The sequence below is a fragment of the Budorcas taxicolor genome, chromosome X, assembly GCF_023091745.1.
Source record: "Budorcas taxicolor isolate Tak-1 chromosome X, Takin1.1, whole genome shotgun sequence".
NCBI classification, from domain to species: domain Eukaryota; kingdom Metazoa; phylum Chordata; class Mammalia; order Artiodactyla; family Bovidae; genus Budorcas; species Budorcas taxicolor.
The window spans coordinates 90,799,163-90,868,361 of NC_068935.1; the positions used below are offsets into that span (position 1 = coordinate 90,799,163).

Below are 69,199 nucleotides of genomic sequence, written 5' to 3' on the forward strand. Positions count from 1 at the left end.
AATCTTCTGTTGTTGTGGTTTATTTTTGAATGTTGTGTAAAAAAAGGGGGTCCAGTTTTCCATAACCATTTATTGAAGAGACAGCATTTTCCCTGATGGATGTTCTTGGCTCCCTTGTCATAGACTAATAGGCCATATGAGCGCAGGCTTATTTCTGACAGAGCATCCCCAACTGTACCCTCCATAAAGGCTGGGGTGACGTAGGAGGACCCAGTGACTTCCGTGTCCATCCACAGCTGGTGGCACACCAAGTCTGGATAAGGTACATCACTGATGCTAGCCACAGTGCGCTGGGGCAGGGATGGTCATCCCCACCTGGTGCAAGTTCCCCAGGGTGGGATGCGATGGGCTCACTCCAGCAGCCAACCCAGGTCGATCCCGCCATCCACAGTCCCTCATTTAGCCAATCATGAAGGTTTTCACTGTTTATGTTACATCCCCTCCATGCCGTGCCAGGCTGGCTGTTGAGACAGGGAAGTGAGGAGGAATTGCATGGCCAGTCCCTGCCCTCGAGGTTGAGTCATTAAGCAGAGAGGAGATCTGACACCCTTAGATGTGGTGGCGAGTGCGTCACTGAGCCCCTGTGAGGCTGCGTTGCTAGGAGACGAGAAGAATGACAAGGATCAGGGTAGATGAAGTGGACATGGTGGGGGAGGGGACAGGGTCCTTGCTGTGCCAGTCTCAACTGCAGAATTACCCACAGCCTGCATGAGGGCCCCCGGAGGATGGATAGGCAGTTGTAAATGAGGATATCCGCTGTGCAACCCCCTCCCCAGCTCAAAGTCTGTATCCCCAACCTGCCCATTGGGTGTTGGTGATCTGGGGGTCACTTCTGAGCAGCATACTCTCCCCAGTTACAGAGTAGGAGCCAGAATCCGGTGATGGGCAGAGATGTCCAGCACGTCAAATTCTAGGCCAGAAACCGAGCCTTAGGAACCAACAGGCCAGAGAATCCTGGATGGGAGTTGGCTTAAATGCAGTGGCCAAATAACAAATCTGAATGTACCTGTAGCAAGCAACGATACTGAACCATTCATTTAAAGACCTTCCCACAAAGGGAAGTCCTGGGCCTCCTGGTTTCATCAGTGAAATCTGTCAAATGTTTAAAGAAGAAATAGCACCCATCCTTCACAGATTCTTCCTGAATAGACAGAACGGAGGAGGGAACGTTTCCTAATTCATCCTATAAGCCCAGTATTACCCCAGTGCCAAAGCCAGACTTGCCATCTCCAGAAAGCTACAGACCCATAACTGTCATGAATAGCGATGCATACACCCTCAACACCGTATCTGCAAACCAAATCGAGAAACATTTTGCAAAGGGCTGTGCGAGATCTTTCCCAGGATTGCAGTACTGGACCAACACTCAACTTCAGTTATGGGAAACAGCGTATTGATATAATGAAGGACGGAAACCACCTGTCATTTTGACAGACAAAGAAAAAGCATTTGACACCCTTCAAGACCCGTTCATGACAAATAGGTAAATAACTAAATCAATAAACACGGTCAACCAACTCAGGATAGAAGGGATCATCGTCGTGGTGCTGAAGAACATCCCCGAGAAACATCCAGCTCTCGTCACATCACATCTAGTAGAGTCTGAGTGCATGCTTGCCTCTTGAGATCCAGACCAAAGATAGGAGGTCTGCTTCAACCACCTATGTTCCACACTGACTGAAGGGTCTAGCCTGTGCACCGTGCAAAAGAAGAAATGAAATCATGGGGAAATGAGAAATGGAACCCATGTCCACACAAACACTTGTCCTTACATGTCTTTCACAGCAGCACTGTCTGTAATCTCCAAATAGTGGAGCAGCCTAAAAGTCTGTCAGCTGGAGAGGGGTAAACAGAGTATTCTGTAGCCATTCAGTGGGATAGCATAGATGGATGAAAAGTGATGAGCTTCTGCTTTCTGCTGCCACATGGGTGAGCCTCCAAAGCATTGTGCTAAGTGAACGAACCCAGACACAAAAGGCTACTTCCTGCAGGAGTCTGTTGATAGGAAATGCCCGCAAAGGGCAAATCTACAGAGACAGAAATTAGATGAGAGGGTGCCTGGGCGTGCAGATCCTCTTGGGGATCGACTGCTGATGGGTACACGGACCCTTTTCGTGGTGCTGGCAGGGTTCCGCAACTGCACTGTGGCGGTGGTTGCACCACTGTGTGAAGTTGCTAAAAGTCACTGCCCTGGAAGTGATGGGTGTGATCTGTGGTATGTGACTATACCTCAGTAAAGCAGTTTAGGACGGTAATGCAGATGTGCAGGTGAGACATGTGGGAAAAGATGTGCCATTGCTTCTGTAACAGTGGGGAGTGCCCCTGCTCCTTCCACGGCCTGGGTCCGGCCTCCTCCACATGTGCTAGAGGCTCCCTCCAGAGACAGTCGCCGTGCATGTCAGGACAGAACCCCCAGTGAGCACACACGTCTAGTGTGTCTCTGTGTTTACGCACAGGCGCCCGTTGTGTGACCACAAGTCAGTGGCTCTGGACAGGCTCCCAGAAGCCACCCTGCATCTGAAATTCTACTTCGTTGTTTTCCTATTCTTCTCAAATCACGTGGACCCAGCTTCCGTTTCCCAGATTCAGTAACGGATCTCAGCCCTTAGCTCCAACCTCTGGTCACAGGAATACCTGTTAACCTGGTGTGAGGCCCCCTGCCTGAGCTCAGCAACCCAGGAGGGATGCTCAGCAGAGCAGTAACCAAGACAACGGAACCCCATCCATCCTCCTTCTGCCGCCAGGACTGAGGTGCCTTCCCTCCCGTCCATCTGCCTGAGTGTCTGGTAAGGAAGGGGACTTGGGGGCATAACACACCACTGAGTCATTGAAATTGTTCTAAATATGGCTGTGAATAAATATGTCAAAATTCATCTCAGAAGGGAAGACACGTAATTAAAAATTTTTGTAACGTCTTTAGTAGCAAACATGGCTCTTCAGTTCAGGATTCTATTTAAAACCAGGATGGGTGAAGCATCATGTGATTGTGCTTCTCAACCTAAACTGTGCATCAAATCTCCCCCGGAGAGGCTTTAGGAGAGCCGATGCTGGCAGGACATCCCCAGAGAGTCTGAAGTAGTAGGTCTGGAATGTGGCCCTGGCGTGAGCTTTATCTGAAAGTGTTCTCTTCTGAAAGCCGAGCTTGCAGCTGTGGAAACGGAACCCATTCTTACAGGAGGAAATCGAAGATCGAAAATTTGCGACTCCTCTCTACACCCAAAGCAGGTTTTCATCGTGACCCGGTATGCCTGACAGCGATCTTAGGCTGAGGAAAGGGACGACTTGCCCAAGTTAATACTAGTTTGAAAACGGACCTTGTGCTTGCTCTGCTGCATGTTCCTGAATCCAAAGTTTTACAGTTAACACCCTGCTGTTGTTCGTGAAACTCAGTACGTTTTAGTTCTTGTCAGGATCCCTTGTGCCTAGTTAGTTGAATACATTCCTAAAATACTGTGGAGATACCGTCATGCAACAGATCGGAACAGTGCGTCAAAGATTAAAGATGGCTGAGAATTGTAGCTGTGGATGCTGATGCAGCAGGATCGGCTGCCAGCGTATCTGCTGCCTGTGCTCAGTTGCCCTTTTAAACTGTTTCCTGTGTTATCAAATTAACTCCCGCGCTCAGATGAAGACCAAATCGGAAGAGGATGCTCATTGGGAAAAATACAGTTAAGCAATCCCTTGTTTGGTGCACACCCGTGAAGACCCACCTCCCTAAGGGTTCTTTAGGGATCTCTTCCAGATATTCTTTGGCACATTCCCCAGTGATGGGCTTGCACTGCTGTGTCCTGACTCATCGTCTTGTTAAAGACAGGGCTTTCAACCTCTCAGGTGCATTACAGTGCCCGGGTTCTCTCGGAGATCCAAAAGAGGGTGATGGCCCGTGCTCCGGACACCTTCAGAGCGTGTCTGCAGGAACAGGGCCTCTGAGAGGAACGGATCCCCACCTGTGGCAACAGGAAGATCTCGGGTCAGCCTTTTGCAGAGCAGCTCCAGGGGAGTCATGGCACAGTGAAGATCACACCCAGCAGCGTGCCCGGGATTGTGGTTTAAGGAACTGGGTGGATGGTGGTGGCCATCCATGAGACAGGAAACGTTGGCCTGGGGCTACTAGCAGGCCTGCAGGGCTTCTGGGACATCTGAGTGCAGATGCCCCATACGTCTCGGCCTCTGGGGAATCTGGGGCCCAGTTGAGATGTCCTAGGTAGATTTAGTGATAGGAAAAGCCATCAGCATACAGGGGGATACTGATGAAAACAAGTCAGATGGGTAGAAGCTCTGCGGGGGTGACGTGGTCACCCAAGGATCATGTACGGAGTGGAAGAGCACAGGGCAGAGGTTGGAAACCAGAGGAAAACAAAGCCCAAGATTTAGGAGGGGATCAAAGTAAATGGACCGACAAGGAGACTTAGAAGTAATGGACTGAGAGGTAGGGGGAAAGCCAGGGTGGGCTGCTGTCACAGACTCTGACCAAGGAAAAGTGGTTTTGAAAACGGAATGTGTCCGTGGCCAATACAGCTCTGGGTACTATGGTTTGGCCCGCGGAGCTCTTGGGAGGCGTTAGCAAGGGGATGTTCTGTGGATGGGCACATGGCGGAGGAATCGAGAGGTAACCAGATAAGGATGGTCCTGGTGTCTGTCCTTTCAGGAAGCATGGCTTGAAAGGAACCAAAGAAGCCTGGTATTGGAAGTAGTGGGCTGTGTGCTCGCAGGGTGTGCTCTCCTCTCCTGGCTCCACCTGGTGATGCTGACCTGCACCGCCCCTGGGTGGGGGCGGTGAAACTTGCGTTTTTGTCTCTCTCCTCTTGCTGTGGGCCCGGTCCTCCCTGGCTGACTGAGCCTCAGCCACCCTGCTGGCATCTGCAGACCCGTCTGAATCTGGGTCTGATCGTCCAGCCCATCCCCGGGCAGGGACGTCCACTCCTCAGCCTCAGCCGCGAGGTCCCCTAGCCCATCGCCTGCTTAGGCTTTCTCTGGATTCAGTCCCTTTCCACGTTTCTCCCTCGGGTGACGCAGAGCCCTCCCCTGGATCTCACCTGCACCGCAGCAGGAACCAAGATCAGCTCCAGAAAACGAAATTCCTAAACTGCAGCCACCCTTCTGCCCAAAGACTCCGTTGGGTCATTGTACAGTGTGCCCCCTGTGAGTCCCAAGTGTGAATGGGGTGGAATCCTCCTTTCCCTGGTGTTCCTCTTCATTTTTTGTCACACCTCCCTTGTCCGAGCTCTCTCACCTCTGCCTGCCACTGCCTCTGTGGGCCGTTCCCCCGCTGTGACTGGGATGCTCTTTTCTTTGGCTTGTCTTTCATTTGACCCGTGACTTACCATACAATATCCAGGTCAAAGGGGGCAGAGTGTAGAATGTGTACCTTGTCGAGTACATCTAGGAGACGCTGTTGTCACATAAGCCCCACGCCCCTGAACTACAGGAAAACAGAGGGATAAAGAACACAAGAGTCAAATATGCCAAAGGTGCCTGAGATGTTGGCTAAGATGAGCACTGAAGAGTGTCTGTGGGATCAGGAAGTATGGATATTAATGATGGCCATGACGAGGCCAGTTACAGTGGAGTGACTGGGACAAAAGCTCCATGGAAGGGGGCTGAGCAGAGAATCTCTCAGCAGAATTTGAAGCAGTTTTGCCTTGAAGGGCAACCGGTAATGTGCCAGTAGCTGCAGACTAGGGTGGTGGAAGACGGTGGGTTTCCCCCTGTGCTGTGGAATGCTCCGATGTAGAGGGAGCAGGTGCTGGTTCAGGAGAGAGGAATGATAACTTCAGGGGCAACGTCCCTGAGAAGGTGCAAGGCATGGGATCCCGGGCAGAGGTGAGCGGCTCCGTGCAGTTAGGAGCAGGCGTGGAGAGGGGCAGCAGAGTGCCAGGGCAGAAACATGCAGATCGGGACTGGGAAACGAGAAATCCCACCGGATTGCTTCGGTATTCTCCACGAATTATTGGCGGGTGGGGCTGGTGGTCATTAGCATGGAGGAAGGTTAGGAGTGTGTAGTGTAGGGGTGTAGCTAGGTGACCCTGAAACTGAACAGCGGTCTACTCCGGCCATGGATTTAAGATAAAACACTTCTGTAAAGTTGTAAAGTTTTCTCCTCGATGCTCAGGTGCTCAGACACAGGCAGGGAGTGGGCAGGCAGGAGGTGCAAGGAGCACAAGAGGTGTGTTTGTCGGGGAGAGGTGTGTTTGCGGGGGACAGCTTCCAGCCCTGGCTCAGCCCATCCAGGAGGGGCCTGGCGCATGGTGTGAAAGGTCGCGCGGTCGGTGAGCTGGGTCTCCAGGAGGCTGTGGCATCAGTGCATGGCACTAGTGCGAGGGAGCTGGAGGACAGGACGTCATGTTGAGGGTGATGACAGGCAGGAATGCTGGAACCAGGACACCATGAGGGGCGCGGTCCTTCCTGATGCCCGGGGCGGGACCGTGGGCAGAGGGATGCTCGGGTGGGGAGGAAGGGAGCATCGCTAAGGACGGAGAGTCTCCGGGGTGACCGGGTGAGCCTCGTGGGCACTGAGGACGGATCAGAAGAGTGAGGCCTGAGAGAACAGTGAGTGTACCACGGGAGGGACGCGGTCACAGGCCGGGGGTGGGAGGGAGGTGAATGGACAGGGGACTTGTAACGTTCCCGCACGTGTGGGGCTTCGGCAGTGGGCGACAGGACCCGGACGTCACCGGTCAGGTTCTTCAGTGGAGAGTTCGAAACCGGTCCCAGAGAAATCCCCAGCCGACCAGGGCCAGGAGACGGGCACGGGCCTCACTGGGTTGCGGCGCGCAGGCCCAGAGCCAGCCAATCGGAGTGCAGCCCCGCCCACCAAGCGCCGGATCTTCCCGGACACCCTGACTTCCTGCCCGCGTTGCTATGGTTCCGCGGACGGCTGGCTGCCCGGGGGTGGTTTGGCCGGACCCCTTCCAGAGATTCCCTTCCTTTCTCTGGTCCTTACGGGCATCCCCCTTAACTTTCGCATCCAGGCTGTCCAGTCGTCTGCGCGAAAACCCAGCGGAAACGATGAATCTTCTTCCGGGCTTGCGGCGTTTTGGTTTCTGTGGCCTGCAGGTGGCAGTGTTGCTCCACAGTGTCGCCGGGCCGGTTTTCCCTCCGCCCTTCGCGCTTTAATAAAATGACAGGAAGCCTTTTGCCACAAGAAGCGGCTGGTTTGGTTTGGTTTTCCTTAGCTTGTGCCGGTTGGCTGATTCAATGTGCATCTGAGCCCTTCAGAGAGCCCGTTGTGAGAACTTTCGCCGGACCCACTGACACTTAAAATTACAATAAAATAATATAAGCGGACATAGTGAATGATAGTGGACGGAGTGGTTACCCTTGTCTTACTTCCGATCGTTGAGGAATTCCTGTATGTTTAAAGAGAACTTTTTTATGACACTAAGTTTTGACTTGAAAATCATTACGTGAAGTGGAAGTGAAAGTGGCTCAGACGTGTCTGTTTCTTTAAGAAACAGCCTTGGACTGTAGCCAGCCAGGCTCCTCTGCCCATGGGATTCTCCAGGCAAGAATAATGGAGTGGGTTGCCATTTCCTTCTCCAGAGGATCTTGCCAACCCAGCGATTGAATCTGGCTGTCCTGCACTGCAGGCTGACTCCTTACCATCTGAGCCACCTACAATAATAACATGACAGGGAAAGTGCCAAGCCAAGATCCTGCTGGGTAATTGATGCTGGACACCACCCAAGAAGCAGATGCTATTACTGCCCTCATTTTATGCCTTTGGGACCTGTGGCACACAGAGGAAGAGTCAGCTCTCCAGGTTCTCAGGGTTCCTCAGAGAGTGTCCCTATGTTCAGGTCTCAAGTCTGTCAGGTTGAAGTTTGCACACTGGTTTGTAGGATACTTTCCCCTCCCCAGTGGAAGAGTGAAATAAAATGCTCACTGGGATTGAGGGTAAGACAGCCTGCAATGCTGCGAAAGACTGAGGGCAGGAGGAGAAGGCGATGACAGAGGACAAGATGGTTGGATGGCATCACTGACTCAGTGGACATGAGTTAAGGAGTACGAGTTGCTCAGCTCACTGCAAGGTGGGTCAGGAAGGGACTTTAATCCAGAGTCGACTGACAGAGAAGAGGGCAGGGTAGTGACCCAAAATAACCGTCTTGTTGGGGCCAGGTTGGACAGGACCCGGACATCACGGATCAGGTCCCTCTGTGGAGAGTTCCAAACAGTTTCGGGGAGAAATCTCCCAGCAGACGCAGGCTGGGAGACTGGCACTGACCTCACTGCTCCCCGGGGAAGGCCCAGAACCAGCCCTCAGCAACTCCGGATCTTCCTGGACGTCCTGACTTCTTGCCCGTCTCGCTGTGGTTCTGTGGGCGAGTCGAGCGGAACTCGCGCGGTCCAGGGGTGGTTTGCCCGGGTCCCTTCGAGAGGTTCCCTTTCTTTCTCTGGTCCTCAGGGGCATGCCCCATAAGTCCTCTGCCCGAAAACCGAGCAGGAAGGATCGATTTTCTTCCGGGCTTCCTGGCATTTTGGTTTCTGTGGTCTGCAGGGGGCAGTGTTGCTCGGTGGAGACGCTTGCCCGTTTCTCCCCCGCCCGGCCAGGTTGAAAAAAGTTCTCGAAGCTTTTTGTGGTAATCAGGGACGGATTTTTTTTGTGTGTGCTTGCCCAGTTGGATGGTTCAAAATACTGAGACACACATTAAGCAAACTGAAAATTTAACAACAAAGAGAAAATATTAAGCAGGTCAAGGGAAAAGAAGCAAATAACATAAGAGGGAATCCGCATAAAATTATCGGCTGATTTCTCAGCAGAAACTCTGCAGGCCAGAAGGGAGTGGCATGATACATTTAAAGTGGTGAAAGGGAAAAACCTACAACCAAAAATACTCTACCAAGCAAGGCTCTTCTTTCAGATTCAACAGAGAAATCAAAAGACAAGCGAAGGCTCAGGGAATTCAACAGTACCACACCAGCTTTACAACAAAGACTAATGTAACATCTCTAGGTAAGTACAGAAGGAAAGACCAATGGAACACAATAGGAAGCCCAGAGATAGACCCTTGCACCTATGGGGCACCTCATCTATACTCAAGGAGGTAAGAATGTACAATGGAGAAAAGACATCTTCAATAAGTGGTGCTGTGAAAATCAGACAGGAACATGTAAAACAATGAAATTAGAATACTTCTAACACCACAGGGAGGGAAAAAAAAAACTCAAAATCAATTAAAGAACAAACATAAGGCCAGATACTATAAAACTCTTAGAGGAAAACATAGGGAGAACACTCTAACAAAAAACTTAGCAATATTCTCTTTCCATTCAGTTCAGTTCAGTCGCTCAGTCATGTCCGACTCTGCGACCCCATGAATCGAAGCATGCCGGGCCTCCCTGTCCATCACCATCTCCTGGAGTTCACTCAGATTCCCATTCATCGAGTCAGTGATACCATCCAGCCATCTCATCCTCTGTTGTCCCCTTCTCCTCCTGCCCCCAATCCCTCCCAGCATCAGAGTCTTTTCCAATGAGTCAACTCTTCCCATGAGGTGGCCAAAGTACTGGAGTTTCAGCTTTAGCATCATTCCCTCCAAAGAAATCCCAGGGCTGATCTCCTTCAGAATGGACTGGTTGGATCTCCTTGCAGTCCCAGGGACTCTCAAGAGTCTTCTCCAACACCACAGTTCAAAGGCATCAATTCTTCAGCGCTCAGCCTTCTTCACAGTCCAACTCTCACATCCATACATGACCACAGGAAAAACCATAGCCTTGACTAGATGGACCTTAGTCGGCAAATGTCTCTGCTTTTGAATATACTATCTAGGTTAGTCATAACTTTTCTTCCAAGGAGTAAGCGTCTTACTTTCATGGCTGCAGTCACCATCTGCAGTGATTTTGGAGCCCCCCAAAATAAAGTCTGACACTCTTTCCACTGTTTCCCCATCTATTTGCCATGAAGTGATGGGACCGGATGCCATGATCTTCGTTTTCTGAATGTTGAGCTTTAAGCCAACTTTTTCACTCTCCCCTTTCACTTTCATCAAGAGGCTTTTTAGTTCCTCTTCACTTTCTACCATAAGGCTGGTGTCATCTGCATATCTGAGGTTATTGATATTTCTCCTGGCAATCTTGATTCCAGCTCGTGTTTCTTCCAGTCCAGCATTTCTCATGATGTACTCTGCATATAAGTTAAATAAGCAGGGTGACAATATACAGCCTTGACGTACTCCTTTTCTATTTGGAACCAGTCTGTTGTTCCATGTCCAGTTCTAACTGTTGCTTCCTGACCTGCATACAGACTTCTCAAGAGGCAGGTCAGGTGGTCTGGTATTTCCATCTCTTTCAGAATTTTCTACAGTTTATTGTGATCCACACAGTCAAAGGCTGTGGCATAGTCAATAAAGCAGAAATAGATGTTTTTCTGGAATTCTCTTGCTTTTTCCATGATCCAGCAGATGTTGGTAATTTGATCTCTGGTTCCTCTGCCTTTTCTAAAACCAGCTTGAACATCAGGAAGTTCACGGTTCATGTATTGCTGAAGCCTGGCTTGGAGAATTTTGAGCATTACTTTACTAGCATGTGAGATGAGTGCAATTGTGCGGTAGACACTGAAGAAGCTGAATTTGAACGGTTCTATGAAGACCTACAAGACCTTCTAGAACTAACACCCAAAAAAGATGTCCTTTTCATTATAGGGGACTGGAATGCAAAAGTAGGAAGTCAAGAAACCCCTGGAGTAACAGGCAAATTTGGCCTTGGAATGCGGAATGAAGCAGGGCAAAGACCAAAAGAGTTTTGCCAAGCAAATGCACTGGTCATAGCAAACATCCTCTTCCAACAACACAAGAGAAGACTCTACACATGGACATCACCAGATGGTCAACACCAAAATCAGATTGATTATATTCTTTGGAGCCAAAGATGGAGAAGCTCTATACATTCAGCAAAAACAAGACCAGGAGCTGACTGTGGCTCAGATCATGTACTCATTATTACCAAATTCAGACTTAAACTGAAGAAAGTAGGGAAAACCGCTAGACCATTTAGGTATGACCTAAATCAAATCCCCTGTGATTATACAATGGAAGTGAGAAATAGATTTCAGGGCCTAGATCTGATAGATAGAGTGCCTGATGAACTATGGAATGAGGTTCTTGACATTGTACAGGAGACAGGGATCAAGACAATCCCCATGGAAAAGAAATGCAAAATAGCAAAATGGCTGTCTGGGGAGGCCTTACAAATAGCTGTGAAAAGAAGAGAAGCGAAAAGTAAAGGAGAAAAGGAAAGATATAAGCATCGAATGCAAAGTTCCAGAGAATAGCAAGAAGAGATAAGAAAGCCTTCTTCAGCCATCAATGCAGAGAAATAGAGGAAAAGAACAGAATGGGAAAGACTGGAGATCACTTCAAGAAAATTAGAGATACCAAGGGAAAGATGTGCTCGATAAAGGACAGAAATGGTCTGGACCTAACAGAAGCAGAAGATATTAAGAAGAGGTGGCAAGAATACACAGAAGAACTGTACAAAAAAGATCTTCACAACCCAGATAATCACAATGGTGTGATCACTCACCTAGAGACAGACATCCTGGAATGTGAAGTCAAGTGGGCCTTAGAAAGCATCACTAGGAACAAAGCTAGTGGAGGTGATGGAATTCCAGTTGAGCTATTTCAAATCCTGAAAGATGATGCTGTGAAAGTGCTGCACTCAATATGCCAGCAAATTTGGAAAACTCAGCAGTGGCCACAAGAGTGGAAAAGGTCAGTTTTCATTCCAATCCCAAAGAAAGGCAATGCCAAGGAATGCTTAAACTATAAAATAAAAAATAAAGAAATAGGACCTAATTATACTTACAGTATTTTTACAGCAAGTTCAGTTCAGTTCAGTTCATTTGCTTGGTCCAGTCCGACTCTTTAACACAGCAAATGAAACTATAAACAAGGTGAAAGACAACCCTCAGAATGGCAGAAAACAATTGCAAATGAAGCAACTGAAAAAGAATTAATCTCAAAAATATACAAGCATTTCATGCAGCTCAATATCAGAAATATAAACAACCCAATCAAGAAATGGGCAGAAGACCTAAAACAGACATTTTTCCAAAGAAGATATATAGATGGTCAACAAACACATGAAAAGGTGTGCGACATTGCTCTTTATTAGTGAAATGCAATTCAAAAGTACAAGGAGGTGTCATCTCTTCAGAATGGACACCATCAACACCTCTACAAACCATAAATGCCTAACAGGATTGGTGAAAAGGGAATCCTCCTGCACTGTTGGTGGGTAAGTAAATCCTTACATCCAGTATGTAGAACGGTATGGAGATTCCTAAAGAAACTGTGAATAAAACTACCACGTGAAACAGCAATCCCATGATTGCTACTTTTACCTTAAACTGCTTAATATTTTCTCTTTGTTGGTAATTTTTCAGTTTGCTTAATTCAGCCTTTTTTCAGCCAGGACGGGCGGGGGAGAAACGGGCAAGCGTCTCCACCGAGCAACACTGCCCCCTGCAGACCACAGAAACCAAAATGCCAGGAAGCCCGGAAGAAAATCGATCCTTCCTGCTCGGTTTTCGGGCAGAGGACTTATGGGGCATGCCCCTGAGGACCAGAGAAAGAAAGGGAACCTCTCGAAGGGACCCGGGCAAACCACCCCTGGACCGCGCGAGTTCCGCTCGACTCGCCCACAGAACCACAGCGAGACGGGCAAGAAGTCAGGACGTCCAGGAAGATCCGGAGTTGCTGAGGGCTGGTTCTGGGCCTTCCCCGGGGAGCAGTGAGGTCAGTGCCAGTCTCCCAGCCTGCGTCTGCTGGGAGATTTCTCCCCGAAACTGTTTGGAACTCTCCACAGAGGGACCTGATCCGTGATGTCCGGGTCCTGTCCAACCTGGCCCCAACAAGACGGTTATTTTGGGTCACTACCCTGCCCTCTTCTCTGTCAGTCGACTCTGGATTAAAGTCCCTTCCTGACCCACCTTGCAGTGAGCTGAGCAACTCGTACTCCTTAACTCATGTCCACTGAGTCAGTGATGCCATCCAACCATCTTGTCCTCTGTCATCGCCTTCTCCTCCTGCCCTCAGTCTTTCGCAGCATTGCAGGCTGTCTTACCCTCAATCCCAGTGAGCATTTTATTTCACTCTTCCACTGGGGAGGGGAAAGTATCCTACAAACCAGTGTGCAAACTTCAACCTGACAGACTTGAGACCTGAACATAGGGACACTCTCTGAGGAACCCTGAGAACCTGGAGAGCTGACTCTTCCTCTGTGTGCCACAGGTCCCAAAGGCATAAAATGAGGGCAGTAATAGCATCTGCTTCTTGGGTGGTGTCCAGCATCAATTACCCAGCAGGATCTTGGCTTGGCACTTTCCCTGTCATGTTATTATTGTAGGTGGCTCAGATGGTAAGGAGTCAGCCTGCAGTGCAGGACAGCCAGATTCAATCGCTGGGTTGGCAAGATCCTCTGGAGAAGGAAATGGCAACCCACTCCATTATTCTTGCCTGGAGAATCCCATGGGCAGAGGAGCCTGGCTGGCTACAGTCCAAGGCTGTTTCTTAAAGAAACAGACACGTCTGAGCCACTTTCACTTCCACTTCACGTAATGATTTTCAAGTCAAAACTTAGTGTCATAAAAAAGTTCTCTTTAAACATACAGGAATTCCTCAACGATCGGAAGTAAGACAAGGGTAACCACTCCGTCCACTATCATTCACTATGTCCGCTTATATTATTTTATTGTAATTTTAAGTGTCAGTGGGTCCGGCGAAAGTTCTCACAACGGGCTCTCTGAAGGGCTCAGATGCACATTGAATCAGCCAACCGGCACAAGCTAAGGAAAACCAAACCAAACCAGCCGCTTCTTGTGGCAAAAGGCTTCCTGTCATTTTATTAAAGCGCGAAGGGCGGAGGGAAAACCGGCCCGGCGACACTGTGGAGCAACACTGCCACCTGCAGGCCACAGAAACCAAAACGCCGCAAGCCCGGAAGAAGATTCATCGTTTCCGCTGGGTTTTCGCGCAGACGACTGGACAGCCTGGATGCGAAAGTTAAGGGGGATGCCCGTAAGGACCAGAGAAAGGAAGGGAATCTCTGGAAGGGGTCCGGCCAAACCACCCCCGGGCAGCCAGCCGTCCGCGGAACCATAGCAACGCGGGCAGGAAGTCAGGGTGTCCGGGAAGATCCGGCGCTTGGTGGGCGGGGCTGCACTCCGATTGGCTGGCTCTGGGCCTGCGCGCCGCAACCCAGTGAGGCCCGTGCCCGTCTCCTGGCCCTGGTCGGCTGGGGATTTCTCTGGGACCGGTTTCGAACTCTCCACTGAAGAACCTGACCGGTGACGTCCGGGTCCTGTCGCCCACTGCCGAAGCCCCACACGTGCGGGAACGTTACAAGTCCCCTGTCCATTCACCTCCCTCCCACCCCCGGCCTGTGACCGCGTCCCTCCCGTGGTACACTCACTGTTCTCTCAGGCCTCACTCTTCTGATCCGTCCTCAGTGCCCACGAGGCTCACCCGGTCACCCCGGAGACTCTCCGTCCTTAGCGATGCTCCCTTCCTCCCCACCCGAGCATCCCTCTGCCCACGGTCCCGCCCCGGGCATCAGGAAGGACCGCGCCCCTCATGGTGTCCTGGTTCCAGCATTCCTGCCTGTCATCACCCTCAACATGACGTCCTGTCCTCCAGCTCCCTCGCACTAGTGCCATGCACTGATGCCACAGCCTCCTGGAGACCCAGCTCACCGACCGCGCGACCTTTCACACCATGCGCCAGGCCCCTCCTGGATGGGCTGAGCCAGGGCTGGAAGCTGTCCCCCGCAAACACACCTCTCCCCGACAAACACACCTCTTGTGCTCCTTGCACCTCCTGCCTGCCCACTCCCTGCCTGTGTCTGAGCACCTGAGCATCGAGGAGAAAACTTTACAACTTTACAGAAGTGTTTTATCTTAAATCCATGGCCGGAGTAGACCGCTGTTCAGTTTCAGGGTCACCTAGCTACACCCCTACACTACACACTCCTAACCTTCCTCCATGCTAATGACCACCAGCCCCACCCGCCAATAATTCGTGGAGAATACCGAAGCAATCCGGTGGGATTTCTCGTTTCCCAGTCCCGATCTGCATGTTTCTGCCCTGGCACTCTGCTGCCCCTCTCCACGCCTGCTCCTAACTGCACGGAGCCGCTCACCTCTGCCCGGGATCCCATGCCTTGCACCTTCTCAGGGACGTTGCCCCTGAAGTTATCATTCCTCTCTCCTGAACCAGCACCTGCTCCCTCTACATCGGAGCATTCCACAGCACAGGGGGAAACCCACCGTCTTCCACCACCCTAGTCTGCAGCTACTGGCACATTACCGGTTGCCCTTCAAGGCAAAACTGCTTCAAATTCTGCTGAGAGATTCTCTGCTCAGCCCCCTTCCATGGAGCTTTTGTCCCAGTCACTCCACTGTAACTGGCCTCGTCATGGCCATCATTAATATCCATACTTCCTGATCCCACAGACACTCTTCAGTGCTCATCTTAGCCAACATCTCAGGCACCTTTGGCATATTTGACTCTTGTGTTCTTTATCCCTCTGTTTTCCTGTAGTTCAGGGGCGTGGGGCTTATGTGACAACAGCGTCTCCTAGATGTACTCGACAAGGTACACATTCTACACTCTGCCCCCTTTGACCTGGATATTGTATGGTAAGTCACGGGTCAAATGAAAGACAAGCCAAAGAAAAGAGCATCCCAGTCACAGCGGGGGAACGGCCCACAGAGGCAGTGGCAGGCAGAGGTGAGAGAGCTCGGACAAGGGAGGTGTGACAAAAAATGAAGAGGAACACCAGGGAAAGGAGGATTCCACCCCATTCACACTTGGGACTCACAGGGGGCACACTGTACAATGACCCAACGGAGTCTTTGGGCAGAAGGGTGGCTGCAGTTTAGGAATTTCGTTTTCTGGAGCTGATCTTGGTTCCTGCTGCGGTGCAGGTGAGATCCAGGGGAGGGCTCTGCGTCACCCGAGGGAGAAACGTGGAAAGGGACTGAATCCAGAGAAAGCCTAAGCAGGCGATGGGCTAGGGGACCTCGCGGCTGAGGCTGAGGAGTGGACGTCCCTGCCCGGGGATGGGCTGGACGATCAGACCCAGATTCAGACGGGTCTGCAGATGCCAGCAGGGTGGCTGAGGCTCAGTCAGCCAGGGAGGACCGGGCCCACAGCAAGAGGAGAGAGACAAAAACGCAAGTTTCACCGCCCCCACCCAGGGGCGGTGCAGGTCAGCATCACCAGGTGGAGCCAGGAGAGGAGAGCACACCCTGCGAGCACACAGCCCACTACTTCCAATACCAGGCTTCTTTGGTTCCTTTCAAGCCATGCTTCCTGAAAGGACAGACACCAGGACCATCCTTATCTGGTTACCTCTCGATTCCTCCGCCATGTGCCCATCCACAGAACATCCCCTTGCTAACGCCTCCCAAGAGCTCCGCGGGCCAAACCATAGTACCCAGAGCTGTATTGGCCACGGACACATTCCGTTTTCAAAACCACTTTTCCTTGGTCAGAGTCTGTGACAGCAGCCCACCCTGGCTTTCCCCCTACCTCTCAGTCCATTACTTCTAAGTCTCCTTGTCGGTCCATTTACTTTGATCCCCTCCTAAATCTTGGGCTTTGTTTTCCTCTGGTTTCCAACCTCTGCCCTGTGCTCTTCCACTCCGTACATGATCCTTGGGTGACCACGTCACCCCCGCAGAGCTTCTACCCATCTGACTTGTTTTCATCAGTATCCCCCTGTATGCTGATGGCTTTTCCTATCACTAAATCTACCTAGGACATCTCAACTGGGCCCCAGATTCCCCAGAGGCCGAGACGTATGGGGCATCTGCACTCAGATGTCCCAGAAGCCCTGCAGGCCTGCTAGTAGCCCCAGGCCAACGTTTCCTGTCTCATGGATGGCCACCACCATCCACCCAGTTCCTTAAACCACAATCCCGGGCACGCTGCTGGGTGTGATCTTCACTGTGCCATGACTCCCCTGGAGCTGCTCTGCAAAAGGCTGACCCGAGATCTTCCTGTTGCCACAGGTGGGGATCCGTTCCTCTCAGAGGCCCTGTTCCTGCAGACACGCTCTGAAGGTGTCCGGAGCACGGGCCATCACCCTCTTTTGGATCTCCGAGAGAACCCGGGCACTGTAATGCACCTGAGAGGTTGAAAGCCCTGTCTTTAACAAGACGATGAGTCAGGACACAGCAGTGCAAGCCCATCACTGGGGAATGTGCCAAAGAATATCTGGAAGAGATCCCTAAAGAACCCTTAGGGAGGTGGGTCTTCACGGGTGTGCACCAAACAAGGGATTGCTTAACTGTATTTTTCCCAATGAGCATCCTCTTCCGATTTGGTCTTCATCTGAGCGCGGGAGTTAATTTGATAACACAGGAAACAGTTTAAAAGGGCAACTGAGCACAGGCAGCAGATACGCTGGCAGCCGATCCTGCTGCATCAGCATCCACAGCTACAATTCTCAGCCATCTTTAATCTTTGACGCACTGTTCCGATCTGTTGCATGACGGTATCTCCACAGTATTTTAGGAATGTATTCAACTAACTAGGCACAAGGGATCCTGACAAGAACTAAAACGTACTGAGTTTCACGAACAACAGCAGGGTGTTAACTGTAAAACTTTGGATTCAGGAACATGCAGCAGAGCAAGCACAAGGTCCGTTTTCAAACTAGTATTAACTTGGGCAAGTCGTCCCTTTCCTCAGCCTAAGATCGCTGTCAGGCATACCGGGTCACGATGAAAACCTGCTTTGGGTGTAGAGAGGAGTCGCAAATTTTCGATCTTCGATTTCCTCCTGTAAGAATGGGTTCCGTTTCCACAGCTGCAAGCTCGGCTTTCAGAAGAGAACACTTTCAGATAAAGCTCACGCCAGGGCCACATTCCAGACCTACTACTTCAGACTCTCTGGGGATGTCCTGCCAGCATCGGCTCTCCTAAAGCCTCTCCGGGGGAGATTTGATGCACAGTTTAGGTTGAGAAGCACAATCACATGATGCTTCACCCATCCTGGTTTTAAATAGAATCCTGAACTGAAGAGCCATGTTTGCTACTAAAGACGTTACAAAAATTTTTAATTACGTGTCTTCCCTTCTGAGATGAATTTTGACATATTTATTCACAGCCATATTTAGAACAATTTCAATGACTCAGTGGTGTGTTATGCCCCCAAGTCCCCTTCCTTACCAGACACTCAGGCAGATGGACGGGAGGGAAGGCACCTCAGTCCTGGCGGCAGAAGGAGGATGGATGGGGTTCCGTTGTCTTGGTTACTGCTCTGCTGAGCATCCCTCCTGGGTTGCTGAGCTCAGGCAGGGGGCCTCACACCAGGTTAACAGGTATTCCTGTGACCAGAGGTTGGAGCTAAGGGCTGAGATCCGTTACTGAATCTGGGAAACGGAAGCTGGGTCCACGTGATTTGAGAAGAATAGGAAAACAACGAAGTAGAATTTCAGATGCAGGGTGGCTTCTGGGAGCCTGTCCAGAGCCACTGACTTGTGGTCACACAACGGGCGCCTGTGCGTAAACACAGAGACACACTAGACGTGTGTGCTCACTGGGGGTTCTGTCCTGACATGCACGGCGACTGTCTCTGGAGGGAGCCTCTAGCACATGTGGAGGAGGCCGGACCCAGGCCGTGGAAGGAGCAGGGGCACTCCCCACTGTTACAGAAGCAATGGCACATCTTTTCCCACATGTCTCACCTGCACATCTGCATTACCGTCCTAAACTGCTTTACTGAGGTATAGTCACATACCACAGATCACACCCATCACTTCCAGGGCAGTGACTTTTAGCAACTTCACACAGTGGTGCAACCACCGCCACAGTGCAGTTGCGGAACCCTGCCAGCACCACGAAAAGGGTCCGTGTACCCATCAGCAGTCGATCCCCAAGAGGATCTGCACGCCCAGGCACCCTCTCATCTAATTTCTGTCTCTGTAGATTTGCCCTTTGCGGGCATTTCCTATCAACAGACTCCTGCAGGAAGTAGCCTTTTGTGTCTGGGTTCGTTCACTTAGCACAATGCTTTGGAGGCTCACCCATGTGGCAGCAGAAAGCAGAAGCTCATCACTTTTCATCCATCTATGCTATCCCACTGAATGGCTACAGAATACTCTGTTTACCCCTCTCCAGCTGACAGACTTTTAGGCTGCTCCACTATTTGGAGATTACAGACAGTGCTGCTGTGAAAGACATGTAAGGACAAGTGTTTGTGTGGACATGGGTTCCATTTCTCATTTCCCCATGATTTCATTTCTTCTTTTGCACGGTGCACAGGCTAGACCCTTCAGTCAGTGTGGAACATAGGTGGTTGAAGCAGACCTCCTATCTTTGGTCTGGATCTCAAGAGGCAAGCATGCACTCAGACTCTACTAGATGTGATGTGACGAGAGCTGGATGTTTCTCGGGGATGTTCTTCAGCACCACGACGATGATCCCTTCTATCCTGAGTTGGTTGACCGTGTTTATTGATTTAGTTATTTACCTATTTGTCATGAACGGGTCTTGAAGGGTGTCAAATGCTTTTTCTTTGTCTGTCAAAATGACAGGTGGTTTCCGTCCTTCATTATATCAATACGCTGTTTCCCATAACTGAAGTTGAGTGTTGGTCCAGTACTGCAATCCTGGGAAAGATCTCGCACAGCCCTTTGCAAAATGTTTCTCGATTTGGTTTGCAGATACGGTGTTGAGGGTGTATGCATCGCTATTCATGACAGTTATGGGTCTGTAGCTTTCTGGAGATGGCAAGTCTGGCTTTGGCACTGGGGTAATACTGGGCTTATAGGATGAATTAGGAAACGTTCCCTCCTCCGTTCTGTCTATTCAGGAAGAATCTGTGAAGGATGGGTGCTATTTCTTCTTTAAACATTTGACAGATTTCACTGATGAAACCAGGAGGCCCAGGACTTCCCTTTGTGGGAAGGTCTTTAAATGAATGGTTCAGTATCGTTGCTTGCTACAGGTACATTCAGATTTGTTATTTGGCCACTGCATTTAAGCCAACTCCCATCCAGGATTCTCTGGCCTGTTGGTTCCTAAGGCTCGGTTTCTGGCCTAGAATTTGACGTGCTGGACATCTCTGCCCATCACCGGATTCTGGCTCCTACTCTGTAACTGGGGAGAGTATGCTGCTCAGAAGTGACCCCCAGATCACCAACACCCAATGGGCAGGTTGGGGATACAGACTTTGAGCTGGGGAGGGGGTTGCACAGCGGATATCCTCATTTACAACTGCCTATCCATCCTCCGGGGGCCCTCATGCAGGCTGTGGGTAATTCTGCAGTTGAGACTGGCACAGCAAGGACCCTGTCCCCTCCCCCACCATGTCCACTTCATCTACCCTGATCCTTGTCATTCTTCTCGTCTCCTAGCAACGCAGCCTCACAGGGGCTCAGTGACGCACTCGCCACCACATCTAAGGGTGTCAGATCTCCTCTCTGCTTAATGACTCAACCTCGAGGGCAGGGACTGGCCATGCAATTCCTCCTCACTTCCCTGTCTCAACAGCCAGCCTGGCACGGCATGGAGGGGATGTAACATAAACAGTGAAAACCTTCATGATTGGCTAAATGAGGGACTGTGGATGGCGGGATCGACCTGGGTTGGCTGCTGGAGTGAGCCCATCGCATCCCACCCTGGGGAACTTGCACCAGGTGGGGATGACCATCCCTGCCCCAGCGCACTGTGGCTAGCATCAGTGATGTACCTTATCCAGACTTGGTGTGCCACCAGCTGTGGATGGACACGGAAGTCACTGGGTCCTCCTACGTCACCCCAGCCTTTATGGAGGGTACAGTTGGGGATGCTCTGTCAGAAATAAGCCTGCGCTCATATGGCCTATTAGTCTATGACAAGGGAGCCAAGAACATCCATCAGGGAAAATGCTGTCTCTTCAATAAATGGTTATGGAAAACTGGACCCCCTTTTTTTACACAACATTCAAAAATAAACCACAACAACAGAAGATTAAAGACGAAATTGTTAGACCTTAAACCATAAAGCTCCTAGAAGAAGACGTAGGCAGTATGCTCGTTGACATAGGTCTTAGCAATAGTTTTTTTGACATGTCTCCTCAGGCAAGAGCAACGAAATCAAAAAGAAACAAATGGGAGTTCATCAAACGAAAAAGCTTTTACACAGCAAGGGAAACCGTCAACAAAGGAAAAAGGCAACCTGCTGAGTGGGAGAAGATATGAGGAAGTGACACACATCCGAAAAGAGGTAGATGTCCAAAACAGCTAAAGGACTCATAGGATGTATTGGGAAAAACACCCAAAACCCGATTTTAAAATGGGGCAAAGCACTGAAGACATTTCTGCAAAGAAGGGATACAGATGGCTAATAGACATATGAAAAGATGCTCAACATCTCCTCATCAGGGATTAGAAAATCAAGACCACAGAGAAGTACTTCCTCATACCTGTCAAGTAGCTGTTATCAAAAAGACAACGGGTAAGAAATGTTGGGGAGGATGTAGAGAAACAGAAACCCTCGTGCGGTGTTGGTGGAAATGTATATCGGTGCAGCCACTATGGAGACAATGAGGGTTTCCTCAAAAACTGAAAACAAGAACCACCATATGATCCAGCAGATCCACCTCTCGGTATTTTTCTCAAGAATAGAAGAAACACTAGTGACAAAAGATATATGTGCTCCTCTGTTCACTGCAGCGTCATTTACAGCCAAGGGGAGCAAAGATATGGAAGGAACCTAAGTGCCCATCGATAGATGAGTCAAAAAGACAGAAATGGTGTACACACACACACACACACACACACACACACACACAGTGGAATATTACTCAGCAATAAAAAAGAATGAAATCTTGTCATTGTCGACAACATGGATGGACCTAGAGGGTGTTATGCCAAGTAAAACTAGGCACACAGAGAAAGACAAATACCACACCATTTTATTTACATGTGGAACCGCAGAAATAAAATAAGAGAGCACGGGAAACAAGACAGAAATAGACTCAGAGACACAGAGAACAAACTGGTGGTTACCAGAGGAGGAGGGACTAGGGAGATGTGTAAAACAGGGAAGGAATTAGGAGACACAAACTTTCAGTTATAAAATAAGTCATGGGAATGGAATGTACACACAGGGAATATAGTCAATTATCTTGTAAGAAATCTCTGTGGTGACACATGGTAACCAAACTTATCGTAGCAATTCATTTCATAATGCTTAAAAATACGGAGTCACTTTGTTGTGCACCTGAAACAAATACAATATCATACGTCAACTTTGGGCCTCCCCAGTGGCTCAGCGGTAAAGCATCCTCCTGCAATGCTGGAGCCGCAGGAGGCGTGGGTTGGACTCCTGGGTCGGGAAGATCCCCTGGAGGAGGGCATGGCAACCCACTCCAGTACTCTTGCCTGGAGAATCCCATGGACAGAGGAGCCTGGTGGGCTACAGTCATGTGGTCGCAAAGAGTTGGACATGACTGATGTGACTTAGCATGCATGCACGCATGGCAACTTTACTGAAGAAATAAAGAGTGGGGGCTCTGAATGGAGGATGCCAAGGTTTGTGGGTCACTTTTCCTCTGGCGGCCTATGTGACTCTGAGCCATCCCCCTAACTTCCCTATCCTCTGCTTTCTCACCTCATCAATTAGGATTGAAATCTTCCAAAATGATGGGTCCTTGAAGGAGGAGTAACTAAGATGACATAAAGAAATATATTGAATGTGGTCTGATACCTGGTAAAGGATGAACAACCTTGAAATGCCATGTTAGCCCTGCTAAACGTGCCCACACTGACTAAATTCATGCCTCTGAGTTTCAAGAAGAAAAGCTCCCGTGGGAGACAAGTCCTGCAAGATGGGCTGAGCTCTGAAGCTCTCTGATGAGATCACAAGTTCAGACTCCAATAAATACACCTGTTCTCAAGCGCCTCTGTCTGCAGAAGACTCGTGGGTTTCTGCATAACTATAGCTCTGGGGACTAGCTGAGAGCACAGACTGACAGACAGCAGAATTCATTTTCACTTCTGAAGAATCTCACGGGCACTTGCTGGCTACACAACATCGGGCTCTGAGTGTGGGGAGGAAAAATACATTTTATCACTCATGTCTCCAGTAATGAAAAGGGAAGCTATTTGTTATTAGGGGAAAGATGTTTGTGAATCACAGATCTGAGAAAGGTCTTATATTCAGAATACATAAGGAATTTTAAAATTGTAAAGGACAAAATGTAGTGAAAGAGGACAGAGCCTTGTGCCAGGGATTGGGGTGTGGAACGGGAAACCAGAAAGGGGCAGCACCTGGGCGTTTTTAGGGTGATGGACGTGGCCTGTGTCCTGGCCGTGGTGGTGATCACTGGAATCTCTCCATGTGTCAGAGCTCAGAGAGCTGCACACCCAAGGACAAGCAGGCCAGGAATTCCCTGGAGGTCCAGTGGTTCAGAATGTGCCTGCCCTATAAAATTAATACACAGAAATCCGTTGCATTCCTATATACTAATAAGGAAAAATCAGAAAGAGTAGTTAAGGAAACAATCCCATTCACCACTGCAATGAAAAGAATAAAATACTTAGGAATAAATTCACATAAAGAAACAAAAGACCTGTATACAGAAAGCTATAAAAAAAAAACTGACAAAAGAAATCAACAATGACACAAATAGATGGAGAAATGTACCACGTTCTTGGATTGGAAGAATCAGTATAGTGAAAATGACTCTACCACCCAAAGCAATCTGTAGATTCGTCACAATCCCGATCGAACTACCAGAGGTATTTTCCACAGAACTAGAACAAATAATTTCACAGTTTGTATGGAAACACTAAAGACTCTGAATACCCAAAGCAATCTTGAGAAGGAAGAATGGAACTGAAGGAATCAACCTTCCTGCCTTCAGACTATACTACAAAGCTACAGTCATCAAGACAGTATGGTACTGGCACAAAGACAGAAATATAGATCAATGGAACAAAATACAGAACCCAGAGATAAATCCACACACCTATGCACACGTTATCTTTGACAAAGGAGGCACAAATATACAATGGCGTAAACAAAGTCTCTTCAACATGTGTTGCTGGGGAAGATGCTCAACTACATGTAAAAGAATGAAACTGGAACACTTTCTAAGACCATACACAAAAATAAACTCAAAATGGATTAAAGATCTAAATGTAAGACCAAAAAATATGAAACTCTTAGGAGGAAACCATAGGCAGAACACTCTCTGACATAAATCACAGCAAGATCCTCTATGATCCACCTCCCAGAGTAACGGAAATAAAAACACAAAAAAACAAAAGGGACCAAATTTAACTTAAATGCTTTTGCACAATGAAGGAAACTATAAGCAAGGTGAAAAGACAGCCCTCAGAATGGGAGGAAATAATAGCAAATGAAACAACTGACAAAGAATGAATCTCCAAAATATACGAGCACCTCATGCGGCTCAATACCAGAAAAACGAACAACCCCATAAAAAGTGGGCAAGAGATCTAAACAGACATGTTTCCAAAGACATACACATGGCTACCAAACACATGAAGAGATACTCAACGTCACTCATTATTAGAAAACTGCAAATGAAAACCACAGTGAGGTATCATCTCACACAGGTCAGGATGGCCATCATCAAAAAGTCTACAAACAATAAATGCTGGAGATGGTGTGGAGAAAAGGGAACCTTCTTCCACCGTTGGTGTAAATGCAAACTGGTACAGCCACTATGGAGAACAGAGTGGAGATTCCTTAAAAAACTGGGAATAGAACTGCCACACGACCCAGCAATCTCACTGCTGGACATACACCTCAAGGAAACCAGAAGCGAAACAGGCACATGTACCCCAATGTCCACAGCACCACTATTTACAATAGCTAGGACAGGGAAGGAACCTAGATGTCCATTGGCAGATGAATGGATAAGGAAGTTGTGGTGCATATACACAATGGAATATTCATTTCAGTTGAGTCGCTCAGTCGTGTCCGACTCTTCGCGACCCCGTGAATCGCAGCACGCCAGGCCTCCCTGTCCATCACCAACTCCCAGAGTTCACTCAGACTCACGTCCATCGAGTCAGTGATGCCATCCAGCCATCTCATCCTCTGTCGTCCCCTTCTCCTCCTGCCCCCAGTCCCTCCCAGCATCAGAGTCTTTTCCAATGAGTCAACTCTTCCCATGAGGTGGCCAAAGTACTGGAGTTTCAGCTTTAGCACCATTCCTTCCAAAGAAATCCCAGGGCTGATCTCCTTCAGAATGGACTGGTTGGATCTCCTTGCAGTCCCAGGGACTCTCAAGAGTCTTCTCTAACACCACAGTTCAAAAGCATCAATTCTTCGGCGCTCAGCCTTCTTCACAGTCCAACTCTCATTATCCATACATGACCACAGGAAAAACCATAGCCTTGACTAGATGGACCTTAGTCGGCAAAGTAATGTCTCTGCTTTTGAATATACTATCTAGGTTGGTCATAACTTTTCTTCCAAGGAGTCAAGAGTCTTCTCTAACACCACAGTTCAAAAGCATCAATTCTTCGGCGCTCAGCCTTCTTCACAGTCCAACTCTCATTATCCATACATGACCACAGGAAAAACCATAGCCTTGACTAGATGGACCTTAGTCGGCAAAGTAATGTCTCTGCTTTTGAATATACTATCTAGGTTGGTCATAACTTTTCTTCCAAGGAGCAAGCGTCTTTTAATTTCATGGCTGCAATCACCATCTGCAGCTATTTTGGAGCCCCCAAAAATAAAGTCTGACACTGTTTCCACTGTTTCCCCATCTATTTGCCATGAAGTGATGGGACCGGATGCCATGATCTTCGTTTTCTGAATGTTGAGCTTTAAGCCAACTTTTTCACTCTCCACTTTCACTTTCATCAAGAGGCTTTTTAGTTCCTCTTCACTTTCTGCCATAAGGCTGGTGTCATCTGCATATCTGAGGTTATTGATATTTCTCCCAGCAACCTTGACTCCAGTTTCCGTTTCTTCCAGTCCAGCGTTTCTCATGATGTACTCTGCATATAAGTTAAATAAGCAGGGTGACAATATACAGCCTTGACATACTCCTTTTCCTATTTGGAACCAGTCTGTTGTTCCATGTCCAGTTCTAACTGCTGCTTCCTGACCTGCATACAGATTTCTCAAGAGGGAGGTCAAGTGGTCTGGTATTCCCATCTCTCTCAGAATTTTCCACACTTTATTGTGATCCACACAGTCAAAGGCTTTGGCATAGTCAATAAAGCAGAAATAGATGTTTTTCTGGAACTCTCTTGCTTACTCAGCCATAAAAAGGAACGCATTTGAATCAGTGCTAATGAGGTGGATGAACCTGGGGCCTGTTATACAGAGAGAAGTAAGTCAGAAAGAGAAAGACAAATTCTTATATTAATGCCTATATATGGAATTTAGAAAGACGGTAGCAACGATTCTACATGCAAGGAAGCAAAGGAGACAGAGACGTACAGAACATACTTTTCAACTCAGTGAAAGAAGGCGAGGGTGGGATGATTTGAGAGAATAGCAGTGAAACATATACATTACCATATGTAAAACAGATGACCAGTGCAAATTCAATGCATGAAGCAGGGCACCCAAAGCCGGTGCTCTGGGACAAACCAGAGGGATAGGGTGGGGAGGCAGGTGGGATGGGGGTTCAGGAGGGGAGGACACATTTATACCTGCGGCTGATTCGTGTTGATATATGGCAAAAACCATCACAATATCATATAGTAATTATTCTCCAATTAAAATACATTAATGATTAAAAAAAAAAAAAAAGAATCCACCTGCCAATGCAACAGGCAGGCGTTCAAACCCTAGTCCAGGAAGATTCCACGTGCCGCAGGGCAACTAAGACGGTGTGTCACAACTACTGAACCCACCTGCTCCGACTACTGAAGCCCTCGAGCCTAGAGTCCATGCTCCGCAACAAGAGAAGTCTCTGAAATGAGAGGCGCATGCACCGCCACTAGAGAGTTGTCCTCCTCCACAACGAGAGAAAGCCCTCGTGCAGCAACAAAGACTCAGTGCACCCAACACTAAATAAATACATAAGAAGAAAGAAAACCGGGCCAATCTTACTGTATGTTCATTTGAAAAATCCAATGGTAGATACCAAAGTAGGTGCATCTCTCTATATCCTTTGAATGATCATTATCTTGGGTGAAGCTAACAAAAATTACATCACAGGCTATATTAAAATTTTAGATCAGCTTCCCAGGCACTGCTCTTTTCTAGAGAGCTACTTTTCTCAGAGAACTGTTACCTAGGAACTTTAGTCACCGGAACTGAGGCCTCCACCACATTCCAGGGCAGAAAGCAAAAGACATTAGGAAGACACGGTTCAAATCCTATGAGTTTATGAGTTGCCTGTGACCACTGGCTAGGATGAACTCACATCCCAGAGTCTCTTCACATTTCAGTAACTGAAACCTGTATTTCAACCACTTAGTTCAGTTCTTTAAGGCCACTGCTATCCTCTTAAACAAACACTTGGTGTGAAACACTTGGAAAATGACCTTAACCCAATTCACTCCCAACATCTTTTCACATGTCACAAGGAGTCTCTCACGATGACATTTCCCCACCTAGAAAGCCAATTCTCAGATAAAGAAAAGAATTCACACACACACACACACACCTTGGAAAAAATACTGAGATTTTAGAAAGTGACTCACAACTAACCCATGGTTCATTGTTCTTTTCTCTCTTCTCCCTCCATCCACGCTGAGAAATGAATATTTGGCCATGCTCTCTGATTTGCCCACCAAGTTGCTCATACCACCCACAGGATGTTGTTACAAGTGAGCCTATACACAAGGCATTGACACCAGCCAGCCCTACTGAAGTCGGCTACCCGGGGGCAGGGAGGTGGCTGGGGCAATAAATTCATCATCTCATTTCCTTCATCACCCTACCCCATTTCATTCCCTGCAGTCACTTGGCCCAAACGAATAACGATCTCGCACCAAATCGCTGCTTAAAGCACCACCGCCTCAAGTTTCCTTCGTTATCTCATGTGGCTTCTGAGGCCAGGGAACAGATTTTACTTGAGATGAGTAAAGCTAGAGAGACAGCCCATTGGCCAGAGATTCTGTTTGGGAGGTGACGTCTCTCAGTGTACTCTTTATGACCCCACGGACCAAGGCTCCTCTGTCCAGGGGATTCTCCAGGCGAGAATACTGGAGTGGGTTGCCATGCTCTCCTCCAGGGAACCTTCCCGACCCAGGGGTTGAACCCAGGTGTCCCAATTCCCCTGCACTGCAGACAGAGTCTCTACCGCTAAGCCCCCGGGAAACCCATGATGAACCTAGACAGCATATTAAAAAGCAGAGACATCACTTTGGTGACAGAGGTCTGCAGAGTCAAAAATATGGTTTTTCTAGTAGTCGTGTACAGATGTGTGAGTTGGATCATTAAGAAGGCTGAGTGATGCTTTCGAATTGTGGTGCTAGGGAGATGACCCTTTAGAATCCCTCAGACAGTAAGGAGAACAACTCGGCCAATCCTAAAGAAAATGAACACTGAATACTCGGACTACTCACTGGAAGGACTGATGCTGAAGCTGCAATACTTTGGCCACCTGATGAGAATAGCTGACTCTTTGGAAAACACCCTAATGCTGGAAAAGATCGAAGGCAGGAGGAGAAAGGGGGAGACAGAGGGTGAGATGGTTAGATAGCATCACCAACACAATGGACATTACTTTGATAAAACTCAGGGAGATAAAAAATATAAAACGAAAAGAAAAAGAAAATAAAAACAAACTCAGGGAGATAGTGTAGGACAGAGGAGCCTGGCGTGCTACAGTCCATGGGCTGGTTAATAGTCAGACACGACTGAGCGACTGAACATCCACCACCACCACCCTGCCTTTGAGCTTCCCTAAGGTGCCACAGCCTCACTCTCAGCAGGGCTAAGAAGCTTTCTGTGTCTGTCAGTGGTAAAGGCTGAGACTCAATGTCTTCACACTCTCAGCACCCCCTGCTTAGGGTTGATGGCGAGTCCTTAGAACGCTCATCACTCCCTCCCAGAGCTCAGACCAGGGAGCCTTCTCACAACAGTAATGGAGCACCCTACCCTGGTACAGAATTGGGAGTTGTAGCTGTTTACCCCTCTCAGTGTGTTTTCTCCCTTTACATTCACTTCCACATTTCTTCCTTGAGTCACCAAATCCAACTCTGCTCACCCCCAACTGCTTCCTGTAACAAGCTGCACCTGCATCTCCAGCACATCTCTAGCACCACATGCACAGGATGGGTGCACGTACCCCCTGCGCGGTGTATCTTCTTTCTCCTTTCTCTTCGGAATCTGTCGACTCCCAGAGATCACAAAAAGGGCTCCAGATCTCCCACAAAGGGGGCCCCCGGTGCTGCAGGGGAGGCTGTGACTCTCATCCACAGCCAGGGTGAAAGCAGGACTGTGTTATAAGTGCCACAAGCTGCCCCACTGCATCATGGGAGCCAAAAGAGCAAAGGTCTGAAAGTCCTAACACAGACATTTCCGTGGATAGAACACCAGTGTCTTCCTTGGGACCTGTGAGCTGTTGTTTGGTTTGGGCCTAGAGCGTCAGTGACCTTTTTCACAACGCTTGCAGGCTTAGCCAGCCTTCCTTCAGGACCTCTCTACTCCCCACAGCCCCCCACCTACTGTACCAAAGATATTACTTCTGACTTCAGTGCGCCCATTGGGTTTTCACCTGGCAGGGATACCAACACAACTTTTTTATGCTGAAACCTCAAGATACCTGAGGAGAACGAGTCTTCACAAAGTCCAGTTTTCAATTATAATAGAAAAACTGCCTACATAACAATGAAGATACAACACATTAAAATAGTAATAAAATGTTATTTGGAAATTATCTAGAATGTCACACTTAAGAGAAAAAAACTTAGTATGTGGTCTACTGCCTTCCAGGTTTTGTTCTCTGCATTTAAGAAAATTACGAGATGGGGGAGGTAATGTCTTCATGATATCGTATCTGTGGTTCTGTCTGTTTCTCACTATGGTTATGCTACTTTCCATAGTGATGAGGGTGCTCCCCTAATGTCGGTCAGAGGACACACTGTTTAGACCTCGGTATGGACCAGGAACTGTTCTCTGTGATGTGTGCGTGTTGACATGACACCCCATGGTCTTTGACGCACCTAGGAGACACTGTGTTCAATCCATACACAGATCCATAGTGATGTTTCATGCGGATGGAGACGTTGATCTGCCTTTGGACCCAGAGTACACCAGACACTGCACTGTATTCCAGATTGGGGGTCAGATACCACACCTGGCTGTTTCTCTCTGGCCTGGGCACCAATTTGACTCAGCTCTTGCCAGCTAGGTGACTTTGTGCAGATTCATTCACCCATTAACGTCTATGTGTCTCTGCTCCTCAGCTGCCGAAAGGGATGATAGCAGTCAAAATGCTTACCTCACAGTGTTGCTATGAGTACTCAAACACTTCATTATGCGTATATTTATGGAGAGCTAAGCACGGGCCAGAAGGGGAGCTCTTCTTCTTGTGTCTCTTCACTTCTGTTTCCGCTTGTACTAGTATCCCCCTGTCCCTGCCCCCACGCTTTCACCTCCCCCACCCCTACTCTGCTCTCTCTCCCCAGGGCCCCTGTCCTCAGACTTTCCATCCCAAAACACAGCTGAACATCTCCTCACGGTTTACCCCAGAAAATACCCATACCATCACCCTTGGATTAAACAGTCATGAATATTAGCAGAAAAAATAAGAAACACAATAAACGGGCAATGTTAAAACTACACAAGAAATAAAGCGTTGCTGATGAAAGTCTGACTACTAATATTTTCATATCTTCATCAGATTCAGATCTTCAGAATTTGATACACGAGAATTAGACTTGATAAAACAATGGCAGAAAAGGTAATGCAATGTGGTTCCTTAAATAAGACCTAACAAAGTGGGGGCACATGGTGTGTTCACGGGTTGAAAAATTCAATATAATTAGGATGTCAGTAGCCCCCATACAGATCCATCAATTTCATACAATTCCAGTCAGAAATTCCAGCAGGACTTTTTTTGTACATATAGACTAATTGATGATAAAATTTCTGTGGTAAGGCAAATGAACGAGAATAGCCAAATGATTCTGAAAAACAACGTTGGAGGATTAACACTAACCTGAAATTTACTTTGCACCTTCAACCAAAAGTTGTAAGCAACTAAGTGTCTATGAAGGGATGAATGGATATAGAAAACGTGGTGACACTGGTCAGAACGGCCACCATCAAAAAGTGTACAAACAGCAAATATGACCCAGCAATCCCACTGCTGGCAGACAACCCGAGGTAACAGACACATGTACCCCAACGTTCACTGCAGCACTGTTTACAATAGCTAGGACATGGAAGCAACCGAGATGTCCATTGGCAGATGAACGGAGAAGGAAGCTGTGGTACATATACAATGGAATATTACTCAAGTATAAAAAGGAACGCGCTTGAGCCAGTTCTAATGAGGTGGATGAACCTGGAGCCTATTATACAGAGTGAAGTAAGTCAGAAAGAGAAAGAGAAATACTGTATATTAACGCATATATATGGAATTTAGAAAGACGGAACCAATGACCCTACATGCAGGGCAGCCAAGGAGACACAGACGTAAAGAACAGACTCTGGGACTCAGTGGGAGGAGTGGGTGGGAGGATTTGAGAGAATAGCATTGAAACATGTACATTACCATATGTAAAACAGATGAGCAGTGTTAAGTTCCATGCATGTCGCAGGGCACCCAAAGCCGGTACTCTGGGACAACCCCGAGGGATAGGGTAGGGAGGGAGGTGGGAGGGGGGGTTCAGGATGGGGGGACACGTGAATCCCTATGGCCGATTATGTTGATGTATGACAAAAACATCACAATATTGTAAAGTAATTATCCTCCAATTAAAATAAACTAATTTAAAAAGAGGAAATGTGGTGATACATACAATGGAATATTATTCCGTCAGAAAGGAGAAAATTATGCCTTTTGCAACAACATGAATGGACTTCAAAGGCTTTATGCTAGGCGGAAAAGGTGAAAGAGAAAAGACATGTATTGTATGTTCTCACTTACCTGCAGAATCTAAAAAAGTCAAACTTACAGAAATCTCTAAGAGTTTAGAATGGTGGTTTCCAGGGCCTGGGGAAAATGTTGAATACAGGGTACAAACTTACAGGTATGAGATGAATAAGTTACGCGGATCCAATGTATAGCATGGTGAGTATAATTAACAAAACTGTACAATACAGTGAAAGCTTAGAGGGTAGATCTGAGATGTTATTTCCTCAACATTTTTTAAAAAGGATTATGTGAGGGGATAAGAGTGCCAACCCTGTCATGGCCAAATATGTGTGTATCAAATCATCACATTGGCATCTTAAACTTACAGGTTATGTGTCAGTAATACCTCAAAAAAGGTGGAAAAAATAAGAGTCCTGAGTGTTTCCCGTGGGAGAGCCCTCAAGCTATATTGTGTCCCTCTGACATCTCCCCATCATTCTTGAACTTTCCCTTATTACTGCCATGACAAGGTGAACCAGGCTCATTTATCCTTTTCTTCCTCAGCCTGGGAACCCATCGTTTAGTGGAGAAAGGTGTTCAGAAGCTAGGATCTGGGGACTGGTGTCATTATTGCCATTGGAATGTTGCTGTTTCCAGTAACTTGGGAATATATGTGTGTACACAATCACACACACAAACACAGAGACACACATCTATAGTTATATATCAGTCTAGCCACATATGCACACCGATCGAATACAAGAAGTTTGCATGGAGACCTTTAATTCCAATAGAATTCCTCAGAATTTGTTCTAGTTTACTTCCTTCCCACATTGGAAATTCCCTTTTCCAAAAATGACAGACGTGGCTCTCAGCATTCTTATGTTTTTGCTGAGTTGATGAATCCCAATGCAGATAAGTGAGCCTTCCTCCACAAAAAGGTCCTCCTCACAATCTATGCAGAACCATCCCTGGCCCTTGACTTCCACACCTCACTCAAGCTTGAATTCATGAAGCAGTTAGCCTCCTTCCCACCCAATCCCCAGGGATATCCTTCTTTCCACCTTGGGCTCTGACTCTCCAGGCAGGGATGCCCCTTTACACATACACATGCCTTGCCTGGCAACACCTAACGGCTTTAGGACTGACTTGCTCAGGCACCAAAAAGGGAAGGGAAAGAAAGGGTAGGGACAGGAATAGGTGAATATGTCCTAATACAGTCAGCCAATCAACGTGAACCGGGCCAAACCCAGGCAATGTGATGAAGCCAGTCGTTTGCTGTTTTTTTTTTTTTTCCCCTCATTGTCCTCCAACTTCCCTTCCTGCCTCTGTCCTTTGCCCCAGTTCCTTTTTCTTCTTAAGTCCTGCCCTCCATCAAGAGTACCAATGTTACGAGGCATGATTCCCACATTATTACTGATCTCTGCTGCTTGGCTGACATTCAGCGTGACATCCCTGCAGCTGGGACACTCAAACTCTCTCTCTCTCTCATGATGGACCAGAAGGCTTCACTCCTAATTTCAGGGATAGGTAGGAGAGAAGGTGCAGGGCACATGTTGGAGCCTTCAGTCCTTCATCTGTGAAATGCGGATGATCACAAATTGTGGGAGACACAGAGACAGCAGCAACCAGACCCCTTTCAATGAGTGCTACATGCCAAACCCAGTGCATCACAGGACTCCTTGACATTCAGGAGCTCGCCAAGTAGGTTTCCATGCCAGGACAGTTGCATTCGTTGTTCCTTCTGCCTGGAATGCTCTTCCCTTAGATAACCCCACGGCCTGCTCCCTCACTTCCTCCAGATCTCTGCTTACTTGCCATCTTTCAGGGAGACTTTCCCTCATTGCCTTATATAAAATAATAACATCATACCAACATATACCCTTTCCCCTGATCTAGCATTATCTTTCTTCATAGTGCCTGCCACCCCTGATTTATTTACTGACCACCAAGTCTATGAAAGGAGAGACTTGGTCACTTCTGTCCTGTCACAAACTCCTCCAATAGTGCTCAGGTATATGGCAGGTGCTCAGAAAACATTTGTGGAAGGACATTCTGGAGCCAGGCAACACACACTGCTAACATGCACAGGTACCCTACAAGACGCGCACTGACCCACTCTAATAATTACGATACATACTGAGATTCCAGGAGACAACTGATACGCTCAACAACACACAGTCAGCATGTTAGATTCCAGGCCTCGGAATCATTCTGCTAGCTTCCAAACCCTCAGTTCCCGGACAGAGACCTCACAGCCAAGAACATAAGAGGTTTTATTTCTGACACAGAGACTCCAGACAGCTCAGATAGATACCCAGAGACACCAAAAAGAGCTCACCGAATCTCTGCACAGAGAGCACACAACTCGTCTCAGACCCTCAAACACAACTGAGACCATAACCATACACACTGTGACAAAGACCCTCCAAACAGACCAAAGTCTTCCAGACAGAAACAAATGAGAGCTGCACAGATACTTCACATCATGGAGACTGACTCCCAAACCACTCGACACTTCCCAATCTAATACAAAAACCCTAAACAGAAAGACAGAATTTTTAATAACTCAAGAACATCATATAACCTTTAGATAAAGTCCCCAGACAGATGGAAAACCTGCACCCTGTGCACAGATCCCCAAGCGGCTGATAGTTTACACCTTTACATGAACCCATCCTTAAAGCAGCTCAGACACATCACAACTTGGGACCCTGAATCAAAAACTCAGAGCTCTCACAGTCTGGGGTGCACACGCCTACACAGAGATCTCACACCCAGGGACTGAAATGCCAGAAAGCTCCAAAAATGCACACCCCGGAATACAGGCACACGCATCCTAGGGGCTCTGTACTATGGCTCGCAAAATCCACTCAGATCAAATATTCCATCACTCACAACTCCGCCCAAAGGCTCAAGGAGATCAAATGTACCCAAACAGCACCTGTGTCGTCATACATAGCAATACACAACCCCAAGCTGCCAGATACACTTTACTCTCCAGGGAGAGACACCAAACTCAGAGACCTCTCCCTGGACAAGAATTGCATGCATTTGTGCAAATGACCGTGCGTGGCCACACGATACAGACTGAGCGAGAGCTAAACACGACTGAAACGCCGTCAGCATGCTCCTCCAGCGACAGCGCCAAACCTCGCCGCTAACCAGGGCAGCTATTCGACCCCTTCGGGAAAAGCAGTAAAACTCAGAGAAAAATTGTATGCTCTGAAAAGCCGCGCACGGCAACGCAGGCGCACGCGTACACACAGGCCTGTGGCCCTCAGTTCCAGCTCTGCGATCCCAGTGCCTGTACCAGCCAGCCAGCCAAATCGAAGGGGGCCGACCACGGAAAGCGGGAGTCGCGGGATTTCCGGCGCCTATTCGCGTCCCAGAAGAGCTAAGTCCGGCAAGCACGCGGTGACCAATCAATGCCCAGAACGCTTCCTGACGCCATACCCCCAACTGGCAGCCTATCTCGCTCCGTAGCCATCCCCCTTGGATGTAACCGGGTAGAAACCAAGGGGTGAAGTTGGAAAAGAGACGAAGAAAGTTGCAGCTTAATACCGGTGTCCACTCAGACTCGAATGCCACGGGAAGACGGAATGGAGCGAATGGGTATGGCCCCATGGCGCCACGAGTGCCTCCGCTGGGAAGTGTGGCCGATCCCCGACGCGGTGTAAAGGGGCTCTCAGCGTTGTCACACGCCCTCTCCCAATGGTACCTTCCAGAGTGGGTGGTCTTACTTACCGCTACCCCTCAGTGGTACATTCCAGGACGAAAGTGTTTCATCTCGCGCGCCCCTTGGTGGTGAGACTGAAGAACAGCCGATCTAGATGCCGGTGGCCCATTAGAGGATGATCCTCCTCCACGGGTGGAATGGCAAAGTTAGGATGAAAACCCCACCGATTGCTGCTGTCTTGGACCCAGAAAAAAGTCTTCGTATACTGAAGATTACTTCTCTGTAGGAGCCACTATCGTAACAGGAAGCATTGAAACCATTTTCTCTGTACTTGTTTGTGTTTTCCTGTTTAGTTACAGAATCGGTTTCATCGGGAAAGCCAGCCACAGTCCGGAGAAAGCTTCCGACTGGGATCTGAAGGCCTGGCATGGGGAAGGCCTCTGTCGTGGACTGCGAGTAATACTGAAAAAGACAACAGGACATTCCATTCTGTTAGGAAAGGGGTCAGCTCCAAGGGGACCCAAGGATACCGTGCAGATGAAATAAAGACCACAGCTTTCTCACCATCTTGTCATCCCTGAATATGTTCCCTAGCAGAATCCTCAGCCTGTCTAGCTATGCCTCTCTCAACAAGTTCAAATTTGTTTATTCATTCCGTCATTCTTTCATTCTCTCCACAGTTTGTGTCAAGCACAACTATGTGTGTTGGGAAAGAGAAAATCAACTTTGGCTTCATGAAACTTATATTGTGTTGGGGTCATACAGCCCCAAAAGATAAGTAATTTTCAGGTGTTCATAACTGCTGTGATTAACGTTAAACTGGGATAGTGAAACAGGGGGGATGATACCAAGAAAGAGTGGTCAGGGAAGTTCTTTCTAAGATTGTGACATTTGAGTAAAAGCCTAGAGGAGATGGCCTATCTGGGAGAAAATTATCCCAGACAGAGTTAGGGCCAGTTGAAAACCTGGGGCGTGGAACTCAGTGTGCTGCTGCTGCTAAATCGCTTTAACCGTGTCCGACTCTGTGCGACCCCATAGATGGCAGCCTACCAGGCTCCTCTGTCCCTGGGATTCTCCAGGCAAGAATACTGGAGTGGGTTGCCATTTCCTTCTCCAGGAACTCAGTGTAGTGTGTATGAAAAGAGTGAGGAGGCCCGTGTGACTGTCACAGCATAATGGCGGGAGAGCCAGGAGATCTGATGAGAGAGGTAATGAGGGTCAGGTCCCATAGGGCTTTCTGGCCAGAGGGGGTACTTTGACTTGAGCCACAGGAGGTTTCTTACCAGAGGAACCCCTAGGCTTCTCTCAGAGAGCCAGATCACACAATGATTTTTGAGGAGCTCTTGATTTACACCAGAAAAACCACAGGCCATCTGCAATTGAACATGCCTTTCCTGGAATCCCCTACACTCAAGGAGAATCCCCCCTACTGCTCCCAGTGAACATCCGTGTCAATCGAAGATACCCTCAGGAGAGACAAAGCCAAGGAACCTCTTGGTGTGAGTGAGGTCACACTGAGTCTTGCAAAGGCACAGAGGGATGATATAACAAGCTCAGAGATGGCAGAGAAAAAGACAAATATAGAGCATTAGACAGGGACAGAGAGACTATTTCTGGCAGCAAACTGTCCCCACTTAGTTAGCACCCACCTACAGGCCCCCAGCCCTGCTACTGGATGATGTACAGTTCATTTTCTCTATAGGAGAATAAAAGCCTCTCCCCAGGGACTGTCTCTAGGGAATGACTCAGTTGCCCATGGCCTGGGCTTTAATCATGCTCCCTTAACACACATCCGGGGCCTCTGCCTATCATGATAAGGACATGTACCAGTCATAGCGAGGCTCATCCGTATATAGGGTCCCTCACAATTTGTCCAGCCCAGCGTTCCCTCCTGCTGATCTCAGTGCCAATGACTGCTTTAATGGGGGAAGAGAGGCAGGGATCTCTGCATTTGTGGTGGAGCCTTGTGCAAAGGCTCCCCAGCTACTTGGAGGCTCACCTCTGTGCTCTGAGCACCACCTCTCCAGGGAATATTAAGATTACATTCCACACACCAGGTAAGAAGTTGTGTGTGTGATGGGGAGACACAGAGGCATATCCTGACAGTGAGTCAGTCACAGGGTCCTTGTGGCCCTGTGGAAACGCCCCCCTACCCTCTACCTGGCCAGGGTCGTGCTGAGTCTTCCCTGGCTCCACCAAGGAGCCCAAGCTTACATCTGGTTCCTCCCGTCATCATGAGCTGAGACCTCCTATCTGCAGTGGGCCTTGAGCTCCCTTCTGCAAATGCTGCCCTCCTTGTTGTGGGTTGGGCAGATTCACTGAGTGAGTGTGTGTCACAGGTTTTTGTCACAGGACCCCTATCATGGGTGGTACTCATGTCAGCAAGTATTGTGCTTAACAGGATTATTACCATGGGCTCCTGTAAACTGCACATGACTTACCCTTTCTGAGGATGGCACCCCAAGCTTTTATCTCTGTAGGGAGGCATGGTAGAAATCATAGCAAATGTGAAATCACAGGTCTACTTCTAAGACCCGTGAGAGTGGGGTCCATCCAGCCTTCCTCTTAAGACTATTGTCATATGCAGATCCATGAACAGCTCAGAGGCCCAACCCTCTTGACAAAGACCCCCTAAATAGTTCAGAGACTTCATGCCCTGGGACAGATATCTGGAATCACTTCAGAGACTGCTCATCCTAGACTCCCACGCGAAACGGCTTTAATAGATCACACCTGAGGACACAGACCCCAGCCAGCTCAGAAATTCCAACTGTAGACTCAGAAAAACTAGGATCCCTAAGACAAACAGCATCGCTCACAGCCAGTCCTACAGGGTTAAATTGTAACCGCTGTGGCTGCTGAATGACAGTGCATCCTGAGGGACTCAGGATGCAAACAGGATGAGGCACTCTGTGCTTTGGACAAGCTGACCTTTATTTAGTTACACGCCCACCTCAGGAAAAGGTTCAGTGACCCCAGATTCTTGCATCTTCCCACACACAGAAAAGCATGAAAATGATTTACTTGTGATATCTGATCTCTGTGTTTCACAGTAATCTTTTACCAATATCCACACTTGACTGCATGTATTTCATAGCCAAAAATCATACTGACTTCTCTGCTGCCTCCTCAGAGCAGTTTCCTCAGAGCTAACAGAGTAACTGTGTCCCAGGCTATAGTCCCCAGAAGACCCTGAATTCAACTCAAACTCACAACGCTTCTGTTGTATGCTTTTCTTTAAGTGGACACTACTCTAGCTAACAGCACCCCATTAGCTCTGAGGCTTCACACTTCTCCCCCACCACCCACAGGCTGCACCCTGGGACACAGAGCCCCAAATCTTCGCCTATGGGCTTCTGTGTGGGCAGTGGCAGTGGGTTTCTGTTCAGTCAACCCCAAGAGAGTGACGCGTCCAGTCTTGAGGTCCCTGCAATCTGCATTCACCAGCATGCCATCCTGAGGAATGCAAGTTCATTCCAGGGGTGGGGGTTGCCTTAGAGCTGAGGGGTTCTGAAACTGATTTCCCATGTCTGGGTCCTGAGAATGGACCTAACACACTCTAGTCACCTCTCATCGTGGTGACTTTGTATCCTGCCCAATGGGAGGTTTAGAGTGCATACCGGATCCACAGAACAAGCCCTGGGGAACTTGTCCTCTCTGTCATCTCTCAGCACCCACTGTGGGATCCTGAATTCTGGGGATAGGAGCGGTCTTCCCCTCACTGTGGCTATGACATCTCCCTTACATGCCTCTAATCATCTGTCATTTTCCAAAGTCCCTCTCCTGGTAACAGCTGCCACAAGTCCTCTCTCTCCCCAAATCCCCACCTCTCCCCTCATCTTCCACCAGGCCTTCCCTCCCACCCAGAGGCCTCTTTAGCTCATCCCCTAGCCCTACTCCCAGGCCTCATTTACACCCTCAGCCCATTTGTGGCCTCTCACCCAGGACCGGTGCTGCCTCAGAGGATCCGGTGCTGCCTCAGAGGATCCCCTCAGGACCCAGCCTACTCCCTACATTCTGCAGGATACCTCTTTCCTGCCCACACGCAGGGATCTGTCATAAAGTCCCTGAAAGAGCCAAACTGAAAATCTCTCCAGGATCCTGAGAAAATCCAGACCCAGGCCAGGAGTCCAGGGCACTTCCCTCAGGGCTGGGGGAAAAGGAGAGGGTCTGTGAGAGAAAGAGCTCGACTGAAGGTCACACAGGGGTGACAGGGTTTTCTTCAAGGGGCCTAATGAGGAAGAAGTGAGACGGCACCTTAGAAGTGCTTCAGTTCAGTCACTCAGTCGTGTCCGACACTTTGCTACCCCATGAACCGCAGCACGCCAGGCCTCGCTGTCCATCACCAACTCCCAGAGTCCACCCAAACCCATGTCCATTGAGTCGGTGATTCCATCCAGCCATCTCATCCTCTGTCGTCCCTTCTCCTCCGGCCTTCAATCTTCCCCAGCATCAGGGTCTTTTCCAATGAGTCAGCTCTTCGCATGAGGTGGCCAAAGTATTGGAGTTTCAGTTTCAGCCTCAGTCCTTCCAATGAACACCCAGGACTGATCTCCTTCAGCATGGACTGGTTGGATCTCCTTGCTGTCCAAGGGACTCTCAAGAGTCTGCTCCAACACCACAGTTCAAAAGCATCAATTCTTCGGCGCTCAGCTTTCTTTATAGTCCAACTCTCGCAACCATACATGACCACTGGAAAAACCATAGCCTTGACTAGACGGACCTCTGTTGGCAAAGTAATGTCTCTGCTTTTCAATATGCTGTCTAGGTTGGTCATAACTTTCATTCCAAGCAGTAAGCATCTTTTACTTTCATGGCTGCAATCACCATCTGCAGTGATTTTGGAGCCCAGAAAAATAAAGTCAGCCACTATTTCTACTGTTTGCCCATCTATTTGCCATGAAGTGATGGGACCGGATGCCATGATCTTTGTCTTTTGAATGTTGAGCTTTATGCCAACTTTTTCACTCTCCTCTTTCACTTTCATCAAGAGGCTTTTTAGTCCCTCTTCACTTTCTGCCACAAGGGTGGTGTCATCTGCATATCTGAGGTTATTGATATTTCTCCCAGCAATCCTGATTCCACCTTGTGCTTCATCCAGCCCAGCATTTCTCATCATGTACTCTGCATATCAGTTAAATAAGTAGGGTGACAATATACAGCCTTGACGTACTCCTTTTCCTATTTGGAACCAGTCTGTGGTTCCATGTCCTGTTCTAACTGTTGCTTCCTGACCTGCATACAGATTTCTCAAGAGGCAGGTCAGGTGGTCTGGTATTCCCATCTCTTTCAGAAGTTTCCACGGTGTATTGTGATCCACACAGTCAAAGGCTTTGGCATAGTCAATAAAGCAGAAATAGATGTTTTTCTGGAACTCTCTTGCTTTTTCCATGATCCAGAGGATGTTGGCAATTTGATCTCTGGTTCCTCTGCCTTTTCTAAACCCAGCTTGAACATCTGGATGTTCATGGTTCACGTAATTCTGAAGCCTGGCTTGGAGTATTTCAAGTATTACTTTACTAGCGTGTGAGATGAGTGCAGTTGTGCAGTACTTTGAGCATTCTTTGGCACTGCCTTTCCTTGGGATTGGAATGAAAACTGACTTTTCCAGTCCTGTGGCCACTGCTGAGTTTTCCAAATTTGCTGGCATATTGACTGCAGCACTTTCACAGCATCATCTTTCAGGATTTGAAATAGCTCCACTGGAATTCCATCACCTCCACTAGCTTTGTTCGTAGTGATGCTTCCTAAGGCCCGCTTGGCTTCACATTCCAAGATGTCTGGCTCTAGGTGAGTGATCACACCATCGTGATTATCTGGGTCGTGAAGATCTTTTTTGTACAGTTCTTCTGTGTATTCTTGCCACCTCTTCTTAATATCTTCTGCTTCTGTTAGGTCCCTACCATTTCTGTCCTTTATTGAGCCCATCTTTGCGTAAAATGTTCCCTTGGTATCTCTAATTTTCTTGAAGAAATCTCTAGTCTTTCCCATTCTATTGTTTTCCTCTATTTCTTTGCATTGATCCCTGAGGAAAGCTTTCTTATCTCTCCTTGCTATTCTTTGGAACTCTGCATTCAAATGGGTATATCTTCCCTTTTCTCCTTTGCAACTAGCCAATCTGATCACATGGACCACAGCCTTGTCTAACTCAGTGAAACTAAGCCATGCCGTGTGGGGCCACCCAAGGCAGACGGGTCATGATGGAGAGGTCTGACAGAATGTGGCCCATTGGAGAAGGGAATGGCACACCACTTCAGTATTCTTGCTTTGAGAACCCCATGAACAGTATGAAAAGGCAAAAAGATAGGGCACCGAAAGAGGAACTCCCCAGGTCAGTAGGAGCCCAACATGCTACTGGAGATCAATGGAGAAATAACTCTAGAAAGAATGAAGGGATGGAGCCAAAGCAAAAACAACACCCAGTTGTGGATGGGACTGGTGATAGAAGCAAGGTTCAATGCTGTAAGGCAATATTGCATAGGAACCTGGAACGTTAGGTCCATGAATCAAGGCAAATTGGAAGTGGCCAAACAGGAGATGGCAAGTGTGAACATCGGCATTGTAGGAATCAGCAAAATAAGATGGACTGCAATGGGTGAATTTAATTCAGATGACCATTATATCTATTGCTCTGGGCAGGAATCCCTTAGAAGAAATGGAGTAGCCATCATAGTCAACAAAAGAGTCTGAAATGCAGTACTTGGATGCAATCTCAAAAACAACAGAATGATCTCTGTTCGTTTCCAAAGGCAAATCATTCAATATCACGGTAATCCAAATGTATGCCCCGGCCAGTAACGCTGAAGAGGCTGAAGTTGAACAGTTCTATGAAGACCTACAAGATCTTCTAGAACTAACACCCCCAAAAGATGTCCTTTTCATTATAGGGGACTGGAACGCAAGAGGAGGAAGTCAAGAAACACCTGGGGTAACAGGCAAATTTGGCCTTGGAATACAGAATGAAGCAGGGCAAAGGCTAATAGAGTTCTGCCAAGAGAACGCACTGGTCATAGCAAACACCCTCTTCCAACAACACAGGAGAAGACTCTACACACGGACATCACCAGATGGTCAACACCGAAATCAGATTGATTATATTCTTTGCAGCCAACGATGGAGAAGCTCTACACAGTCAGCAAAAACAAGACCGGGAGCTGACTGTGGCTCAGATCATGAACTCCTTATTGCCAACTTCAGACTGAAATTGAAGAAAGTGGAGAAAACCACTAGACCATTCAGATATGACCTAAATCAAATCCCTTATGACTACACAGTGGACGTGAGAAATAGATTTAAGGGCCTAGATCTGATAGACAGAGTGCCTGATGAACTATGGGCGGAGGTTCGTGACACTGTACAGGAGACAGGAATCAAGACCATTCCCAAGAAAAAGAAATGCAAAAAAGCAAAATCGCTGTCTGAGGAGGCCTTAACAGCTGTGAAAAGAAGGGAAGCGAAAAGCAAAGGAGAAAAGGAAAGATATACCCAGTTGAATGCAGAGTTCCAAAGAATAGAAGTGCTTAGGACACTGCAACTCAGAAGACTGATTACCTAAAACTCAGAAATGCGCCCACGGATGCCAGCTGACTCCTAGAATGACCTCACTAGAGCAGCCACTGCCTGGGGAAGCGTGTCCAGCCTGTTGACTGGGCAGCAAACACTCCTGGAGACTGGGTTCCACTGGTCCTCCAGTGTTCAGGCCCGCAGCCCCTACTGCAAGATCCTGTCCATCAACTTCGTTGCCTGACTGTGTGAGCCCGGGACTATTCTGTGGCCTCTGTCCCTGTAACCCGCGAGAGCTCGAGCCTGCATTTTCCACGTGGGCTGCCCAGCGTGGTCTAGGATTCCTTGCCTCCCAAGCCCCACAACCAATCACTGCTGCTGGTGTCTTCAAATCTGCAGGGGACGAGCGTGGGCAAAATGGGGTTGGAGCGGCCTCACGGACACCTGTAAAAGGGGATGCCCCTCAGTCTGTCCCAAGAATGATGTGAGGAGATAGTAAAAAAAAGCTTGACTTCTCCTGAACCACAGAGGGACAGCACTGTGGCAGCATCTATTAAAGTGAAAAATCCTCACAAAATCCTTGTTCTGTCCTTGAGGGAAGGACAATTTTTGTCTAGTCGCCCCAGTGCATGACATGTAGTAGGTGCTCATTGGGTGATTGGTGACTGACTGAGCTTTGTCCCAGCAGCTCCACTTTAAAATGTATAATCAACACACCCACATTTGGAGAGTTGTGTGTAGAAGGAAGGTGGTAGCAAACAATTGTGTAAAACCTCTTTATGTCCGCTAATAATCAACGGTCTTTGGATTGTAGACGAATGGTGAGGCATTCATGTTATACCATGCAGCACACACTGGCCATGGAACAGAATGAGGGGACCAGGGTGTACTGATCAGATGGAACTGCTGCAGGACATGCTGTTAATAGTTGTGGAGAGGGGAAGCAAGTAGGAGACGCTCATAGTGGGACCTGCTCTGTGTGTGTGTGCCATGCTGTGCTCTGCTTAGTCACTCGGTTGTGTCTGACCCTTTGTAACCCCATGGACTGTAACCCTCCAGGCACCTCTGTCCGTGGAGATTCTCCAGGCAAGAACACTGGAGTGGGCTGCCATGCCCTCCTCCAGGGGATCTTCCCAACCCCGGGGTCGAACTCAGGTCTCCCACATTGCAGGCAAATTCTTTACCGTCTGAGCCACCAGGGAAACCCCATGTATGTGCGTGTGCTTTAAACATAGAGAAATGTGCTTGAAAGGAACGAGGAGGCACTGAAATCTCACCCCAGTGGTAGGCCCTGGAAGCAGCGAATGTGGAAGTATGTGCTTACCTGTGTAGTCCATGTGCTGATATACTAATGGAATCTTTCACCAGCCCTGTACTCAGGTAATATTTGAGTAACTATTAACATACAAAGCAATGTCATATGATGAAAACAATACCTGTACCACAGAGCATTTGTATGTGAGGGCATCTGGAAGATGTCCAGGAACAGGGGTCTCAAACTTACATGGTCCAGGGCCAGGCGGTTAATGTGCATAAGGGAACCCAGCTCATGTGAGGGTAGGGAAGAGCAGCACATGGCCATGGTAAATGTTCCCTGCTGATCTGCTTCTGGTGTAGGTATAAGAGAGAAAATGGGGCTGGTGCAGACCCCAGACCCTCTTGACAACCTCCTCAGCGTCATAAATAGTGGTGATGGTCAGGACTGCATCAGTTGTTACATCTTTACACTGCTCTGAACTCCTTGGGAGTTTCCCTGAACATCTTCATACCAGGACACACACATGTCACAAGAGAAAGAGAACCGATCCTCTGAACTCAGCATTCAATAATTAAGACTGACTTGGGGGGACTTCCCTGGTCATCCTGCGGTTAATAATTCACTTTGCGGCTCAGGGCAAGCGTGTTTGCTGCAACTACTCAGCCTGCACCACAACTAGAGCGTCCGTGCACCGCAAGGAAAGGTCCACAACTTAGTGCCGCAACGAAGACCCAATGCAGTCAAACAAATAAATAAGTATTTTAAAAACAAGACTGGCTTAGAAAGTGGTTCTGCCCACGAGGAATGACGAGGTGGGATTTATCTTCCCCCTTTAAGTAACTCAAAGTTTGTACGTGACGGTTTTCATGTGTAGTACAACATTCAGGATTCTGATACCTGAGAGAAGGGGGGAAATGAGGTGAGAATTACAATTTCTCCCAGCTTACTTCCCCGAGAGGCTTTCCAGGCATCAGAGCAGCGATAGGGAACCCAGACAGAGGCCAGCACTCTCCTAGATCCGAGGAAACAGAGTACAGCATTCAGGGAGGCCGAAGCAGCCAGAATTCCTGGAATACAGGACCAGAGAAACGGGAGCTGCATGGAGAGGGGAGGACTGCAGAGAGAGAGAGAGCACTCTGGAGATTTGCAGAGAGTTCCGTTTGGAGTCTCCTGCTCTATTCTGGATGGAAAAATAACCACCAAAAAGTAGTGGGTAGAGAACTTCAGAGCTCTCAGAGGGATGGAAATAGTCTGTCTTCTCACCTGCCAGAGGTGACAAAACCTCAAATATTCAGGGTATCGGGTAGATTTCTCAGCTAGGTATTTTTCCAGTGGTCAGCAAAATTCACCCTAGACTAAAAACTGTTCTGGTCTCATCTTAATAATGCTTGAAAGTAAGCCTGAAAAGGATAAACCTATTTCCAAGTAATTCAAATGTGTCCCAGGATGAAGCTCAAAATCGCGTCAAGGAATTATTACTATTGCTACTATTGAAAAATCAGAACCCAAGATGATAAAATTCACAATCTGGCTACAATAAAGTTATTAGGCATGCACAGAAGCAGAATATGTAATCGATAATGAAGAGAAAAATCAATCAGTAAAATACAGACTCAGAAATAACACAGGTGATAAAGTTACCTGATAAGGAGATTAAAACAGCTATTATAAAATTATTCTACATATTGAAGACGATAGAGCGAAATCAAGTGTGCCAATAGGGGACATGAAATTATCTTTAAAAGCCCCAAATTGAACTTCTAGAGATGAATAAGACATGCTCTGAGACAAAAAAAAAACTACACTGGATGAAATTAATAGCAGATTAGACATTTTGGAAGGAAAGCCTAGTGAACTTGAAACATAGTGAATAAAGCGGACTTCACCAAAATGAAAAGCCTTTATGCTGCAAGTGACACTATTAGAACGTAAAAAAACATAAAACAACTCATAGAATGGGAGACCTTTTCTTGTAAATTACATACCTGACGTCTAGATTGTAGAGAGAATCCTTACAGCTCAATAATTAAAAGGCAAATAACCTAATTTTTAAATGGGCATACATATGAATAGATTTTTCTCCAAAGAAAATATACAATGACCAGTAAGCACATGGCCCCATGGACAGTCACCAAAGAGCTGAACAAGATAGCAACTAGACAACAACAACAAGCCCATGAAAGGATGCTCAACATCATTAGTCATCAGGGAAATACGATCAAAATCACATGCCTGATCACTTCACACCCAGTAAAATGGCTTAACTGCAAAAGACAGATAATAATATGTGTTGCTGAAGATGTGGAGAGTGGGTACACTGCTGAAAATGTAAAATAGTACAGGTGCTTTAGGGAACAATCTGACAATTCCTCAAAGATTATCTTATATACAGTTACCGTATGACCCTGCAATTCTGCTCCTAAGTATACACCCAAGAGAACTGAAAACAAATGTCTACACAAAAATTTTTACAATCACACTTCTGTATTTAAAATGGATAAGCAACAAGGACCTACTGTAGAGCACAGGGAATGCTGTTCAACGTTATGTGGCAGCCTGGCAGGAGAGCTTGGGGGAGAACGGATACATGTATGTGTATGACTCAGTCCCTTTGCTGTCCACTGGAAGCTATCACAACATTGTTAACTGTCTATACTCCAATATAAAATAAAAAGTCTTAAAAATTTGTAAACAAATATTCAAAGGAGCAATATTCATAATAATCCCAGAGTGGAAAGAACTGTAATGTCTATCAACTGATGAATGAGAATGTGTGGTATATCCATAGAGTGGAATATTATTCAGCAATAAAAAGAGATGAGGTATTGATACGTGCTACAACATGGATGAGTCTGAAAACACTATCCTAAGTGAAAGAGGCCAGTGACAAAAGATCACATATTGTACAGTTTCATTTATATGAATCCTGGAACAGGCCAATAGATACAGATGGAAAGTAGATTAGTGATTGCTTAGGGGTGGGATAGAGGGGAGAGGGGAGTGATTGCTAATATGCACAAAGTTTTTTCCCCTTTGGAGGGGTGATGAAAATGTTCAAAAAGTGTGGTGATTATTGCATTAATTCTCGGAATACAGTTTTAAATTTTAATGGTATCTTTAAAAGGATAAATTGTATGGCATGTGAATTCAATCTCAATAAAGCTGTTATTTTTCAAAGGATATGAGAAGAGTTTTGGGAGTGACAGAAATGTTTTGTATCTTGTGATGATTGTTATATGAGTATATATACTGATCAAAATGCATCAAAATGTACACCTAAAATGAGCACATATTATGGAGTGTAAACTGTACCTCAATGAAGTGGTTTTTTTAAAGAGAAAAGTAAAAAGATGAGAAAAGATATCCCATGTAAAAACTGATATAAAGAAAGCTGAGTGGCTATATTAATATCAGAAAAGGTAGGGAAATATTTCAGAGCAAAGGGTGTTACCAGAGATGAAAAGGGCCATTTTATAATAATAAAAGGTTCAATTCATCAGCAGGATGTAGCAATTCTGAACGTCTATGCACCTAATAACAGAGTTTCAATATACATGTACTAAAAACTGATAGAAATAAAAGGCAAAATAGAAAAATTCATAATTACAGTTGAAGAATTCATAACATCCCTCTTGTAGTGTATAGAACAAGTAGACAAAAAATAATTAGAATATGATTGAAAAACACTATCAACCAAATTTACCTAACTGATATTTATAGGACATACCATCCAACAGGGCTTCCCTTGCGGTTCAGCTGGTAAAGAATCTGCCTGCAGTGCAGGAGGCCTGGGTTTCATCCCTGGGTTGGGAAGGTCCCCTGGAGAAAGGAAAGGTAGGTTACCCACTCCAGTATTCTGGCCTAGAGAATCCCATGGACTGTATAGTCCACGGGGTCGCAAAGAGTCGGAGATGACTGAGTGACTTTCACTTTCACTTTCACCATCCAACAACAGAATAGATATTCTTTTCAAATGCACACAGAACAGTTATCAAGATAGGCTGCTGCACTAGTCAGAACGGCGGTGATCCAAAAGTCTACAAGCAATAAATGCTGGAGAGGGTGTGGAGAAAAGAGAACCCTCTTACACTCTTGGTGGGAATGCAAGCTAGTACAGCCACTATGAAGAACAGTGTGGAGGTTCCTGAAAAAACTGGAAATAGAACTGCCTTATGACCCAGCAATCCCACTGCTGGGCATACACACCGAGGAAGCCAGAATTGAAAGAGACACATGTACCCCAATGTTCATCGCAGCACTGTTTATAATAGCCAGGACATGGAAGCAACCTAGATGTGTATCAGCAGCTGAATGGATAAGAAAGCCGTGGTACATGTACACAATGGAGTATTACTCAGCCATTAAAAAGAATACATTTGAATCAGTTCTAATGAGGCGGATGAAACTGGAGCCTATTATACAGAGTCAAGTAAGCCAAGAAGAAAAACACCAATACAGTATACCAACACACATATATGGAATTTAGAAAGATGGTAATGATAACCCTGTATGCGAGACAGCAAAAGAGACACAGAAGTATTGAACAGTCTTTTGGACTCTGTGGGAGAGAGAGAGGGTGGGATGATTTGAGAGAATGGCATTGAAACATGTATAATATCATATAAGAATTGAATCGCCAGTCCAGGTTCGATGCAGGATACAGGATGCTTGGGGCTGGTGCACTGGGATGATCCAGAGGGATGGTACGGGGAGGGAGGTGGGAGGGGGGTTCAGGATAGGGAACACGTGTACCCCTGTGGCGGATTCATGCTGATGTATGGCAAAACCAATACACTATTTTAAAGTAATTAGCCTCCAATTAAAATAAATAAATTTAAATTTAAAAAAATAGTGAGTGGTCACTTCGGCAGCACATATACTAAAAACTGGAATGATACAGAGAAGATTAGCATGGCCCCTACACAAGGATGACATGCAAATTCATGAAGCGTTCCATAGTTTTAACCACAATGAGGTACCATTTCACACCAGTCAGAATGGCTGCGATCCGAATGTCTACAAGCAATACATGCTGGAGAGGGTGTGGAGAAAAGAGAACCCTCTTACACTCTTGGTGGGAATGCAAACTAGTACAGCCACTACAGAGAACAGTGTGGGGATTCCTTAAAAAATTGCAAATAGAACTGCCTTATGACCCAGCAATCCCACTGCTGGGCATACACACCGAGGAAAGCAGAATTGAAAGAGACACATGTACCCCAATGTTCATCGCAGCACTGTTTATAATAGCCAGGACATGGAAACAACCTAGATGTCCATCAGCAGATGAATGGATAAGAAAGCCGTGGTACATGTACACAATGGAGTATTACTCAGCCATTAAAATGAATACATTTGAATCAGTTCTAATGAGGTGGATGAAATTGGAGCCTATTATACAGAGTCAAGTAAGCCAGAAAGAAAAACACCAATACAGTATACTAACACATATATATGGAATTTAGAAAGATGGTAACGATAACCCTGTATGCGAGACAGCAAAAGAGACACAGATGTATAGAACAGTCTTTTGGACTCTGTGGGAGAGAGAGAGGGTGGGATGATTTGGGAGAATGGCATTGAAACATGTATAATATCATGTAAGAAACGAATCGCCAGTCTATGTTCGATACAGGATACAGGATGCTTGGGGCTGGTGCATGGGGATGATCCAGAGAGATGATATGGGGTGGGAGGTGGGAGGGGGGTTCAGGATTGGGAACTCATGTACACCCGTGGCTGATTCATGTCAATGTATGGCAAAACCAATACAGTATTGTAAAGCAAAATAAAGTAAAAATAAAAATTAAAAAAAAATAGTGAAAAAACTGAAAATGTTACTCACTCAGCATGCCCAACTCTTTTGGGACCCCTGGACTGTAGCCCACCAGGCTCTTCTGTCCATGGAATTTTCCAGGCAAGAATACTGAAGTGGGTAACCACTTCATTCTCAAGGGGATCTTCCTGACCCAGGGATTGAACCCGGGTCTCCTGCATTACAGGCAGATTCTTTACTGTCTGAGCCACCAAGAAAGCCCCACTAGGTTTAATAATGGCCTCCCAAAAGATATGCGCAAGTCCTAACCTCCAAAACGCGTGAATGTGACCTTATTTGAATAGAGAAATTTTGAAGATGTAGTTAAGTTAAAGATCTCAAGATGAGATCATGCTGAATTCATGGTAAACCTTAAATCCAACCTTAGGCATCCTTGTTAAAGAAAACCAGAGGGAGATTTGCAACACAGAGAAGACAACGTGAACACAGAGGCAGAGTCTAGCGATGCATCTCCCTGCCAAGGATGGCCCGCAGCTGGCGGACACTGGAGAGGGAAGGATGGAACACGTTCTCCCTCAAAGTCTGCAAAAGAAACCAACCTGCCTACACCTTGATTTCAGACCTCTGCCCTCCAGAATGTGAGAGAATTAATTTCTGTTGTTTTAAGCCATCAAGTTTGTGGTGATTCATTATGGCAGCCTCAGGAAACTAATACAACCATATTCTCTGCACCGTAAAACAAATCTCCATAAACTTAAGATTCAAATCGGACAAAGCATTTTCTCTTAACACAATGGAACTAAGTTAGGGATAAAATTATAAAGGTATTTGAAAAATATGCAAATATTTTGAAACAAAATAACACTTATAAATATTGTGTCAAAGTAGAAATCAAAAGGGGGGAACAGATAATTTTTCAGCTTTATGGAGGTATAATTAACAAATGAAATTGTGACATATTTAAAGTGTAGAACATGATAATTTAATACATGTACATTATGAAAGTATTCCCACCATTACATCCATCGCTTCACATATTAACTTGTTTCGTTTGGGTTGTGGTGGGCTTTTGTGTGTGTGTGTGTGTGTGTGGTGAGAACATTTAAGTTCCACTCTCTTAGCAAATTTAAAGTATATAATACAGTATTATCAACTATAGTCACCATGCTATACATTAGATCCTCAGACCTTATTCATCTTATAACTGAACATTTGTACGCTTTTATCAGCCTCTCCCTATTTTTCCCACCCTGTAACCCCAGGAAATCACCATTCTACTTTCTTTCTGAGTTTAACTTTTTTTTGAGATCCCACATGTAAGTGATACATGCATAATGCCTTCCACATTCACCTATGTTGTCAAAAAATAGCAGAATTTCCTTCTTTTTTAAGGCTGAATAATAGTTCATTGTGTATGTGTACACACACACACCACGCTTTCTTTGTCCATCTATCTGTTGATAGACACTTTGTCCATCTATCTGTTGATAGGTTGTTTCCATACCTTGGCTATTGTGAACAATGCTGCAACGAACATTGGCATACAGATGAACTCTTTGAGAAAGTGATTTTGTTTCCTTTGGGTACATACCCAAAAGTAGGATTGATTGTTAGATCATATGGTAGTTCTATTTTTAATTTATTGAGGAACCTCCATACTCTTCCATAGTGGCTGCACCAGTTTACTTTCCCATCAGCAGTGTACAAATGTTCCCCTTTTTCCACAACCTCACCAGCATGCATTACCTCTTGTATTTTTTTATTTTATTTTTTTTACCTTACAATATTGTATTGGTTTTGCCATCCATCAACATGAATCCACCAGAATTGAAAGAGACACGTGTACCTCTTGTATTTTTTAAATAATAGATGTCCTAACAGGTGTGAGGTGATAGCTTCTTGTGGTTTTGATTTGCATTCTCCTTATAATTAATGATGTTATGCATCTTCAGGAAACCTACAGCTAACATCATACTGTGCAGAGGAAAGACTTCATGCTTTCTCATTGAGATCAGCAAGAAGGCGAGAATATCTGACCTCACTTCTATTCAGCATTGTAATAGAGGTTCTAGCCCTGGCAATGTGGTAAGAAAAAGATAAAATACACTCACATTGTAAATAAATAAATAAATCTATCCTTTCACATATAACATTATCATCTATAGAAAATCCTAAGAAATATACTAAAAGACTACAAAATAGTTCAGCAAGTTGCAGGATAAAAGATCAGTATTCAAAATCAAGTGCATTTCTATATGCTAACAATTAACAATTGATATTTGAAATTAAAATACCATTTATAATAGCATCACAATATATAAGATACTTAGGGATAAATTTGACAAAAGAAGTACAAGGCTTGCACACTGAAAATTACAAAATATTACTAAGAGCAATAAAAGATCTAAATAAACAGAAAGATACCCTGTGTTCACAGACTAGATGATTCAATATCCCTAAGATGCATAAATTGACAAGCCAATTCTAAAATTTATATGGAAGTGCAAAGGACATAGAATAGCCAAAATGTTTTTAAAAAGAATAAAGTTAGAGGACTTACACTATCTGATTCCAAGCTTTAATAATCAAGACCAGTGTGGTATTGGAGTAAAGAGCAGTAAAAAAGAAGAGAGTCAAGAACTAGGCTCATACATATAAGGCTAATTGATTTTCAACAAAGGTATAAAAGCAATTCAGTGAAAGAAAGAATAATATTTTCAATATCTGAATAGCCATATACAAAAAAATTGAACTTTGACCATTACCTTGCAACATGTACAAAACAAATGCAAGTTGGATCATAGACCTAAGTGTAAAACTGAAACCTACAAAAATATATTAAAGAAAGCTTAAAAGGAAATCTTAGTCACCTTTAGGTTGGCAATATTTCTTAACTAGGACTCAAAAACCATGGATATAAAAACACTGATATCTTGGACTTTATCAAAACTAGACATTTTTCTTCAAAAGAGAGACTATTGTGAAAATAAAAAGGCAAGCCACAGACTGAAAGGAAGATTTTTGCAAAGTATGTATCTAGTAAAGGACTTGTACCCAGAATATGTAAAGAACTCTGTAAACTCAATAATAATCACTCAAACAAACCAGCTTTTTAAATGGGCAAAAGATCTGAGCAGATACTTCATTAAAGAAAAATGGAAAGGTATGGCTACTTTGGAACAGTTTAGCAGTTTCTTATGAAGTTAAACATACACTTTCTATACAATCTAAACTTCCGATTCCTATATATTTACCCAAGATAAAAGAAAGCATTCAGTTCAGTTCAGTTCAGTCACTCAGTTGTGTCCGACTCCTTGCGACCCAACGAATCACAGCTCGCCAGGCCTCCCTGTCCATCACCAACTCCCGGAGTTTACCCAAACTCATGTCCATCGTGTCGGTGATGCCATCCAGCCTTCTCATCCTCTGTCGTCCCCTTCTCCTCCTGCCCCCAATCCCTGCCAGCATCAAAGTCTTTTCCAATGAGTCAACTCTTCACATGAGGTGGCCAAAGTACTGGAGTTTCAGCTTCAGCATCAGTCCTTCCAATGAACACCCAGGACTGATCTCCTTTAGGATAGATTGATTGGATCTTCTTGCAGTCCAAGGGACTCTCAAGAGTCTTCTCCAACACCACAGTTCAAAAACATCAGTTCTTCAGCCCTCAGCTTTCTTCACAGTCCAACTCTCACATCCATACATCCATACATGACTACTGGAAAAACCATAGCCTTGACTAGACGGACCTTTGTTGGCAAAGTAATGTCTCTGCTTTTCAATATGCTATCTAGGTTGGTCATAACTTTCCCTCCAAGGAGTAAGTGTCTTTTAATTTCATGGCTGCAGTCACCATCTGCAGTGATTTTGGAGCCCAAAAAAATAAAGTCTGACACTGTTTCCCCATCTATTTGCCATGAAGTGATGGGACCGGATGCCATGATCTTCGTTTTCTGAATGTTGAGCTTTAAGCCAACTTTTTCACTCTCCTCTTTCACTTTCATCAAGAGGCTTTTTAGTTCCTCTTCACTTCCTGCCATAAGGCTGGTGTCATCTGCATATCTGAGGTTATTGATATTTCTCCTGGCAATCTTGATTCCAGCTTGCGCTTCTTCCAGTCCAACGTTTCTCATGATGTACTCTGCATATAAGTTAAATATGCAGGGTGACAATATACAGCCTTGACGTACTCCTTTTCCTATTTGGAACCAGTCTGTTGTTCCATGTCCAGTTCTAACTGCTGCTTCCTGACTTGCATATAGGTTTCTCAAGAAGCAGGTCAGGTGGTCTGGTATTCCTATCTCTTTCAGAATTTTCCACAGTTTATTGTGATCCACACAGTCATATTTCCATACAAAGATATGTGCACAAATATGCATAGCAGCTTTATTTATAATAGACAAAAACTGGAAACAAACCAAATATCCATCACTGGGTGAATGGATAAAGAAATTGTGGTATATAAATACAATAGAATACTACTCAGCACTAAAAGGAATGATCTATCGACACACACACAACCACAAGGAGGAATCTGAAACTAATTATGCTGAGTGAAAGAAGCCAGACCAAAAAAAAAAAAAAAGGAATACATATTGTATGATTCCATTTATATGAAATCTAGGAAGTACAAATGAATAGATTAGTAGACTTTAGGATGTGGAATGTGAAAGAGAGGGAGCAGTGAAGAAAAACTCTAAGAATGAGGTCTGAGGAACCAGAAGGATGAAATTGCCAACATGATGAGAAAGATTGCAGGAGGAGCTGGTTTTAGGGGTAAGGTCAGGAATTCAGTTATGGTTTTGTTGAGTTTGAGAGTGCCTATTAGACATCTAAGTGGGGATGTTGTGTAGAAAGTTGGATGTGAGAGACTGGAGATAAGAGGGAACTGGGTTGGAGAAAATTTGAAAGCCTGACTCGAGGGCTTTCAGGCATAACCACCAGTATGTATCACTCCATGAATGTTGCTGTGACTTCCTCACAGGTCTCCCTGTTTCCTGCCCTTAACCCTCCAATCCATCTTTCCTGCCCACGGCTGGCAGAATCCTTCTAAAGTGCAAAAATTGGCCATATAATGCCCCTGCTTAAAAAATAAAGGAGGAAACTAACGAGGAGAGAAAAACATTTTCAGTGGCAGCATCCCAGTCCCCTGAGAGATAAAGTCTCATCTTCTTAATCCAGCACCCTAGGATATTTGTGACATGTTCTTTGCCTCACCAACCTACCTATAACCTCATTTCTCCCCTCCACATTTAATGCAGTGCCAGTGCCATCTGACCCAGCCTTCCCAAAATGGTACCAGCTCCTAGATCCTTCCTGCCTGGAATCTCTCTCTCCCTTCCTCCTCCGCCCATTTCCTCTTAAGCTCATTATATCTTCTCATCCTTCGAAACTTTCCTCAACATCTCAAAGTCCATCTATCCATAACCCCACATGTATATCTCTCACGGAAAGCTTATGTCTCACCCTCAGGGCTATGATCTTCAGGTTATTTCCCCTCCTCTTTTATAAACTATATGTATACAACTCAAGTTTCCAACAATACCAGTGAAATATATTTCTGAAAATTTGACATATTCATATAGTGGGATGCCATTCAGCCATAGAAAATGAACTCTTGTTTAGTTAACAGAATGAAAAATGAAGCATAATTAAATAAAAGAAGCATATACTGTATTATTTTTCAATTTATATAAAGAGAAAAACCAAACCATGCCCTTAGAAATCAAAATAGTCACTATCCTGAGGTAGAAGTGACTAGGAGGGGGCACAGATGCACCTCCTGGGGTGCTAGTCATGATCTGTTTCTTGACTCAGCATGTTTGTGAAAACTCATCAAGTTGTCCATAGTTTTTGTGCACTTTGGTATATTGTTATACTTGAATAAAAACAAGACTAAACTAAGATGATTAACCATAATAAAAAGCAAGGAAGTAAATTGCATAAGATTCAGGGTGAGAGAGCTATGATTGGTAAAAGTCACCAAGCGAACTTCTAGGGTGTACAATGTTCTGTTTCTTAACCTGTGTGGTGTTTACACAGGTGTTTGAATTATAAATATTCTTAAAAAGTGGACATATGTTATCTGAACTTTTCTGTTTGGGTGATATACTTTATCATTAAAATAGTTCTATAAGTGCATACATTTTCAGGATATATTTTGTAAAGCAAATAGTACAAAATAAAAACAAAGTGCAATGGAGTATTTATAGTAATACTAGTTTTTATGTAAGAAAGAAGCAGAAATGAAAAAAATACACTATTCATTTGTGCAAAAAAGAAATATAGTTAAGTGTAAATCAGAAGCTAGTGGGATTTATTACCTACATGGGATGAACAGGAACAGGATGAAAAGGATGGGAGGATGGAATGGGGTACATGAGATAGGAGAGTGACACCTCTGGGCATAAGTTATTTATGGCTTTGACTTTAAAAACCACGTTACCCTTCTACACTGTTGATAAGTCTGTAAACTGTTGCAGCCACTATGGAAAATAGTATGGAGGCGCCTTAAAAAACTAAAAATATAACTATAATACCATATGATTCTGCAATCCCATTCCTGGGCATATATCTAAAAGAAATGAAAAATCTAATTCAAAAATGCACCCCAATGTTCATAGCAGCACAGTTTGCAATAGTTAAGAAATGGAAGCAACCTAAATGTCCAGAGACAGATGAATGGACAAAGAAGTGGTATACATATACAACAGCATACTACTCAGTCGTAAAAAAGAATTAAAAGTGCCATTTGCGGCAACACTGATGGACCTAGAGATAATCATACTAAGTAGAGTAAGTCAGCCATGCACGTGTGCTCAGTCATTCAGTTGTGTTCGACTCTTTGCGACCCCATGGACTGTAGCCTGCCAGCCTCCTCTGTTCACAGGATTCTCCAGGCAAGAATACTGGAGTGGGTGGCCATTTCCTCCTCCAGGGGATCTTCCTGAACCAAGAATCGAACTCATGTGTCCTGCATCTCCTGCATTGGCAGGCAGATTCTTTACCGCTGAGCCACCTGGGTAGCCCAAAGTAAGTCAGACACAGAAAGACAAATATCATGTGATATCACTAATATATATAATTTTTTAAATGACACAAATGAACTTATCTACAAAAAAATAGATACACACTATTATATAGAAAATAGATAAACAACAATGACCTACCATATAGTACAGGGAATTGTATTCAATATGTTGCTGTTGTTCAGCCACTAAGTTGTGTCCGACTCAGAGCAACCCCATGGACTGCAGCACACCAGGCTTCCCTGTCCTTCACCACCTCCTAGGGTTTGCTCAAACTCACAGCCATTGAGTTGGTGAGATCCAACCATCTCATCCTCTCTTGCCCCTTTCTCCTGCCCTCAATCTTCCCCAGCATCAGGGTCTTTCCAATGAGTCAGCTCTTCACATCAGGTGGCCAAAGTATTAGAGCTTCAGCTTCAGCATCAGTCCTTCCAATGAACACTCAGGGTTGATTTCCTTAAGGATTGAGTGGTTTGATTGCCTTGCTGTCCAAGGGACTCTCAAGAGTCTTCTCCAGCACCACAATTCAAAAGCATCGATTCTTTGGCACTCAACCTTGTTTATGGTCCAACTCTTACATCTGTACATGGCTACTGGAAAAAACATAGCTTTGACTAGACTGATCTTTGTTAGCAAAGTGATGTCTCTGATTTTTAACATGCTGTCTAGGTTTGTCATAGCTTTCCTTCCAAGGGCAAGTGTCTTTTAATCTCATGGCTGTAGTCACCATCGACAGTGATTCTGGAGCCCAAGAAAATGAAATCTGTCACTGTTTCCACTATTTCCCCATTTATTTGCCATGAAGTGATGAGACCAGATGTCATGATCTTAGTTTTTTTGAATATTGAGTTTTAAGCCAGCTTTTTCTCTCTCCTCTTTCTCATCAAGAGACCCTTTAATAGAAAAGAATCTGAAAAATAATAGGCATATATATAACTGAATCACTTTGCATACACCTGAAACTAATACATTATAAATTGACTATACTTCAATTTTTTTAAATTATATTGATGTTCTACTTAATCAACAAAGAAAAGGGAGAAACAAAATGAAATACAAACAGAAACAAATAAGTCTATTTCAAATGAATAACGAAACTACACCAAACGGGGGAAACAAAAAAAAAAACCTGTAAACAAATGTTAAGCACTAGTTAGCAGCTTTATTTTCACAGTAGTGACTTGGCAGTTCTAAAACAACTATATGCATATCCTAGGATTGAACAAATAAGTAAAAATATTGTGAATATTGAGAACCAGATTTCTCACTGTATAAGAAAGGAGTTAGAAATATGGAAAGGGGGTACAGCTAGAATGAATCTTGTGGTTTGAAATTAGAATTGGAGTGCCAGTATGAATTAATGATCTTAAGATGAATCAGAGATTACATAGATAGATAGATATAGACATATGGTTGATAGATGATAGATAATGTGTGTATGTGTGTTTAGGAATATATACATACACACCAGCTCTGTCCACTGAGATGGACTGTAAGCAATGACTCCTAGTTGCAACAATGGGCACACTTCATGCCCATATTTTGGTATCTCTTCCAAAAGGAACCAAGACTAGTTTCTTGAGGAAATGGCTGATTCCAGAGCTGGGGCAGAACAAGTATAAGATGAGCCTGGAATGTTCAAAGGATAATGGATATATCAAAAGGACGCAAAAGCAAGCTTGAAAGGATTCTCCTTGTCAAATTCTGGAACAATTTGGGCATCAAAATAAATAATGAATATAGCAGTTTATAATGCATTGAATAAAATAAGAATCCACGAATCCATATGACAACACTAAATGAATGAACAAAGAAGGAAGAAAGGAAGGAAAAGAGAGAGAGCTCTTCCTTATTGTAGAATATGAACTAACAAATGTAGAAGGAATAACAATAGAATTAGAAAATCACCATTTGGCAGTCACCATAGGAATAATTGTTTCAGCCAAGTACAGTGGGATCTGAGTGTGAGGGAAAAACATGGCTTGTTATTCCATATACTTCTGTGTTGTGTGTCTCACAGTGTGCATGTTCCCATGCATCACTTGTATAATTAAAAATATGTTTATTCTTTTGACATGCTGAGGGACATGTGTTTGTCACTGTCAGTGCTTGCTGCAAGATACTGGGACACAAATAAATAGCACTGAGGCAGCACCCAGGAGCACTGTCTCCTGAAAGAGAGATAAGAGTAGCAGGTCTAATTAACTGTAATACTGAAAAAAATACACTAGAACATGGTGGTATCACTCTTGCCTGAGTACCTCAGCACTGTGCTGAGATTATAACAAGCACCCAGTAGAAACTTGCATAAGCTGTAAAACAGCATATCCAATCACTATCTTTGCAGAAGAAAGTGGGGAATGCAAAGTATGATATATAGGTATATATAAATATACATATATAAGCATATAGGTAGATATTAATACTTATATTTTCAAAGAGCAACACTGCAAGGATAAACCAAAAACTCATTTTTTAAAAGTGACCTATGATGGGCAGGGCATAACAGGGTGCAGGGACAGGATGGAAGTTATATAGTTTAGACTATATATTGAAAACATAAAAATGTTTTACATATTCAAAAATTGAAATTTTATTAAAATTTAATCCCTAAAAATTGAAAACAAATGGAACTGAAAAAAATCTCACTATATAACATTCATGACATAGCTTCCAAAGACAATATATTATTTCCAACAACTTTGGAACACCGTGTTTTGAATGTATGCCCTTAACGGAATACATTCCAAGGACATATAGAGCTGCTAAGAAAGCTTAGACTTCTTTCAGGAATCTAAACACTGGTAGAAATACTGGTTTTGTTACTTTACTGCAAAGAAGCCATTATATAAATGTTGTTCGGAACCAAGATCTTCCATATAAAAGTGCCAATTTTGAAGTGCAAAATTTTAAAATTGCATAAACACCTTGGAATATTCACTTTGAATTGGAAATATCAGTATGATCCAATAGGGCATCAACTCTTTGCTCTAAAATTAGTATTCCTTAATGACAGAATTACATCTTTATGTTATCTTTCCTGTATTAACTGTATTTTGTGCAATCCAATAGCCTGAGTTAATGAAGGATACTTTTCACTTATATAAAAGTGCCAGTTAATAAATATAGAAAAGTGACAGAATTTTTTTAAAATGGCCACTCTGAAAATCTTAATAAAATAACTGAACCAGGCAACTATCATCAATGTGTGTGCTCAGTCATGTCCGACTCTTTTCTCCCCCATGGACTGTAGCCCTCTAGGCTCCTCTGTCCATGGGATTCTCCAGACAAGAATATTGGAGTGAATTGCCATTTCCTACTCCAGGGTATCTTCCTGACCCAGGGAATGAACCCATATCTCTTGCATCTCCTGCACTGGCAGGTGGACTCTTAACCACTGCATCACCTGGGAAGAGCAATAGATGAAATCATTAAATGAAAGGTTGATGGGGAAATTTCCTAGGGAGGTATCAGGCTATTACCACCTTAACTCACTGATGAATCTTAACATCATTAAAAGCAGAACCACCATATATTATATGCCTCCTGGTATAAAATAGGAATCTCACATCACCACCTATGAAGTGTTCTTAATAACCTGAATGCAACAGAGTCCTCAGAGCTAAGACCATCTCCAGGAATAATGGGAAGTAGATAACATGTTAAATGACTCCACAAGGGAGCAAAAAGACAAATTCAGAAGATGAGTCCTTCTACAGGAGTGATTCCCAACCTCCAGGCTGTGGCTCGTACCTCCTGTCAGATCAGCGGCAACATTAGATTAGAAATAAAGTGCACAGTAAATGTAACGCATAAATCATCCTAAAACCACCACCCCCTCACATTCCAGGAAAAAATTGTCTTCCACAAAACTGGTCTCTGGTGCCAAAAAGGCTGGGGATCCTTTTGTTGTGCTACAGCACAACTGCAATAAGTCAAGGGCATGACACAAAAAGTGCAAAGAGAGATTAAGGGGCAAAGTGCTCCAGATTAAGGGACACTAAAGAACCATATCAAACAGTGCACTGTGCTCTGAATAGAACAAGCCTACTGAAAAAGACATTTGATTATAAAGATAATTGGGTAATTGTGGGCTTGCTTATTGTTAGACATTCCAAGGAATTATTGCTATGCTTAAGTGTAATAATGGAATAATGGTTTATTAAATTATCTCCTTTTTTAGAAATGCATGCTGAAGTATCAGTCAATTCAGTTCAGTTCAGTCGCTCAGTCATGTCCGACTCTTTGCAACCCCATGAATCGCAGCATGCCAGGCCTCCCTGTCCATCACCAACTCCTGGAGTTCACTCAGATTCACGTCCATCGAGTCAGTGATGCCATCCAGCCATCTCATCCTCTGTCGTCCCCTTCTCGTCTTGCCCCCAATCCCTCCCAGCATCAGAGTCTTTTCCAATGAGTCAATTCTTCACATGAGGTGGCCAAAGTACTGGAGTTTCAGCTTTAGCATCATTCCTTCCAAAGAACACCCAGGGCTGATCTCCTTCAGAATGGACTGGTTGGATCTCCTTGCAGTCCCAGGGACTCTCAAGAGTCTTCTCCAACACCACAGTTCAAAAGCATCGTATATATGGGTACAATTCAATGCCTGAGATTTGCTTTCAAATATTCCAACAAAAGAAAAAAATGGAATAGATTAAACATATATGGTAGAATATTATTCATTATTCAATCATGATCGCATGTGTGTTTATGCTACTACTCCTTGTGTTTGAAATGTTCATAACAAAAAAGGTAAAGTTTGTCGAGAAAATGAAAGTGGGCCCTAAGAAAAATTCTAGAATAAGTTGGAAAGAAGTATTTTTATTCAAGCCAGGGGTAAAAGACTTATTTAGGTTCAGTGACTAGGACAGTTAAACATGGGTACAAAATGTACCAAATCATTCCCAATTGTTTAGACACCAAGTAGAACATTCTTTATGACAAGTATGTGATTTATTATTTTTTTTAAAAGGCTGTGGAAAATTCTTAGAGAAATGGGAATACCAGACTACCTTGCCTGTTTTCTAAGAAACCTGTATGTCAGTCAAGAAGCAACAGTTGGCGGGGCGGGCGGGGGGGTGGGGTGGGGGGGGCGGTCCTAAGATGGCAAAGGAATAGGACGGGGAGACCACTTTCTCCCCCACAAATTCATCAAAAGAACATTTAAATGCTGAGTAAATTCCACAAAACAACTTCTGAATGCCAGCAGAGGACATCAGGCACCCAGAAAAGCAGCCCATTGTCTTCGAAAGGAGGTAGGAAAAAATATAAAAGACAAAAAAAGAGACAAAAAAGGTAGGGACGGAGCTCTGTCCCAGGAAGGGAGTCTTAAAAAGAGGGAAGTTTCCAAACACCAGGAAACACTCTCACTGCCGAGTCTGTGGCAAGCCTTGAAGCACAGAGGACAACATAACAGGGAGGAAAAATAAATAATTAATTAAAACCCACAGATTACAAGCCCAATAGTAACTCCCCCAGTGGAGAAGCAGCGCAGACGCCTGCACCCTCCACAGTAACTCCCCCAGTGGAGAAGCAGCGCAGACGCCTGCACCCTCCACTAGCAAGCGGGGGCTGGGCAGGGAGGCATGGGCTGAATGCCCCAAGGGCAATCTGAGCGAGCTAACTTGGGCTAGCAAACCAGACTGTGGGATAGCTACAACACGAAAAGCCCTAAGACACCGCCAGGCCCGGGCACAGAACAAAGGACTGAACAGAACTAGCCGGCTGCAGACCACCCCCTCCAATGACAGGCAGCCAGAGCCGGAAGGGGGCAATTGCAGCCCCAGAGAGACATTATCTACAAAACTGTAAGCAGGCTTCTTTGCTAAGACTTCTTTCGGTTCTGGACGGTCAACATCCACCTGAGAAGGTGCGCCGGTTGTACACCCAGAAAACCGAGCGGCAGCGACGGGGGAGGCGATAAGATGCAGTGACCACGCTCACCAAACACCTCATCCCCTGAGCTGCTCAGACCTAGGAAGGGCACAAGACTACCCGAGTGCGTGAACTTGAGCGGCTTAGACCTGGGAGGTGCATGCAGCCCAGGGCTGGCCTCGAACAGTTCCCGGTGGAGCAACCTAGAGCCTGAGCAGTGTGGGCAGGGAGGGTATACACTCCATGAGCGGGGGCAGGCCCAGTGTGGCTGAGACACTGCGAGCACATGCCAGTGTTATTTGTTTGCAGTGTCCCTCCCTCCCCACAGCGCGACTGAACAAATGAGCCTAAAAAAAGTGTCCACCACCGCCCCCTTTGTGTCAGGGCGGAAATCAGACACTGAAGAGACCAGCAAACAGAAGAAGCTAAAACAGAGGGAACCACCTTGGAAGTGACAGGTGGAATAGATTAAAACCCTGTCATTAATACCGACTACATAGGAAGGGGCCTATAGATCTTGAGAAATATAAGCCGGACCAAGGAACTATCCGAAAATGAACTGACCCCACAATACCCACAACAACACCAGAGAAAGTCCTAGATATATTTTTACAATCATTCTTTTTTTAATTTTTTTTAAATTTTTAAGTCCTCTATTACTCCTTTAATTTTCACTCTTGTAACCTACTATTACTTTGCAAAAAAAAGACCATTTTTTAAAAGCAAACTTCATATATATATATAGTATAATTTTCCTGACTTTGTTTTTTTTTTCTTTCTTTTTTTTTCTTCTTTTCTTTAATAGTGTATTTTTGAAATTCCAAACTCTACACTAGATTTTTAATCTTTGCTCCTTGGTATTTGTTATCAATTTTGTACCTTTAAGAACCCAATCTTCAGTACCCATTTTTACTTGGGAGTGAGATTACTGGCTTGACTGCTATCTCCCCCTTTGGACTCTCCTTTTTCTCCACCAGGTCACCTCTGTCTCCTCCCTACCCTCTCTCTTCTCTACCCAACTCTGTGAATCTCTGTGTGTTCCAGACAGTGGAGAACATTTAGGAAACTGATTACTGGCTGGATCTGTCTCTCCTTTTGATTCCCTCCTTTTATCCTGTTGGCCACCTCTGTCTCCTTCCTCCCTCTTCTCTTCTTTGTATAACTCCGTGAACATCTCTGAGTGGTCCAGTTGTGGAGTGCACATAAGGAAGTGATAACTGGCTAGCTTGCTCTCTCCTCTATTGATTCCAACTCATCTCATTCGGGTCACCTCTAACTCCCTCCTTCCTCTTCTCTTCTCCATGTAACTCTGTGAACCTCTCTGGGTGTCCCTTACTGTGGAGAAACTTTTCATCTTTAACCTAGATCTTTTATCAATGGTGCTGTATAGAAGGAGAAGTCTTGAGACTACTGTAAAAATAAGACTGAAAACAAGAAGCAGGAGGCTTAAGTCCAAACCCTGAGAACACCAGAGAACTCCTGACTCCAGGGAACATTAATTAACAGGAGCTCATCAAATGCCTCCATACCTACACTGAAACCAAGCACCACCCAAGGGCCAACAAGTTCCAGAGCAAGACATACCATGCAAATTCTCCAGCAACACAGGAACAGAGCCCTGAGCTCCAATATACAGGCTGCCCAAATTTACTCCAAAACCACTGACATCTCATAACTCATTACTGGACACTTCATTGCACTCCAGAGAGGAAATCCAGCTCCACCCACCAGAACACCGACACAAGCTTCCCTAACCAAGAAACCTTGACAAGAAACCTGTACAACCCCACCCACAGCGATGAAACTCCACAATAAAGAGAACTCCACAAACTGCCAGAATACAGAAATTATACCCCAAACTCAGCAATATAAACAAGATGAAGAGACAGAGGAATACCCAGCAGGTAAAGGAACAGGATAAATGCCCACCAAGCCAAACAAAAGAGGAAGAGATAGGGAATCTACCTGATAAAGAATTCCGAGTAATGATAGTGAAAATGATCCAAAACCTTGAAATCAAAATGGAATCACAGATAAATAGCCTGGAGACAAGGATTGAGAAGATGCAAGAAAGGTTTGACAAGGACCTAGAAGAAATAAAAAAGAGTCAATATATAATGAATAATGCAATAAATGAGATCAAAAACACTCTGGAGGCAGCAAATAGTAGAATAATGGACGCAGAAGATAGGTTTAGTGAGGTAGAAGATAGAATGGGAGAAATAAATGAATCAGAGAGGAAAAAAGAAAAACAAATTAAAAGAAATGAGGACAATCTCAGAGACCTCCAGGACAGTGTTAAATGCCTCAACATTCGAATCATAGGAGTCCCAGAAGAAGACAAAAAGAAAGACCACGAGAAAATCCTTGAGGAGATAATAGTTGAAAACTTCCCTAAAATGGGGATGGAAATAATCACCCAAGTCCAAGAAACCCAGAGTCCCAAGCAGGATAAACCCAAGGTGAAACACCCCAAGACACATAGTAATCAATTTAACAAAGATCAAACACAAAGAACAAATATTAAAAGCAGCAAGGGAAAAACAACAAATAACACACAAGGGAATTCCCATGAGGATAACAGCTGATCTTTCAATAGAAACTCTTCAGGCCAGGAGGGAATGGCAAGACATACTTAAAGTGATGAAAGAAAATAACCTACAGCCCAGATGACTGTACCCAGCAAGGATCTCCTTCAAATATGAAGGAGAAATCAAAAGCTTTACAGACAAGCAAAAGCTGAGAGAATTCAGCACCACCAAACCAGCTCTCCAACAAATGCTAAAGGATATTCTCTAGACAGGAAACACAAAAAGGGTGTATAAACCCGAACCCAAGACAATAAAGTAAATGGCAACGGGATCATACTTATCCATAATTACCTTAAACGTAAATGGGTTGAATGCCCCAACCAAAAGACAAAGACTGGCTGAATGGATACAAAAACAAGACCCCTATATATGTTGTCTATAAGAGACCCACCTCAAAACAGGGGACACATACAGACTGAAAGTGAAGGGCTGGAAAAAGATTTTCCATGCAAATAGAGACCAAAAGAAAGCAGGGGTAGCAACACTCATATCAGATAAAATAGACTTTAAAACAAAGGCTGTGAAAAGAGACAAAGAAGGACACTACATAATGATCAAAGGATCAATCCAAGAAGAATATATAACAATTATAAATATGTATGCGCCCAATATAGGAGCACCACAATATGTAAGACAAATGCTAACAAGTATGAAAGGGGAAATTAACAATAACACAATAATAGTGGGAGACTTTAATACCCCACTCACACCTATGGATAGAGCAACTAAACAGAAAATTAACAAGGAAACACAAACTTTAAATGATACAATAGACCAGTTAGACCTAATTGATGTCTATAGGACATTTCACCCCAAAACAATGAATTTCACCTCTTTCTCAAGTGCACATGGAACCTTCTCCAGGATAGATCACATCCTGGGCCATAAATCTAGCCTTGGTAAATTCAAAAAAATTGAAATCATTCCAAACATCTTTTCTGACCACAATGCAGTAAGATTAGATGTCAATTACAGGAGAAAAACTATTAAAAATTCCAACATATGGAGGCTGAACAACATGTGCTGAATAATCAACACAACAAGAAATCAAAAAAGAAATCAAAACATGCATAGAAATGAATGAAAATGAAAACACAACAACCCAAAACCTGTGGGACACTGTAAAAGCAGTACTAAGGGGAAAGTTCATAGCAATACAGGCATACCTCAAGAAACAAGAAAAAAGTCAACTAAATAACCTAACTCTACACCTAAAGCAATGAGAAAAGGAAGAAATGAAGAACCCTAGGGTTAGTAGAAGGAAAGAAATCATAAAAATAAGGGCAGAAATAAATGCAAAGGAAATGAAACCATAGCAAAAATCAACAAAGCCAAAAGCTGGTTCTTTGAAAGGATAAATAAAATTGACAAATCATTAGCCAGACTCATCAAGAAACAAAGGGAGAAAAATCAAATCAATAAAATTAGAAATGAAAATGGAGAGATCACAACAGACAACACAGAAATACAAAGGATCATAAGAGACTACTATCAGCAACTATATGCCAATAAAATGGACAATGTGGAAGAAATGGACAAATTCTTAGAAAAGTACAACTTTCCAAAACTGAACCAAGAAGAAATTAAAAATCTTAACAGACCCATCACAAGCACGGAAATTGAAACTGTAATCAGAAATCTTCCAGCAAACAAAAGCCCAGGTCCAGACGGCTTCACAGCTGAATTCTACCAAAACTTTTGAGGAGAGCTAACACCTATCCTACTCAAACTCTTCCAGAAAATTGCAGAGGAAGGTAAACTTCCAAACTCATTCTATGAGGCCACCATCACCCTAATACCACAACCTGACAAAGATGCCACAAAAAAAAGAAAACTACAGGCCAATATCACTGATGAACATAGATGCAAAAATCCTTAACAAAATTCTAGCAATCAGAATCCAGCAACACATTAAAAAGATCATACACCATGACCAAGTGGGCTTTATCCCAGGGATGTAAGGATTCTTCAATATCCACAAATGTAATACACCACATTAACAAATTGAAAAATAAAAGGCATATGATTATCTCAGTAGATGCAGAGAAAGCCTTTGACAAAATTCAACATCCATTCATGATAAAAACTCTCCAGAAAGCAGGAATAGAAGGAACATACCTCAACATAATAAAAGCTATATATGAAAAACCCACAGCAAACATTATCCTCAATGGTGAAAAATTGAAAGCATTTCCCCTAAAGTCAGGAACAAGACAAGGGTGCCCACTTTCACCACTACTATTCAACATAGTTCTGGAAGTTTTGGCCACAGCAATCAGAGCAGAAAAATAAATAAAAGGAATCCAAATTGGAAAAGAAGAAGTAAAACTCTCACTATTTGCAGATGACATGATCCTCTACATAGAAAACCCTAATGACACCACCAGAAAATTACTAGAGATAATCAATGAATATAGTAAAGTTGCAGGATATAAAATCAACACACAGAAATCCCTTGCATTCCTATACACTAATAATGAGAAAGTAGAAAAAGAAATTAAGGAAACAATTCCATTCACCATTGCAACGAAAAGAATAAAATACTTAGGAATATATCTACCTAAAGAAACTAAAGACCTATATATAGAAAACTATAAAACACTGGTGAAAGAAATCAAAGAGGACACTAATAGATGGAGAAATATAACATGTTCATGGATCAGAAGAATCAATATAGTGAAAATGAGTATACTACCCAAAGCAATCTATAGATTCAATGCAATCCCTATCAAGCTACCAACGGTATTTTTCACAGAGCTATAACAAATAATTTCGCAATTTGTATGGAAATACAAAAAACCTCGAATAGCCAAAGCAATCTTGAGAAAGAAGAATGGAACTGGAGGAATCAACCTACCTGGGTTCAGGCTATACTACAAAGCCAACAGTCATCAAGACAGTATGGTACTGGCACAAAGACAGAAATATAGATCAATGGAACAAAATAGAAAGCCCAGAGATAAATCCATGCACCTATGGACACCTTATCTTTGACAAAGGAGGCAAGAATATACAATGGATTAAAGACAATCTCTTTAACAAGTGGTGCTGGGAAAACTGGTCAACCACTTCTAAAAGAATGAAACTAGAACACTTTCTAACACCATACACAGAAACAAACTCAAAATGGATTAAGGATCTAAACGTAAGACCAGAAACTATAAAACTCCTAGAGGAGAACATAGGCAAAACACTTTCCGACATACATCACAGCAGGATCCTCTATGACCCACCTCCCAGAATATTGGAAATAAAAGCAAAAATAAACAAATGGGACCTAATTGAAATTAAAAGTTTCTGCACAGCAAAGGAAACTATAAGCAAGATGAAAAGACAGCCTGCGGAATGGGAGAAAATAATAGCAAATGAAGCAACTGACAAACAACTAATCTCAAAAATATACAAGCAACTCCTGCAGCTCAATTCCAGAAAAATAAATGACCCAATCAAAAAATGGGCCAAAGAACTAAATAGACATTTCTCCAAAGAAGACATACAGATGGCTAACAAACACATGAAAAGATGCTCAACA

General features: G+C 45.0%; 1 non-coding gene across 1 annotated transcript; it reads left to right on the forward strand.

Annotated features, from left to right (window-relative positions):
• Positions 1 to 49,256: 49,256 nt before the first annotated feature.
• On the forward strand, positions 49,257 to 49,364 carry LOC128070715 (U6 spliceosomal RNA). The gene has a single exon (XR_008201685.1). It is a non-coding gene; the product is annotated as a U6 spliceosomal RNA (small nuclear RNA).
• Positions 49,365 to 69,199: the final 19,835 nt, after the last annotated feature.